Source organism: Anopheles stephensi, chromosome 2, assembly GCF_013141755.1.
Source record: "Anopheles stephensi strain Indian chromosome 2, UCI_ANSTEP_V1.0, whole genome shotgun sequence".
Classification (NCBI taxonomy): domain Eukaryota; kingdom Metazoa; phylum Arthropoda; class Insecta; order Diptera; family Culicidae; genus Anopheles; species Anopheles stephensi.
The window spans coordinates 46,085,498-46,152,512 of NC_050202.1; the positions used below are offsets into that span (position 1 = coordinate 46,085,498).

The window sequence follows — 67,015 nt, forward strand, 5'->3', positions numbered from 1 at the left end:
GACGACCCGCTTTTTTTAGTTGAGTCCACATAGAAAAGAGGAGAGACCCGCATTGAGCTGGAGGGAGTACCGGCCTATACTCTGCTATCTTTGAGAGCCATATTCCTGCCAAGACCTAATCACAAGATTCACTGGGCATCCGTACAAGGCATGCGATAGCTCTCCATCTGATTTATAGTATCGATCGACTAACATCGTGAAGCCGCCAATCAATCAATAGGAAGATCGTGAGAAATTGATGCATGCGAGTTTTTAAGGGTGAAAAGTTGCAGATGGGAGTGAAAGTCTGTCAATGCGGTTTAGGGATCAGGAGGCCATCCATCATTATTGTTTGCCTCAACGGCTCTGAACTGAACACTGAACTGTATGGTGGTGGCATGAGCCACACCTCAAGTGACCACAAGAGCCCTTGACCACAAGTGACTCTTGAGAGCGGAGCATATAGATGAGCCCGTTGGAGATACAACACCCAGCAAATGCATCATCATTTTCCTGGAGACAGTAGAAGTCGGGGATACAGATCTATCCTTATGTCATCATCGGTCATCACTTAACATAATCGGTTAGGCGGTAGAAGAGAGCTGATATAAAGAACTCAAGACGCTATCCTGAGGAGTCTTTGGATAGAACCTGCTAGCTAAGCGGATGCCCTGTAACAAAAGTTGTCTACCAAAACATATTCGCTCGACCCCTGCCAAGACAAGAATGATAATGGATGCACGGGTAGACAATATGAAGGATGGAAAAATGGGGGTAACGGTCTATGAAGACCGTACGAAGACAGATACCGGATACCGAGATACCTAGCCCAGTTAGGCAAGAGTAGTCTTCGGCAGCCTCTCTCAAAGACGGGAAACATCCAGGCTGGTCTCCAAAGCGACCAGCGATTCTCTTACTCTCACTCACTCTCTCTCTGGTAAAGGATCTTGGTGTGTGTGTGTGCGGTAAAGGATCTTGGTGTGTGTGTGCGAGCCGCATATCAATTGAGTCTCATCACCTGCATGGCGTCTGAGGTCCGTCATCCACAGTGCTTGTCGGCGTCGTATTCGATGCTGGGTCCGTCTTATCCTGGCCTACGGCAATGTCATTTGGTCTCCAGCAGGTGTCAGCTCTATGGATAGTTTGGAGAGAGGGTACAAGCGAAAGTTGATGACCTCAGTGCGGTGTCAGTTGCTGAGCCTTGGCGAGAGGGGACGCAGAGTCTACAAAAAGACAATCAAAGTGATGCGCGAACAAGTCATCAATGGCCAAGGGGTATAGCATTTGGAACAGTTGCCTATGACCATATCTGGCATAACGCCAGAAGGATTTAGGTTTGGAATAGAGGTGTGGGACCTGGCAATCAGCACGTTATGAGTGAAGAAGTTGAACTGATTCAAGGGAAGAACAGTTCGCCTGACTCTATCGTATTGCATCTCCTGAGCCTGCCGAAAATTGGGATCCAATTGCACAACACCGACGATGCGTTTATTTAGTTCATTTTGCTTAAAAAATAATAAATTAATCTAAACCGGAAATGTAAACCCCTGCCGGAAGGAATGATCTGCCCGCTTCGCCTTTCTCCAATTCTGTTCATTCCGCTGTCGTCATCGTCTCATCATCTCATCTGCGGCTTCTGTACCACTCACAGCTCCGTCAGTTTCCGACACAGTACGTTGGTGTCGCCTTAAGTTTAGCGTCGCTTTTTATGCCTTTTTGTTTATGTAGTTTGCCAGGTGGTGCCAGGGGAGTGGAGCTTTCCCGGGGAGGATAAAAAAATACAAACACACACACACACACAAATGCAGTACTGGGACAAATAGCTTATCACAAATCAAAACCTGAAGGTAGGTTGCCTGCCGCGCCGGTGGACTGGACAGGGCGTGTGCGCGGCGGCATCATGTGTGGTGGTGGTCCGTTGGTTCGTTGTCATAGTTCATAAAGTTGGTGTCGGGAACAGGTATAACGGTGTTCTAAGGCAAGGAGGTTTTGACGATGGTGCCGAGGGTCGAAGCAGGTCTCTTCGACCACTCGCCATCGTCGATACATATTCTACAGAATCGTTCCGAACGAGGTTTTACTACGCTAAGGTACCACGATAATTGACCGCTGGTGTTTCACCCAACGAAGAAGGACGGAAAGGATGAAGGGGAGATGGGGAACTTTTGGGGGGGGGGGGGGGGGGGGGGAGATACTCCGTTACGACTGGCTGATTGTGTTGCGGAAGGAAGGATTGAGCATCACAATTTCCTCCTCACTGTCGTCATCCGTATCAGTGATCGGTTCTCGCTCGTCGTCGTAGTATGGCTGCAGTTCTGCTGGGAGGAAAGATGGAAAAGTCGATTGAGTTCTGCGCAAAAAAAGGGTCGATTCGTTCGCTTAATGGGTGACTCACTTTTCGTGGACGCACGGAACAGTTCCGTCTCTTCGTCGTCGTCGAAGAGCTTCCGGTTCGGTTCGCCCTTCTGCGGCAGAAGCGAAAAGTTGTAGTAGTAGCGCGAGTCGCGACGGCGCGCCTGAATGTACATGAAGCACATGATACCAGCGACGATGATGCCGACCGAAACGCATCCCGCCAGTATGACGAAGACTAACCGCGGAAGCCCTAGCACACGCTCGTCGCGTGCCAGATGGAACACGATACCAGTGGCACCGCCCAGCGGACCTTGTCTAATTTGTCTGCAAAACGAACATAGAAACAGCGCGTTACGATGAATGTACTGCCGAGGAGGAGAGTGCTGTGATCGGATTAAGATTAAAATTTAAGAGAATAACAGAAGAGGAGCTTAGGGGACCATAATTGCATGAAGTAAGGTTTAGAGTCTCCTTTTCAACCTGGCGCTAGAGAGAGCCATCCGCGACTCGGAGGTGGAAACTTCGGGGACCATCTTCTATAAGTCAATCCAGATCCTGGCATACGCTGATGACATAGACATCATTGATTTGAGGCTCTCCTATGTAGCAGAAGCTTATCAAAGGATCGAGCAAGCATCCAAAATGATGGTGGCACCACCAGCGGCCCTGCTAACAAACACTGATTTACGCAGAGGTGATGTACAGATAGGTGACCACACCTTCGAAGTCGTCCAAAACTTCACCTATCTGGGGTCAAAAGTCACCACCGACAGCAACATTGATGTTGAGTTACGCGCACGGGTGCTGGCTGCCAACCGGTCATACTACAGCCTGAGGAAACTTCTCCACTCTAAATACCTGTTGCGACGGACGAAGCTGTGACTGTACAGAACTTTGATAGTCCCAGTACTCACATACGCCTCTGAGACTTGGACCCTGTCCAAAAATGACGAAGCCCTCTTAGCCGCGTTCGAGAGGAAGATGCTCAGAAGGATTTTTGGCCCCGTGGAAGGACAATGGAGGAGTAGCTACCAATGACGAGCTCTACGAGCTGTACGGCGATCTTACCAACGTGCAGCGAATTAGACTCGCCAGGCTCCGGTCCCCATTACCTCCCTGTACGTAAGACTGACTACTTTACTACAGGTAAAATTAAGTCACAGAAAGCCAGAAATGGCAGGCCGAGATCTTTCGAGGTTGAAGTGCCCAGGAAGAAGAAGGCTCCGGTGGGCTGATCATGTCATGAGAATGACACCGGACGACCCAGCCCGTAAAGTCCTTTTAGGCCGTCCACACGGACAGAGGAGGCGTGGTAGGCCCAAATTGAGATGGAGTGATGGCGTTGTTGCGTCTGCCAGAACGGCCGGGATAATGGATTGGCAGACGTTTAGATTAAAGATACGTATGAAAAATCATATACCAGTGTCTCAAAGGTTACGTCCAAAGGTATCATAAAGTCATTAGAGAGCAATGTGATCGTTGGATGCTACGGAGCTTCTTCTTACGAGAAAGACCAAGAGTCAACGAAGTCTGTCGAATCTGGTAAGCGTCAGAACGTCTTCATACGACAGAACCGGGGTTCAACTCCCATCCGGACGGTTCCTCCGTGATGAGGTAAGACTATCCAACTACGTAGGTAGAACTAGAATATGTGGCCGTTTCTGGACCATGGTCAAGTTGAACTAGAGACTCTGGCTAGGATGAAGTGAGAGATGGTAAAATAGAACTCTGGTTTGTCCAGCTTGAAATGATTGCGGAAGCGTTCGCAAGCGTTTGCGGTAACACTTGGTAAATATTTAAAAAATGTCCGGTAAATCTAGTAAGCCAGAAATGGCAGGCATGACCTGTAAGCGTTCGGATCACCCCTTTATAGACAGCAAACCAAATAAGGTCTCATCATAACATCTTGATGGTGCGATGTACTGATGGATTGGTCGGAATCGATTGTGAAGAGTAGATCCGAAACTGAATTCTAAATCCCCGATCCGGAATCGGATTCAATGTCAATCGGAGCGCCCATCACTAGCGCGATGCCTTGCCGCAATTATTATTTCGAAATTCGGTACTTACTTCACGCCCTGCTCGTACCCCGACGGCTCAGCATGCACCATAATATCCTTCGTGTCGGACAGAGATTCAAACTGGAACTTTCCCAACGGCCCCGTACGCCCGTCGGCAAGCACCTTCTGGGTGTTTGCGTCGGTTACGTACACTTTGGCGTTGGGCAGTGGATGATTAGCGTCATCCAGCACGATTCCTGCAATATGCCATCGTTATCCGATTATTACATTATTCGGATACGCTCACCCCCACCCCCCCCCCACCCCCCTCTTACCACTAACGACAGCATTCACTTCAACGCCACCATCCTGCGGAAACACTTTCATCGTTTTAGACGGTTCCAGCACACCAAAATCCCGATGCTTCTCGGGTGTCAGCAGGGTTTGCGGTAGCACCGGAACGGGTGGTGCCACGATACTTTCCCGCGGCCGTGCCGCTTCCTGCATTACAATATCGCCCAGATCCAGTATCTGGTTGTCGCTCAGCGTTACCGGCATGATGCGCGACGTGTAGTTGTAGCAGCTGATTTCGATCTCCATCGAACCGGACGGTAGGATGATGCGGAAGTGGGCAAGGTTGGGCGTTACCTTGTAGATCAGATTGTTACCGTGCACGCGAAGGATCGCTTTGCGCAGCGGGGCGCCGTGCGCGTTCTTCACGAACCCGCGGATTCCGGTATCGATCAGCCGCAGGAAGTTGGTCATACGCTCCAGGTTCTGGCGCCATACGCTGGCGATGGCCGTTTCGGCCGGCATCTTGCAGCAACCGAGCTGCAGCGTAAACAGCGGCACCTCGTACAGCTTGTGGATCGCATTCGTGACACGCTGCGTCGCCTCGACCTGATGCAGCTGACCGGCGTCGACCGTACAGTGGTCGGAGTTGGCCGATTGCCGGTACTTGTGGCCTTTGATTTTTTCCGCAAACCGTGAGTAGACGGCAACCTTATCGTCTGTGTTCGGAAAGCTGTGGGAAAGGGGGCAAAATATGATCAGCGCTTTGTTGCAACCACACTGCCACTTACACTTACAATACATCGTGTCCGCCGGCAGAGAACGTTAGCGCTAGATCGTACTCTTCGTCCTTCAGCATGCGCAGGAACATGTCCTTCTGATTGTCAGTTTCCGCGTTCAGCAACTTGTCTGCCAGCTCGTCCGAATGCAGTGTAGGATTGCACACGGATCCATTCGCCCGAAACTGTTGCACGATCTCGTCGAAATCATTCTTTACCGGGACAAAGTGGAGGACAGCATTTTGCAGCAATTTGATCAGCAAAGGCTCCTTGATGACGTAGCCGGCGAGGACGTGCCGTGCCAGATTGATGACCATCTCCCGCCCAATGGCGGTCGTTTGGAACAGCGACGATATGATCAGGATGTGCAGTTTCGTCTCTTCCGGCTCTCCAATCTGCGGAATTGGGGGAAGTGAATTAATTTGCATTCCCATCGTTTCGATTTCATCCGACTTAACCTCTACACACTTACACTGTCGGTCACCTTCACCGACGGGTACGCCATCGACACCTCATTGCCACCAAACTCTAGCGAAACGGACGTGTAGTACTTGTTCTCGAATTCGGCCATGATCGATTTCAGTTCCGCGTCCGAGTGGTAGCGCGTTTTGATGACGTTTTCCAGCGTCCGATAGTCGTACGCGGACGACCAATGTTGGGGATCGTCACGCATCAGCTGAAAGTCGACGATCACCGCCCGATCTGCCTCGGGCGGGATGCGCACCTCGAGCGATTGCGGTTCGTAGCCCTCGGCCTCGGCCGTCACATTGTACAGACCCGGCAACAGCAGCCGATAGTAATCGCCATTCGCCGTCGTGTACGTGACGTGTTCGATCTGGTTCACCTTAACGCTGGCACGCCCGATCGGATGGCCGATCGTGCTACGGACGTATCCGGTAATGCCGTGCTGCGCCTGCTCCACGTACTGCAGCAACGCTTCGCGGTTTTGTTTCCAAAAGTCGGGCAGCTGGGAAGCGGGCGGGAACTTGTCGCAACCTACCTCGAGCGTTAGCTCGTATGCTCCACCAACGACGTACGACCAGTCCTGCATACCGCCGGTCACACTGTACCAAGCGGCACCATTCGTGATGCCGTCGGGGAACGTTTCACGCAGGTAGGTTCGGCATGGATGTCCAAGGTGCATCGTGGTATGTGACTGTGGTTGGGACGAATCCAAAAATCCATTTTCGGTTAAACGGGTTAGAAAACTAGCTGACAATCGTGCCTTCCACCGATTAGTTAGACCACTTACATTAGCGTACACATGCGCCAGATACTGGAACAGCTCGTTCTCCTCCGTGGGGTTCTTGACCGTGCGCGGATCGCCGTACCCGCTGGAGTAGGCGAAATCCTTCGGCGAATCATCGAACGGATAGTTGGCTACCAGTGCACCACCGTGCAGGTTGGCCGACAGTACGAACGGCGTCGCCAGGGACCAGTTCATAACGGCCAACGTTTCCGGTTCCTGGCGCGTGTTGTAGTGATTGCGCCCAAACTGGTCCGGAAAGTTGCGGTTCAGGTCAACGTTGTTCGCGTTCGAGCGGCCGCGCAAGCTTTCCTTATCGTTCGCATCGGCCAGCTCGTACCCGTCCGGATTCATGCTGAACAGCAGATGCAACCGCGTCCCATTTACCAGCCGCGTAATGCGCTGCGTGCGGTTAAAGTTTTCACACAAATACTTCGCAAACAGTAGCAACAGTTCCCGACCGACCACCTCGTTACCGTGCATGTTGGCGATGTACTTCACCTCCGGCTTGCCTGGCACGTGCTTGCCGGGGTTGGCGGTTACTTCCATCACCCACAGATCACGGCCCTGTACGGACTTGCCGATCGAGTAGAGCTGCGTGATGGATGGGTAGTTCGTGGCGAGATCCTGAATGTAGCTGGAAGTAGTTGGAGAGGGGTCGAGAAAGGTAAGCTACGCACAGGCGAAGGTGATCGGCGAAAGAATGGTGGCCTACCGAACCATGCTGGTGTAGTTGTGATGTACAAAGGCGGGCGTTTTGGCAAATCCGTACTCGTCAAACGTTTCCCGTACTACTCGCACCTGTTCCGATTTGGAGGGGGCTGTAAGGGATAATTTGAGAGCGAATTAGCATTGCACAAAGGATTGGGAACATATTTTTAGAATGATTCAGGTTTTTTTTTTAATATCTACACTACGGTTGGTTAGTTGTTAAATGTTTGTTTAAAAATTAATAGTTAGCATAGCATTTGTTAATAGAATCACTATATTTTTACTTAACATTATGATGCTGATGCTGTGAGATATCACTTGAGTGTTTCGACGATTCCATAGTACAAGGACGAACACGACACGTGGACACACACGAACACAGACACATACCTTTAATATGATACATTCTACAACATATTATACAATTTACCACCCGTCGCTGGATCAATTGCATTTGCTATGGTACGTACGTTTTTATCTTTATTCTTCACTTTCTTTCTCTCTCTCTCTCTCGCTCTCTCTCTTTCGCACTGCTGGCCTTTCCGTCTTTTTTTTCTATACACACCAACAAGAAGATTTTAGTGTTTAAGAACCTGAAGGTAGAATATTTGTCCGATTCATTCGGGGGAGGTGGTTGTGTATTAGTGTTTGAATGTGTGTGTGTAAATGTAAATGTCTCTTGAATTACAATGTTACACAACACTGTGGCTAAACATTTATACATCGTGTGTGTGCCTCTGGATCCTTTTTGGTGGTCAACATTATACTCTCTCTCACGAAATGTACATCAAGTTAGGGTTCAAGGATAAGTGTTGTTTTTCTCTTTCCATTTGTGTGTGTGAAACATTAATTTACCCGAGGGATATTACATGCATCACCACTCTTACAGCGGTGTCTGATAGATCTCACCCAGAAAGGACCGCTGAATATTGAACCAAAAGCAAAAGAAAATGAAAATATTATTGGGGTTAATATTATAAATCAGCAGAAAAAAAATTTAAAAAAGCATTTTCATATAAAAAGGATAAAAAAACCAATCGAACAACTGAATTGTATTTAAAGTGGTTGGGCAAATTGGAAAGTCAAACCTTCTGTGCGACAGGTGCATGCAAAACCCTTGAATGGAAACATTGTTTTATACTTAACCTAAAGCTTTTAACAAACGATTGTTGCTTTTCTACCCATAACCAATCCCCTACATACTGTTTACAGAAGCCTTAATATATTTGTGTGTAAGTGTTAGATTGCAATTAGATTGCAGTTAGTTAGTTGAGGAGCTCGATTCCCAATCCCACACAAACAAAACCCCTTTGGTTAGTGTATTCGAGACGTTAGGTTGGCGAGAATTGATTAGGGTAACGTGTTAAAGATATTGTTGATAATTGTTTTCTCTTGTGAACGATTCTTCGAATGTATGTGGCAGCATTAAGGAAAAAAGGAAAGTCATTTGCTTGTTTGCACCAGACCACCATGCCTTTTCCACTGTTACTTATGTTAAACTACGGGTACGATTCGTTAGAAAAGATGTTTCGTTCCGTTTGGGGTGCACTAGTGGCTGTCTTTTACCATTCGAATATGAAAGTGTTTTATACATATTTCGTAGTGATGCTCTTGTAGGTCAATGCATTGTTCTTTGATGCTCATTTAAACCCATAAATAGAATATAAAATCATGCTCGAAGCGGCGCGGGCATAGAAATCAAAGGAAGGATTCTAAACTCCTCTCCCAGAGCGCGTGCTGTTATTAAGAAGGAAGTGCCTGCCTACGGAAGTGTGTACCATTCGCAATCGCACCGGTGGCATACTGAATGAAGCAAGCACTGAGAAGGACACACCGCAAGTGAGGGGGCGGCCGTGGCTGAAGATAGAAGCTTTAGATACCTTCCTGTGTGTCGTAGCTCTTCAGGCTGAAGTTCACCTGCAGCGGCTGGTCAGCTTTCACCTGTACGGTGACGGGTTCGCTCGGGTAATAGCTGCCGATTGAAATACGTAACGCTTTATTATGTTTTCCCCCCTTAGTTTGATCCACACAGCAACTTACCCAACAGCTTCCACCCGTACGTTGTACTGGCCCGGTACCAACAGGCGCCAGTATTCGCCCCTCTCGCTGGTGCGTACATTCCGATCGATTCCACTCACGATCACGTCCGCGTCCTTGATCGGGTAACCGGCACTGTCCGTGACGAGACCCTAAAACGGAAAAGGCAATACCCATCGGTAAGCGGTAATCCTTCGGAGGAAAGCCTGCCGAGCGACCGTTACCTTCACACCGACGTGAACCAGCTTCAAGTACTCGATCAGGCTGCGCTTGTTCTTGTGCCACTCGTTCGGTAGCTCTCTGGCGTACGGAAACTTGCAGCAGCTCAGCTCGAGCGTCACCTCGAAACAGTTGCTGTACACGTAGTTGAAATCCTGCATGCCACCGCTCAGCTCGTACCAGTACGCACCGTTGGTGATGCCGCTCTGGAATGTTTCATTACAATCACGTCCCTGGCGCATTACCGGATGATTTTCCGCGTACGTTAGGGCAGCGTATTTGAAGAACTTGTTGTCCGGGGTACGGCTTTCCTCGCAACAGTCATGATGATGGCTAGAAAAGGGGCGGGAAAAATAAAGGAACATTATTTACATATTCGCTACGGTTCAACACACTGAGGTCGGTGCCGGCAATCTTACATCGAATTGTCGTACGGATAGCTGGCAACGACGGCACCACCGTGCAGGTTCGCCGACAGGACGAACGGATTGTTCAGGATCCAGTTCATAACGGCGACCGTTTCCGGCTGGCGACGTCTCATGCGCTGATGGCGCGTACGCTCATCATCGAAGCGGTCGGGAAAATCTCGATTCAGATCGACGTTTGCTGCATTGTAGCGTCCCACGTAATCTGGTGGCGATTCACAGACACCTTCCTGGAAAAAAAAACGAGGGAACGAGAACCAGAGATCAATACAATGTTTTACAAAACGCTTATGGTTGGTTTGGTGCTCATTATCGCGTTTACGTCACAACATGAGTTCAACACAGCTTGGGCGCGTGATTTGCGTTGACAAGTGAAGAGGGCCTGAGTGTAAAGGTAGCGAGAAAATGTTCACCAACCCACGCGAAATTGATTCCTGCTCATCCCACCCACAGTACAGGGGAGCTGTAATCATATTTCCAACAGTTTACAATCTGGAGAGCAAACAAGGAGCAGTAACGTTTCCTGCCACCATTCCTGCCACCATTGCCGTTGAAAGATTTTTTTAATGCTTTATCGCTATTTAACTACGCCAGCACTTGTTCAGTTCAATTATAGAAGTAGTTTCGGTCAATAACTTCCAATCTGATAGGACATGGCGCGACCTTCAAGTCAGCCGAAAAAGGGCACTATTTTTTTTAAACCAATGATTCATACAATCCATTTCGAGATGTATTAAGCGTGCAACAGAATTTATTGGATAACCTGCTATTGGAAAACTCTATACCTGCTGTTCTTTATCCGAGATGGAGAAGCAACCTTTCGTCCAGGACCCTGAGAGAGCTAAAAATATATTTGAACATATATTTTTCAAAAAATTGGCCGGGAATGTTTGGTCCGGGAAAAGGTGGCGCCCATTATGTGGATTTTTTTCTTGGAAGACGAATTGAAGCAAAATTTATCTGCAGAGTGTATTTTATTCTGGGAAGCGTGACAAGATGACGCCTGTCAGTAGGATATTCATGACACAATTTGTTATTCTGAAGAGAAATTATGTATAACCAGAAGAAGCATTTACGATCTAATTACACAGTACCGAACACCCGTGCTAACCTGCCCACATACCAATTCAACCCGGTGAGGAAGCTTTTCCATAATATTAATTGCTGTGTTAGGTCTTTGTCCTTACCCACAAAGCTAGCGGAAATCGCCACTGGAGCTGGGTGTCAATATTAATGCAAAAAAAAAAACAGCTGCCTAGCGTTGTTGTCTATCACAGCATTAAATCGATTTTGGTTCTTTGACGACACCTGCTTATTATTACAGCGTGGCCGCGACAGTTTGCACAACATGTTATCGGTTCAATTTATCAGACAGGCCAGTGTCCGGAAAAAGTGCCAGTGCAAATAACACTGTAGCAGGCAGTTCGACACTGTAACGTTTTAGAGATATACAATTAATCATCATCAGCGACAGTCGAGCGCATTGCTATGTGCAGCAGCTTCGTTTTGGTACCAACGAATGGCAAAGGTGTACCGAATTAATCGATTACTTCCGGTCCGCTTTACTAATTGTTGTCCAGTTTATGTTGCACACTAAGTGCGGTGCAGTACACATCCTAAACAACGATGCTCTTGCTTTAGGGTTATTGTACAGTACAGGATTGAGTGGGGTCTAGCATAGCAATGACCCCGATAGGGACCATCCGGTGCCCTATGTGACGGTTCAAAGGTGCTAATTAAATGTCCCGTTTGCTCCCGTTTCTTACCATCCGTCGACGGGACGGGCGATCTGTGAAGTGGCAATGCAATCTCCAAGCAGCAGCTGGACGTGGACGCACCAGAGTGGGAAGTAATTGAATCAGACAACCGATAAGATGTGTCATTTTTCCGGGTAATTGGATGTGGGATTCGATCGTTTAAGCAAGACTTGCAAGAGAATCGTCAGGACCGTACGTCATCATCATAAAGAATGGAGCTTATGAAATGTCCTTAGAGATTACCTTACACCATTACACCCCGATGGCCTTACATTGTGGTGCTCAAGCTCAAGCTGCCGGAGATGGAGCAGGACGAGGTATACCGAGAAAAAAATGCGCCCTACTGCCATACAAACATCAACTGCATTACAATGAACGTTTGCGTAGTGAATAACGATCGTCTAAAGTCGCGCGCACAGCACGCCGGGACGTGGCTGTTGCAGTGCATGGCAATGGCATTGATGACCTTAAGATGATACTATAGTTTGTGGCCGGTGTTTGGGGGAGCAGCATTTTCATTCGCATCACTATTTATGAAGTGCAACTTCTTCTTCGAGCGAATGTCGTTGGTGCGAAATTGAACTTACAGTTAAGTTAATAATATGTAAAATTAAGGATGCTTCATAAAAGCATCTAAATGAGGGAAAACCACGTGCAATTAATGGAATAAAATCAAACAACCATTAAATCAGCGCATTAATGAAAACTGCTACCCTAATTGGCATGACACTTAGGAAAATTGTAGACTTTCCGTCTAATTGTCTAGTGATATGTCCAGAGCACTTTCACAAAGGCGAGTTTTCAAACAAATTAATGCAACGCTGTTAATGTGGTTCTGTTTGCTGGACCGGAACAATCGAGCCCTCTCTCCGGTCGTGTGACTTAGCAATCGTTCTAAACAGTTGTCCAGCAACACACACGTTTAGAATGTGGACGATACTAAATTGTGTCACCTGTGCTAACTACCATCTCACGCTCTAATGCGTCGCCGATGGTTTCTGTTCCTCCATTTTCACGGATGCTTGCAAAGTGAAAACTGTTTTTCACATGCCCGACGGGGCCATATGCTAGCGCGCGTAGGGGAAACAATAGCTGGCAACAATTTTATCCCAGAACTTTTCATCCCACACACACGGTGGATGGCAGTAGTGGGATAGCGCTGTTTGCTAGAGTGCATATCAATCGCAATTGTGAGACGAATTTTCCGCATTCCAACAGTTTGATTAGCATAATTTAGAGAGAATTTCCAAATGGCTCGCCCGGCATTCGGGAGGCGGGACGAACAAGAGCGAGCGAGTGAAAGTTGTGACCCAGAACCACGACGTCCCGCCATCAATCAACCGGAGCGGAAATCTGCGTATGACGGAGTTCCGGAAACGGTGCGATTGCCGATTAAAGGCACCTCCATGTTTAAGCGTGTGACGGTACAGCGTACTGCGATCAAACGAAGGTAGGCGGGTGATGGTCGTGATATAACAGCAAGGGACGTGAGTTCGTAGTGGCACCGGTTTGAGCCATTGCTATCGTACTCTAGTAGCAGAATTGCGTTCACGGGGCAGTGCCGGGATGCTGGTGAAAGGCATTTATTTTGTGTCACTATGACAAGACAACGCTACTTGACTAAGTGAGGTGTGGCACAGTGTGCTGTAAAATAAGATTTGTGGTTTTAAAACTGTTTCTAGCTTAGATTTTCGTGGTAGTTATCGTAGTAGAAACACTGTTTGTCCTACTACGATGATTTTAATTTCCTGCATTGCTGCGTCTAGCGGCCAAACTGGAATTTCCGCGTGAGAAGTTACTGCCTTGCCGAAAGCTGAATTGCTGCAGATTGTAAGATTCGTATCTCCGGCATAGGAGCATCTTGCTCACTTGAGGCTATTGACAAAACCCATTTCTGGTCCATTTGTTACAATTCCTTTGGCTGTTAATTCGCAAACGTCATCGCAGCACTCCTGTACCACATTTGAATGCCACTTTGTGCTCTTTGCCTATGACGTCACAAAGCTTCCCAGCTGGCACTAACGACTATGCGGGTGATGAATAAAGGTTTCTCCCACCCACACCCACACACACATTCCCATGCACGGCATTAAACCTGCAATATGTTACACCGATTCGGAATATTCTGCTTACCTTGGACCGCTCATACCCGTCCGGATTCATTGTTGGCATCAGGTAGATGGCTGTTTCGTTTACCAGCGAGCTTACTTCCGGATCCCGACCGTAATTCGCCAACAGATACTGCGCCAGGTACAGCAGCAGCTCCCGGCCTACCGTTTCGTCACCGTGCATATTGCCGACGTACTTGAACATGGGCATCAGCAATGGTCGCGGACGGTTCACGTTCGGGCGTATCTCGACCACGGTCAGCGGACGGCCCTCCAGTGACTGGCCAATCGTGTGCACCTTGGCCAGATCCGGGTAGTCCTTCTGCAGGTGGGCCAACACATCGAGCAGCTCGTTGTTGCCACGGTAATGAGGCTGCTGCAGGAAACTTTCATCCACATCGTGGGAACCACCGACCGGATTCACATTCTGCACCGTATAGCCGTACACCGTAAGCACCGAGAGGCAACAGTTTATGGCAATTGCTGACACCAGCAGGTATAATTTCACGTCCCCCATTGTACTGGCGCCCCTTGCTGCGCGCAAGGAAATGACCTCGACCGCCGAGAAAGGCAAGCAGCTGTTTTCCACTGAACGCACTCTCACGTATTTCACCCTTTTTCCTCAATCTAAATGCAAGCACCCACACACACACGCGCACGTTCGCCTGCACCCGGAGCGACTGTTTCAGCAAAACGTTTCACCCGCTGCGAGGAAAAGCGATGTAGTCTAAACTGTCTCCACGGAGACGCCACACACACGCAATTTGGCGTCGAGTGAACGCATTCGATAAGCAGGGCCCAAATTGTTAAGCTTATCGTGATCGAACGACTGTTGTTGAAAAAAATTTGTGCGCTGTGGCACCACCACGAACCATTATGACAGTGGGGCAGAAAATAGAGGAAAAGTTGTGTTGACAATCAGCTGTCATTGTTCGCCCCATTTTGACGAGAATGTGCGTGTCCAGTGTGCAGTATGACCGATTTGCTAGCCGATAGTCCCTTGGTGAAGAAGAACTTTGGACGGAATGGGGAGTAAATTCAGCCCATAGTCCCGTTGGTTTTCAAAACGCTTGCAGGCGGTACTGCGAATTGCATACATTGAGGGGCACAGATATGATGAATTTAAAATAACATTCGTTACAATGTCCGTTGTGTGAGGTACATAAGTGGAACAATTAGTAATACTATATGTTGTTGTTCCTTTTCTTCGTAAATTACAACCAACAATCATTTTTTTCCCTATTTTTCAACGCGCCAAGTTTGAATGTGTTGACGAAGCACATGTTAATCAATCAATCGATAAGATAGCATGTCCGTTAGTGTATGGGACAAAGAAGCTTGGAGTGCTCGGTACGGTTCACTGTCGTGGTGCAATGTTGTCGCCCTACGGCGGCCCTATGTATTACTCGTATGCATTTTATCAGTTGGGATGTACGTTGAGCCACGACGTGGTTGTGCGTGAAGCGGGTTTGCTATTTTCGGCCAGAAAACAACTGGTCTCTAAGATGGATAGCTATTTGGGCTTAGCACAAAGCAAGGTGAAGCCACGTAGCGTGGTGGACGCATTTTCGAACCGAACGGCAACGATAAAAAAGAGGTAACTTTCGGAAGCGTGTATTCGGGGGTGGTGCACGCCGTCGAGGGCAACACAAGCTCAAGTGTGACGCGACATGATTCATCTTCTCGTCTTTCTCATTGCAGACCACCACGCCCGGTCGGTACACCCTCGAGAGTAAGCTTCGCTGTGACACTGTGCGGAAGCACTCCTGGTGCTTCGGTGTGATACGCCTAAACTTAACAAGCCTTATTTTTACAGCCCGTATCGAGCACCTCGATCGTGATAGACACTGCCACCCAGTTTCGTTATCTACAGGAAGAACATCGTTTGCTGCTGGAAAAGTACAAAAAGCTCGAGGCCAGCTACTTGTCGCTGGAGGGCGAGTACGCGAAAGTGAAATCCGAAAAGGAAAGCATACAGATTGCGTACGAAGAGCTGCAGGAAAGCTACAACAACGTGACGGCGAAGAACTTTAACGCAGGCAAGCTGCTGGTGTACTTAAAGCTGAAACGCCGCACCGACAAAGAAACGCTGGAGAAGCGCAACATAATCAAGAGTAAGTTCCGTGGTGGTGCAGTGAGCTGGTTAGTGGGTGTCGTTACATCGTGTGCTCCATTTACCTTCGCACCTTCCTAGATGAAGCTTGCTTCAACACCTACCTGCAGGATGTCGTTATGCTGGACCATCCGCGAATACCGCGGGTCATACACGAATGCATCACGGTGCTGGAATCGAACGATAAGTTTATGAAAAGTCCCGGTCTGTACCGCGTGTCGGGCGACCATAATGCGATACAGAACCTGCGATACGACATCAATGCGAACAACTACAAACGATTGCACAAGCAAAAAAGTCCCCACGAAGTTTGTGGCATCCTGAAGCTGTTCCTGCGCGAACTGAAGGATCCTTTGATATCGCTGGAGCAATGTGCAAAATATATACCGGATGTGATACAAATGAGTGAGTGTTGGACACCGCTGCTGACGGTGAAATCACAATTAAGCAAGCATTTTCGGGTTTTTCTAGAAATAAACACGCGATCTAAAGTTGTGCAGTTGATCAACAGCTTGGATACTGTTAGACAGAATACGCTCAAAGTGCTCATGAAACACCTCCGGAAGTAAGAAACATATCGGACACCACGAACCGGCATCCGGCCTTTTTAACGTTTTTCTCCCATTTTCACAGTGTCGCAGCCATCGAGGAGAACGAGGTGGACGCTTTCAGTTTGGGTCTGCTGTTTAGCTCACTCATCTTCAACGAAACACTGGCGGACGTGTGTCCGGTAAAGTTTCAAAAATTGACTGCCGTGCCGCGCGAGTGCATAATTGTTATGATGGAGGATTACGAGGCAATTTTTAAATAAAGTGCACATTTAGACCACCGCGATAAAACGGCCTTGCGTGTGAGTTTCCTTTAAGAGGGCTTAGGAGCGACTTCGCTGAGAACTAATCTAGAAAAATGTGGTAAACTTCACTACGGAAATGGCTCGTCGTATTCTTATCACCAAAAGGCGCAAAAAGAACTGCAAAACCGTGTAATTTATTTACAAACGTCGCGCGCGCGCTGGTGTGTGTGTGAGTGAAATATTTCAACATCGCCACCACCACCACTTCCAAGCTGTCAGGCATTTGTTTATCTCCCGTCCGGTTCTACGCGGGTTGCTGCGATTGTTTTGCTTTTCAAACGCCACCGAGATGTTCTACTGGATAGCCGTGTTGGCTGTGATTGTCGCCGTACTGGCAGTGTTCGATTGGAAGTTGAAAGCGTACGAAAGTCTACCGGGTCCCAAACGGTGGCCCTTCATCGGTAACGTAGTTTCGTTTCTCGGTGCTGGCCCCGTAGGTAAGCAGCCAAAGGTCGATCCGGAACCTGCCCCGTAGCGAACATAAAAAGGCGATTAGCTTATCAGCGCGTTGTTCTTGTTTTGCAGAAATATTTGATCAGCTTATCGCGTTCGCGGCTACCTACGGGAAGGTGTACAAGTTGGACTTTTTCTACGACTACACCATCGTCTATTCCTTGCCCGAAGCAGCCGAGGTATGATGACTCCGACGCACAGTGACGCATTGAATCGACTTATTGCAGTGTCTTGCTTTGTCTTTCAGGCCATTCTAAACTCACCCACGTTTGCCGCCAAATCGCAAGACTACGACAAGGTTTCGGAATGGATCGGGAATGGATTGCTGATCTCCCGGGGACAGAAATGGTTCACCCACCGGAAGGTCATCACGCCCGGGTTTCATTTCAAAATATTAGAAAACTTTGTACCCGTGTTTAACCGGCAGGCCGAGGCATTCTGTGCCAAGATGGAAAGCTTGACGGAGCGATCCACGGCCGGTACGGCTATTAACATCTTTCCCGAGCTAAAATTGCTTACCCTTGGCATCATCTGTGAGACGGCGATGGGTGTTGGGATGGATGGGGGCGGGAAGCAGGATGACACCCAGCAAGCCTACTACACACAGATCGTGGAAGAGCTGAGTTCCATCCTGTACTGGCGGATGTTCAATGTGTTCGTGAATATTGATGCGCTGTTCCGGTTAACCCGCACCAGCAAGCGTTTCGATGAGCTGGTGAAAAAATCGTGGAACTTTACGCTGAATATGATCGATAAAAGGCGTAAGATACATCAGCAGGAGGAGGAGGAACAGAAGCTACACGCAACGGTAGAGAGGGATGAGGAAGAGACTTTTGGTAAACGGAAGCGGGCACTGCTGGACACATTGCTGGAGGCACGTATCGATGGCAAACCTCTGACGGACGAAGAGATTCGCGAGGAGGTGGATACGTTTACGTTCGCGGTAAGGCAGACTCAGACAACGGGATTATAGTTAAAAAACGGGTAATTTAACCTATTTCATTTTTAATCCTCCTCACAGGGACACGACACAACTGCCTCGGCCATGACATTCATACTATACAACGTAGCAAAACATCCAGCCGTACAGGAAAGGATTTATCAAGAGATAGTGGACGAAATTGGGGCCGACTTTGGAGAACTAACGCTAAGGTGAGTTTCCCAAAGTTCCCAATGGGAATTGCATTTTTATATTCCGCTCTTTTCCCCCCCCCTAAAGCTCACTAAACAATCTACACTACATGGAGCTGGCCATCAAGGAGTCGCTACGGCTATTTCCACCCGTTCCCGTGATAGCGCGCATAGCAACCGGCAATACGCAGCTACTTTCGGAACCGATATCACGCGGGACGAGTGTAGCGATTGACATCTTTACGATGCACCACAACGAGGACTATTTCCCCCACGCAGAACGGTTCGATCCGGAAAGGTTTGAAAGTACGCGCGATAAGCAGTCGTTCAATCCTTACACGTACATTCCGTTCAGTGCTGGCAGCCGGAATTGTATCGGGCAAAAGTTTGCTCAGTACGAGCTGAAAACTACGCTCGTGAAGCTGCTGCAGCGATTCCAGATACGGCTGGCCGATGCGAACTTTGTGCCGACATTAAAGGCAGAAATTGTGTTGAAGCCGGCGGAAGGACTGCCGTTAAAGTTTATCAGAAGAGAGATTTAAAGCTCAGGAGGTTTTCAGGGTTGTTACAGCTGGTTTATTTGCTTAAAAGTGCCGTACCAAAAAAAAGTAAGATGCTGTGGTAATAATACTTTAAAGAAACTTCATTAATTATTTAAGAGTAAGTGTAACAGAGATTCCCATACCACCCGTGTCTAGTAAGAAAAGTTTCGTTTATCGTTTAAACGCTCAGGCTTTTCCGGTCCAAAAATCGGAGAGGCATCCCGTTGACGGGCTTCAGCACCAGCTCCATCTTCATTTTGAGCACAAAATCTGGATCCGGTAGCACCACCTTGCATTGGCGCAATATTTTCACCAGAGCCGTCTTAAGCTCGTTTAAAGCGAACTTTTGTCCTAAAAAAATAGCGCGGGAATGTAGATCAGACGTGCAGGAAGGGAGGAACGCCCACTTACCAATACAGTTTCGACTGCCAGCACTGAACGGAATGTAAACGAACGGGTTCCGTTTCGCGTCGCCAGCATCCTCAAACCGCTCGGGGCGAAATTCGTCCGGGTTGGGGAAGTATTCCGGGTTGTGATGCATCATGTACGCTCCGAACACGATCGTTGCCCCTTTCTCCAGCCGGACACCACCCACCGTAGTATCGCGGTCAATGTGTCGCGAATAGTACGGCACCGGGGGAAACATTCGCAGTGACTCTTTGATCACCAGCTCGAGATACTTCAGATTGTTGATGCGCTGCTGAGTGACCGGTTCCTCGGGCGGTATTTCGGTGCATATCTCTTCGTACACGCGCTGCTGCACATCGGGATGTTTGGCGCAAGCGTACAGGATGAATGTGATCGCGCTGGAAGTTGTATCGTGACCCTAAAGCAAACCGATGGAATAGTTATTAGTGATGCCGGATGTTGTATCGATGCGCCAGGAAATACCGCAAACATGAAATTGTTCACTTGACTGTAGACTTCTTCATCACTAAACTGACGGCCGGTAATGTCGGAACGCAGCAGTATGTCCAGCAGGGAAAGCCGTCCCTTTTCCGGTTTCATTTCGGCTTCAGATGCAGTTGTGGTCCTTGCAAGTAGTTCCGCACGGCGCTGCTTGATGACGGATGTGGTAAAGTCTCGATTGATACGAATCGATTCGCGGTATGTTTTGTTGTGCTTGGTCAAACGGAACGTCCAGTCCGAGAATCCCATCGCATTGTACATCCGCCAGAAGGTGATTCGGGAAAGACTGCGGAAATGGTTCGAATTGATGACCAAATGCGAACAGTTTGGCCCAACAGAACTTACTTTGAAACCGCTCGAACGTAATCGGAATCTTCCACCTGCGCTCTACATCGAACACCCATCGAGGTTTCCAGGATGACGTCCAGTGTGTACAGTTTGACCAGCGCAAAAACATCCACCGTTGCTCCTCCATTTTTCAGCAGCTTACCTACCAGCACGTCCGCCTGTTCCTCGAATACCGGCACGTAGCTGTCCAGTATCTTGAAGTGAAATGCACCGGTCAGTGCGCGACGGTTCGTGAACCAGCTGTTGCCATGGTCGAGCAGTATGCCGTTGCCTAACCACTCATCCAGGATGCCGTAATCTAGCGATTTACGATTAAACTCGTTGGACGAGATGATGCGCTGATGATGGAGAAGGACAATCAATGGGATATCGCGCTGTTGGAAGGCACATCCCTCCACTAACCTCAACATCATTCACCGAAGAAAACACGATCCAGCACTTGTTGAGCATATCGAGCCGTATGATCGTTCCGTAGCGGTTGAAATACTCCATCAACTTTTCGAAAAACACTATCAAATGTGTATGACAGTATGCTGGGGGTTAGAATTACCTACGATAGCTTTGTTAGTAAGAGTCACTTACCGTGCGTATCGTACCGCACCAGTTCCAGCGTGTTTCCGAAGAGAAAGTTTACGGGCGGTCCGGGAATGTGCCCTATGGTGCGGTACATGTGGTAACGGAATGCGACAAAGCGTACAGCGAGTGCGCACAGCGCAATTAACAACACGTACACGATCATCGTGACCAGCCAAAGTACCCTAAGTCTCCCTCGATGTGTGCTGATGCTTCCGCGATAGAACAATGACTGAAACAAGCTGGAGAGTCAGACCGTATGGAACAGGTTCCCAACGACATGTAAAAGTGCGTTGATGAATTACAATACAAAAAAGGGAGATAGAATAGATGTTTGAAATACCGGCTGTCGTAGTGATGAGAGCACTTCGTCATCATTTACTGTACGTTGTTGAGGTGATTTTTTTGCTGATTATTTTATTTAGTGTTGTATGCGTGTGTACCAAAACCGTAGCAAATTATTGTATGTGTAGAATTGTTATGTTAGGGCGAAGTGGTGTTCTGTTGTCAGGTGTTCCGGGATCCGGCGTCGCACAATTACATGTAAAGCTTATCTTTTTATGGTTTACGGCCATGGAAGATGTTTCGAAAGCAAACATCACATAAGAAAAGGTGTAACAGTTATCTGTGTATTGGCAGTGCCCCTAGGCGAGCGATAGGGGGGAAAATTAGCTGGGGCTTGAGAGATAGACTAATGAAGCGGCTCCATACATGTGATCGATGTTGTTAGAAGCGGGGAGACTTAAATGCCCTGTAGGCGGCAAACGTTCCATGTGCGATCATTTAGAGTAGGGATGCGATACTTTAATAGAATTTTTCTTACGATTTTGTTAAACAATATAATCCGTAACATATAATTCTTTTAAACAGGAATCAAATTATTCTCCTTACCTTTCCAGTTCTGATGTAAAGTTGTGCCTGCAGTAAACTGCTTGTTATTTGGACCGTAAAGTTTGGCCACAGCTAGCGGCTTACTTTATCTACCCCAATCCCTCCATCTGCCTTCGTCTTTTTCTCCTAACGACTCATTAGATCATGCCGGCCACATAATGGATTGTTTTATACCGCTAAGTTAAATCGCCAGTATTTGTATAGGAGGAATGGTACAAGTTTCATCACTTCAGGTATGTGGGATCGCACATGGACGCTCCAGGCCACGCAATACTTTGATGTTTCTATTCTTAGAGCTGTGAATAATTTTTTTTTTTGCACAACAATCCTTAATAACAAAACAATCCTTAATAAAACCTACTAATTTGAGATCGAAAGTACATTTAAGGATTTATTTCATGAATGAAAAGAAACGTTTAAATCATACATCGTTAAGAGAACGATTCAACACACCGTATCTGAAGACTCATACGGATCGTGGTTAGTATCAAGAGCTACGGTAATACGTTTATCTCCATGGGATAGATCTATCCCAGATTTTTATCATCATCAACACGCGCTTAGCAGTTTAGCTGTAAAAAAAAGGAAAGTAGAACTACAGCGAGACAAAAAAAAAAAGTTCGAATCAAAAGGTTGAAAGAAGCCACAGTAATTATCTTACCTAGAACCCTACGAAAATATTAGCATAATCTGCTTATTTGGTCCAATAAGATAGGTTACATTTAGCAACTGTGAGGAGCTTAAAGTTTATCCAGAACTAAAGGGGTTTTGCCCAGAACGCTTAATAACAACGGGGCTTAGTAAGGAAATTTCAAGGTCAATATGCAAAATACAACCGTTTACATTCCTTCCTTTTTATCGTTCCGGGATTTCCAGACGCTATTTCAAATTCAAATAACCTACATATGTGTATTTTTATGTTCGTCTCGTGTTTTGTTTTTAAATGCTGGGAAGTAGGAACAAGGAAATGTGGCTTAAAATATCTTAAAAAATAACAGTACACAAGGAATAGACCTTGAAGATCGTATCCGTCAAATTTTCAAGTTTCAGTTTCAATTTTCGGTTTAGAATCTGTTAAACTTTCAAGAGAGTTTTTAAATGGAAGATCCCTTCATATTTGAACTATGTCAATAAGCTAGCACACGGAATCTCAATTGCAATACACACATGTTGGGCATTTTGTAGAACGAGCTTAATTTTCTGTTAATTTTAAGCAGCTTGAACTCCTCGTAAAGATTAGAAGAAGTACATTTATGCCGCTTTCTATAGTCGCACCTATATTTTTGGTTTAATGTCAAATTAATGTTCTTCTGCTTCTTCCTTGGCACTGCAACCTCGAGAGGTCTCGGCCTGCCATTTCTGACTTTCTGTGGCTTGGTTTTCATCCATAGCAAAGTAGTACTGGGAGGCGGTCTGGATGGAAATTGAACCCCGGTTCTGCCCCGTGTGAAGACCGGCACCGTTATCGCCGCGGTCACCGTACCGCCCCTTATTATTGCTTTATTACTTTTATTTAATCTAACCTCATTCTATTTAAGTTACTTTTATGCATTTTAGGCTTATTCTAATCTACCAGTTCCCTGCAATTTTATCAACTAAAATACTTCATTGTATTAAATTTATGTTCACTTATTTCTATATATTTTTACAAGTAATTTAGCACGAATATATCAATCTGAATTAAGAACTGCCTGCATCTTCTCTACGATATTTTTTTTCAATCGACCTTGCCTGGTTTCCGATGACCAAAGCGATAGTGGCATCAGTCTACACACGGCAGGACCGGGAATCAAATCCCATCACACCTCCTGTCCGATGCCTGCTGGGTAAAATTAATTCACCAGAGACGATAAAATGGCAGGGTTTGACGTTGTAGTGTCAAGGAAGGAAGACTTTCTTCAATATTGAAATCTTATAAGTGAGGGTTCGAGGAGTACGGTTATAGAAAATTGATTTTCTCATCCAGCAAGAAAAGGTTTTAAAGGTTATTTAACCCACCTAATGTAAAGGAATTTGTAGAAAAAGTTTGTAGGAAACATCCAATAGTGTGCAAATAAGTGGTGCGGCTCTAGGAAGTGGCATCAGTGTATTAAGGAATCAATCAATCATTCTTCGACACGGAACGACTCGCTACCAGGTGATCAGAGCAAAGGTTTTTTTGGAATTATGAACCCATTACTGGCAGATAGCATGCCGAAACATTTTGCCTATCATTGCAGTTGTACAAGCGTTTAAACGTGACTTAGAGCATCCGATTGCTGATAATGACTGCAATTAGGTGTGATGACTTACCTGGTGTCTTTTTCGAATTACAGCAACACAATTGTGATAATGGCAGTTTTAGTCATTTCCTACCCCAAACCCGAATGTTCGAACGAAAATGAAAGCAGAGAATTGTTTTTGTGCGTATGTGAATAGTATTATGTGCAGCGATCCGGTATCGATATCGGGTTTGCTATAATTTATTCAACGCACCGACAAGAACGCTTCGCTTTTCGCTGCGTTACTATCGCCTGTGAATAATCAGCCGCCCAAAGAAAACCGGTAAGCTCATTTAAACATTTTTAAAGTTTAAAAGCAAAAAAAAAAACACACACGCGTGTGTGCGTGTGTGTGCGGGGGGCTAACCTGCTATCCCCTAGAATCAACCCTTAACGTCATGGGGGTGTGTGGTTGTGAGTGTCGACCGACAGCCGGAACGATTAAATCCGCACAAGTATCAAAACAACTTTACGATCGTAATACGATCGACCGCTGGCTGTGGGTTTGGGGTTGTGTTCGGCCTTTGTTGGAGCTCGCTACAGGAGGCAACATCACACTCATACATACGCACAGGAGAGAAGCGTCGCGATGGTCGTTCTTGTCATCGGCTGGGTCACCCGGTGGAGACGCATTCCGTCGCCATTCAGTGAGCCGAGTGGCAGTCGTGTGTGGTGGATCGTTTTGTCGACACGCACCACCGATTCGGAAGCCGGAACAGAAACGGCAGCACCAGCATAATGTTGGCAATAGTGACGAGCGGTGTGGCGTTGCTGCTCTCGATCGTGATCTGGTGGACGGTGGCTAACTATGGCAGTGCGCTCCGGTACGCCGGCAAACTTGGCGGACCCGTGGCGTACCCGCTGGTGGGCAATGGGCTACTGTTTATCAACAAAACTCCGGCCGGTTAGTCGATCGATCGTGCATGCGTGTGTGTGGTTGTGAGTTTTTTGAAACAAAGCTAATAAATTACAGAGTTCCTTCAACTGCTCGGGCGGCTGATCGCACAGTACGGCAAATGTTTGCGTGTTTGGCTCGGTACACAGCTGATCGTGCTCGTAACCGATCCGAAGGACATTGAGGTAAGCGCGTAACGGGAGAGGGTCACCAACTACCGTCGGAAAGGGCTCGAACGATGATCGGCAGCTCGCAGGGTCGATTGGGTGCATTGTTTGTTTGGTTTATATTGTTTGATGGCCTGTGCTCATGTTTGCAAACGCGACCGAATGCCGGTCAATCGAAAGTGCATTTCATCGATGCTCTTGGGGTGCAATTTGTCGCGTTGCTGAAGAGGAAAAAAATGTTTACTGTTTCATGTCACGTATCGCGCTAGAAAATGATGCGTAAAGTATATTTGCATTGCAAAACGTGCTGTAACAGTAAGAAGCGGCAAAAATATAACATAGTTTCGAGCTTCGGAACGAATCGTGTGATGCAATGTCCGTTGGAAGAGCACTTAAACTATCGATTAGCAAAGCCATTACAGGCATGCAAATAATAGACCTGTCGGCAGTATCGTATGAGATCCTCTAGGGTTGATAAGGCCTGGAAACATGGGCGCTGGTATTTTAAAATTATCATAACTTTAACTGGTTCAGGCTCAGGCAAGCGCCGGGAAAAGTGGTGAGAATTTTTTCGGGAAACAATAAATAACGACGAGCAATTGTTCCGACACTGGGCGATGAGGGAGAGTAGGAAATTGTTTTGGACTAACACTACCACTTCGCTGCATCTTGCAGGTCCTCCTGAGCAGTCCAAAGTACATCGATAAATCCGGCGAGTATGACTTTATCCGACCATGGCTGGGTGAAGGGCTGTTGATAAGCCGGGGTCGCAAATGGCAGGCAAGGCGGAAGATAATCACGCCAACGTTTCACTTCAAGATTTTGGAACAGTTTATCGAAATATTTGATCAGCAGGGCAACACGTTCGTCGACATTCTGCGATTGTTTGCAAAATCGGGCGAAACGTTCGATGTGTTCCCGCTGGTTACGCTGTGCGCGCTGGACGTTATTTGTGGTAAGACAATTGCGGCTTTGTAAAGCGATCTTTAAGAACTTAGCTGTCGATGTATCTTCTATTTAGAGTCGGCGATGGGAACCAAGGTGAATGCACAGATCAATTCCGAGTCACAGTACGTGAAGGCGGTCAAGGAGTTAGTAATCGGTGTTGCAGCCTAGTCCTGTCACGCGCCTGTCACTTATGTATGTGTGTGTGTGTGTTTGTGTGTGTGTGTGTGTCTCTCTATTTCCAGGATTACCAACCTTATACAGCTCCGCATCTACGACTTTGTAATAAGGTACGAGTTCTTCTTCCGCCTTTCGGCCAACCGGCGAAGGCAACGGAAAGCGCTAGCCATCCTTCACGGGTACACGGATAGCGTGATACGGGCAAGACGGCAGGAGCTGAACACCAGCAAATCTGACGATCAAGCAAACGCGCACCACGAGGATCCGGTAGGGCTGAAGAAGCGTATGGCATTCCTGGACATGTTGCTGCAGGCGACGATCGATGGGCGACCGCTGACCGATCTCGAGATCCGGGAGGAGGTGGATACGTTCATGTTCGAGGGACACGATACGACGACATCGGCCATCAGCTTCCTGTTGCTGAGTTTGGCGAAAAACCCCGACGTTCAGGAGCGTGTGTTTAACGAGGTGCGAAACGTGGTGGGTGATGATCGCAAGCAACCCGTAACGATGGCGATGCTGAACGATATGCACTACCTGGAGTTGGTGATCAAGGAAACGCTCCGGCTTTACCCTTCAGTACCAATGTTTGGAAGGAAAATGTTGCAAAACACCGAAATCAGTAAGAAGATTGCCTTCCTGGACAAATCCTTAAGATACTAATTCAACATGCAATGTTCTCCTTTAAGATGGAAAAATATTCCCAGCCGGCAGTAACGTGATAATGTTCCCGTTCTTCCTTGGACGTGATGCCGATTTCTTCCCGAACCCTGAGAAATTTGATCCGGAGCGCTTTAACGTGGAAACGTCGGCAGAAAAGACGAACCCCTACCAGTACGTTCCGTTCAGTGCCGGACCAAGGAATTGCATTGGACAAAAGTTTGCCGTGGCAGAGCTGAAGAGTTTGGTGAGCAAAGTGTTGCGAAACTTTGAGATACTCCCATCGGAGGAACCGTTCGAGGAAACGTTTATTGCGGAGCTTATCTTGCGTCCGGAGCGGGGCGTTCCGATACGTGTTAAGCCACGTGTATATTAACCGGCTCATCGGATTGTTAAGGGTGATTGGGACTAATCGGGAAGATATTGTACTTATGTGTGGTATAGTTCTTAAAATATGATCACTTGATCGAACAAGTGACCGAAGATGTAATTATGTATATGCATGCAAGGTATTTTTGATATATTTAATAAATAAAGCCAAACTAATATAACGCGATCAAGAAGAACTGTGGTTGGTTTTAATTGATTGGTCTGAGCTTGATCTTGTCCGGTCGATTCTAGATCATCCATCCATCCAAAGGGAGCATTCGTTTTTAGGTTATCGCTTTATCAAATGTGGGCTAAGGGCACTAGCTATGGCTGTAATGCGCTTGAAAGTTCGCAACACTGATAAGAGCATTGAAAGGAAGAAAATAAAGGAAAAAGTTCCCTCATTGCGATTGATACGTCATTTGTCAATGATTGCAGCCCACCGATGATCGACGTAATGTAGTACAGTGCAGTAAACATGTTTGTAAGTATTACCAACATTATCGTTCTTCTCACAGTAGTATTACGCAGCGCCATTAAGCCATTCAGCGAACAACGGCCAGCAAAGGGTTTGCTGTCTTTAACATCGGAAATGAGCAGTAATGATTAGATGGCCTCTAGCGTGTACCTGAACTTGTAAGTTCCACACACACACACACACACACGCCGGTCGAGGGCCTAGAATTAGTAGCAGCAGCAACAGCTTCCTACTACTAGCGCCAACAAACTAGTAGACCTTCCATTGCGCAAAGTGTTGAATCGTCTAGCGTGGCCGGTAATGGTATGGGTAGGTTGCTTGCTTGAAGCCTGCGCAGGGGGGCCTCGCCAAGATGTCAAGTTCAGCCACACTGCGCACGCTGTGTGGCACGCGGGCACGAGGGTTCTAATGTGAGCAAAACGGCTAAGAATAAAATGGCAACGGTTGCCGTTCGACGGGAGCTGCTCAGTGATTGATTAGAAACCGAAGGAGCAACTTGGTGAGCCTTAGCAATGGTCCTTTCCACGGTCGTGGCGCTGCTGGCACTAGCCGCATTGGGTGCGATCTACATCTACCAACGGTTTGGTGAGATGCTAAAGCACACCGGGAAATTGGGAGGCCCACCAGCGTATCCACTCATCGGCAATGGATTACTGTTCCTAAACAAATCACCCGCTGGTAAGGGAAAGCACTCGAGGCGTGTGATTGTGAAGATGATCCTGTCCAATTACTATCGCATTTGCAGAATTCCTAAGGATCATTGGTGCACTGCTGAAACAGTACGGTGATTGTTTTCGCGTTTGGCTCGGTACTCAGCTGGCGATCGTAGTGATTGACCCAAAGGATATCGAGGTATGTGGCTGGGGGGTGCCAAGTATCTGTGTCTCAAAGTGTAAGCTAGTCTCTGTGCAGTATTAATGTGCCACTATCCAACCCTTGGATCGTTCAACCCTGACGCGGCGTGTGTAGAACTCAGCAACAGCAACAAAAAAAGTGCAAGTGCATACAGCGGCTGTCCATGAATCTGAAACTCAATGCCACGGTCGAATGGCGGTGATCACTGCACTGCACGAGACCTCGCCGAACTGGTTAGAGTTTCAGGCGGGCCAGTGTACATAGGCCAGGGTGGAAGATAATTAATTGCAACGAACGATGTGACGATCGTGGTGAGGTTGTAGTTTTTTTGTGTGTGTGGCGCTAGTGCAGTTTAGCTCTACGATGTGATGATTTATTGCGATCGGGTTGTTCAACGTGCAATGAAAAGTGTAATTTAGTGTTAATTGTAAAAAAAAGTTTAAAAGGGCCAGTTTTTGTGGTGTATTCACTCTTTGTAGACGAGGAAGGATTCGATAAGAGTTGTTTCAAATCAATTATTTGGATTTGAGGAATGATCAACGATCGCTAATTAGTCTCAAAAAAGAAAACTAATCATCTTATTTCCAGGTGAAGTTATTTATAATATTCTTTCTGATCGTTAGGTGTTGTTAAGCAGTCCCAAATACATCGACAAATCCACTGAGTACGACTTTATTCGGCCATGGCTGGGAGAGGGATTGCTCACGAGTCGTGGACGCAAATGGCACACGCACCGGAAGGTGATCACTCCGACGTTCCATTTCAAGATTTTGGAACAGTTTGTGGAGATATTCGATCGTCAGAGTACCACCTTCATCAAGGTGCTGCAACCGTTTGCCGAATCGGGCAAATCGTTCGACATCTTCCCGCAGGTGACACTGTGCGCATTGGATGTAATCTGCGGTAAGCGCTTAATTGCGGCTTAGTGATCGTTCTGAAGCTCTATTTCAACGTCTTGTTTGCATTTCTCCACAGAGTCAGCCATGGGAACGAAAGTGAATGCACAGCTCAATTCCACCTCAGACTATGTGCTAGCAGTGAAAGAGTATGGCAGACGACAAGATCGATCACTAACTCACCGTACTTATATGTTGTTGCTTTTCTTTCACCCACTACAGGATCACAAATCTCATACAGCTGAGATTTTACGACTTTCTCATAAGGTACGAGTTTTTCTTCCGCCTATCCGCCAACAGTCGCAAGCAAAAGAAGGTGCTAAAGGTGCTGCACAACTACACGGACAGTGTGATCAAGGGACGGCGTCAGCAGCTGGAAGCAAACGCTTCCGGCGGATCGACGGAAGAGACGAGCGATCAGGATCTTGGCATCAAGAAGCGTATGGCCTTTCTCGACATGCTTCTCCAATCGACGGTCGATGGTCGTCCGCTGACCGATCTCGAGATACGGGAGGAGGTGGATACGTTCATGTTCGAGGGACACGACACGACCACTTCCGCCATCAGCTTCCTGTTGCTGAGTTTGGCGAAAAATCCCGACATTCAGCAGAAAGTGTTCGAGGAGGTGCGGGACATCGTGGGGGATGATCGTACGCGCCCCGTGACGATGGCGATGCTGAACGACATGAGCTATCTGGATTTGGTGATCAAGGAAACGCTTCGGCTGTATCCTTCGGTACCGATGATCGGAAGGAAAATGCTTCAAACAACCGAAATCAGTAAGATCAGTAACAGTTGTTGTGTGAGGGGTGTGATCGGGCATGAGGCTTACGGGTTCTTTTGCTTGCAGACGGTAAGATCCTTCCAGCCGGTGCGAACTTGATCATCATGCCGTTCTTCCTTGGACGTGACGCACGCTACTTCCCCGATCCGGAACGATTCGATCCGGAGCGGTTTAATGTGGAACGGTCAGCGGAAAAGGCAAACCCCTACCAGTACATCCCGTTCAGCGCTGGGCCTAGGAATTGCATCGGACAGAAGTTCGCAGTGGCGGAGCTGAAGAGTCTGGTGAGCAAGGTGCTCCGCCATTACGAGATTCTGCCGTCGGCCGACAAGCGGGACGAATCGTTCATTGCGGAACTAATATTGCGGCCCGAGCACGGTGTGTTCGTTCACTTGAAGCCAAGAGTTTATTAGGACTCGGAGACGGTGTATGATGGTGATGATGTGTTTTTAATGGCCATATTTATTGAATTAATGAAAAAACCAAATTGTAATAATTGTACTGTGTTATGACGCGAAGCATGGATAAAAAAGAAGGTTTGTTGCTTGTTGTCCCGTTGAAATCTAAATAAAGAAGTCTTTCCTATACATTAGCCCAAGTTATCGATTACTAACATGAGTATACAATGGTATGAGTGAGCTAATGGGGCACTCAGCTGGTTTCTCAAAGCGTTGTCGAATTCCACTCTAAAAAAAGGGTTGCGGGAGATCGGGTTCACCGTTCGTATTTTTCTAATCTTTTCGCGTCTTCTGATAAGAACCCGCGAACGTAGCCGCAGACGTTCAATGGTCCGTAGAGTTAGTTGTGCCCAAAAGAGCACGTCGGTCCGTGTTTTCGTTTCGGTGAGTTAGGTGAGCTTCACCATGTTCGTGGCAACGTTAACCTTCGCCGTGTTGGCCATTTCCGTGGCGCTGTACGTGTATGTGGAAAAGTTTAGCAAAATCCTTAAGCACAGTGGGAAACTGGGAGGTCCCCGTGCTTATCCGCTGATCGGCAATGGGTTGCTTTTTGCTGGCAAAACACCCGCAGGTATGTTGCGTGATAACATCTCCCCCGATCGGTATCTTATCAAACAACGCGTGGGATTGATTTGACAGTGGGAACTGTGGTGAAAGGATTAGGGCCGGCCAAATGTGCGATGAAATAATTACTACAGAAAATGTTTTACAGAGTTTTTGCAGACTGTAGGACGGCTCATACAACAGTACGGCAAGTGCTTCCGGGTGTGGTTGGGAACACAGATGCTGATCGTCATTACCGAACCGAAAGATATAGAGGTAGGGATTGATTTGCAATTTTCCGATCGAAGAACTAATCAGAATGGTCCCTTGTACAGGTACTTTTAAGCAGCAACAAGTACATCGATAAATCGATCGAGTACGACTTCATTCGTCCGTGGTTGGGCGAAGGACTGTTGACCAGTACCGGGCGCAAGTGGCACACTCACCGGAAGGTGATCACTCCAACGTTTCACTTTAAAATTCTGGAGCAATTTGTGGAAATATTCGATCAGCAGAGTAACACGTTCGTGCAGGTGCTGGGAGCACACGCCAAATCGGGCGACACCTTTGACATCTTCCTGCCGGTGACACTGTGCGCGTTGGACGTTATCTGTGGTAGGTTTCGGGCTCTAAGATTAGCTCCGGGCCCGTCCTGACCTTGCCTGTTTGTGATTGTTTGTTTGTATGCTTGCTCGTCTAGAAACCGCCATGGGTACGAAGGTCAACGCTCAGCTCAACGCCAAATCGGAGTATGTGCAGGCGGTTAAGGAGTAAGTAAGGCCGTTATCTTGCGATCGAGCTCCCAGCTAATGCAATTATGATAAGAAGGCTTTCTCTTTCAGCATTACCAATTTGGTTCAGATCCGACTGTTCAATTTCCTTATTCGGTACGAATTTTTCTACCTCTTTTCTTCGAATCGGCGCAAGCAGCTGGAAGCCCTGAAGGTCCTGCACGGATACACGGATAGTGTCATCAAAAGTCGACGCAAGGAGCTGGAGTCTGGGAACAGCAACACGGTTGACATCAACGAGAATGATTTGGGCATTAAGAAGAAGATGGCATTCCTGGACATGTTGCTACAGTCGAAGATCGACGGACAACCGTTGACCGATCTCGAGATACGGGAGGAGGTGGACACGTTCATGTTCGAAGGGCACGACACGACGACATCGGCCATCAGTTTTTTGCTGCAAAACCTAGCCAAACATCCGGAAATTCAGCAGAAAGTGTTCGACGAGGTACGAAACGTGGTTGGTGATGATCGTACACGACCCGTCACGATAGCGATGCTAAACGATATGCATTATCTGGATCTGGTGATCAAGGAAACGCTTCGCCTTTACCCTTCGGTACCGATGTTTGGAAGGAAAATGATGGAAGATGCCGAAATTAGTGAGTGTATTTACTGTGGTGATTTGTTCCACCTTTAGCTAAATTACTTGAAATATCTTTCAGACGGAAAAGTGTTTCCAGCGGGCTCGAACACAATCATCCTACCATTTTTCCTCGGTCGCAATCCGGAATTCTTCCCGAACCCGGAAAAGTTTGATCCGGAACGGTTCAACGTGGAAACGTCTGCGGAAAAGACAAACCCCTACCAGTACGTTCCGTTCAGCGCTGGTCCACGGAATTGCATTGGACAGAAGTTTGCCGTGGCAGAGATTAAGAGCCTCACTAGCAAAGTGTTGCGGCATTACGAGTTATTGCCACCGGTCGGAAAGTTTGATGAAACGTTTATTGCTGAGCTTATCCTGCGCCCCGAAAAGGGTATCTACGTTCGACTGAAGCCACGCGTTTATTAGTTTGATGGATAGATGGAAAAGATGAGGACATGGATTTGTGGTGGAAAGTATTAATAGAGGTTGTCCAAAGCTGATCGTAAGTTGAGGATTGTTGGAATAAAGTAGTATTGTTGGAACGACGCTCAAATATGTTTTCTTCAAATCCCTTGTCGGTAAGGATTGTTTTGACTTTATTGGGACTTATTCCACCATAGCAGTTCACTACACTTTCAACAACTCCCCACACAATAAATTCGAAAACACACTGTCTAGGATTAAGCAACAATGTATGATCGTTGATTTACGCGTTTCATCGATCGAAATCCGATAAACATCAGCATCCAGGGCCAAACTTTGCACAAAATGTTAAGACTAGTGATGGAAATAGCTGGGATCGCACAAGGAAGGCACTAACTTTAACAGTTCAGTACCAAAAAATTGGAACATTTTGTGAAGATCTTTTCAAAACGATCGACAGTGAACAGGATGCCAAGATGAATGTCATCAAGTAATAGAATTTTGAAGAATGTGTGCAGATAATAGGGGACGATGTCCATCGTTCATTATCTTTGGAAGATCTCATTTAATAACTGGAGATCATAAAGATCACTCTCTTGGGTTCTTTAACAGCCCTATCATCCGGTGCAAGAATAATTGAGAACATATTTAGCCCTGGTGAATGACCTATATGAAATAATAGAGGATCAGGTAGATGTTGTCCATCGCTTCGAATCGACCGCCCTTGGTGCGCTTCTTGGAAGGTCCTTGAAGTGCTTCTTTCTTGACCTCTATGGCTGGAGCAGATCGTCATATCGGCACAAACAGCTTATTGGCTTGCTAAAAGCACCTGAGCGTGATTAGAGAGATGATTGAGATCGCATCTAAAGAGTGGTGTCTTTCGGTTACAGATTCCTGGCTCGTTTGGAGTGCTCCCAGCGAAAATTGGAAAGGTTTTATCTGCGCTCCTGGAGGGTTCCCGTAGATTATAGTGATCGTTGTGATACGTGGTGCGAGGTTACTTTACGTAGAGGAAGTAAGTCTTGTCTCGGTTCCTCAGTCCCTTTCTTTGTAATGTGTCGTGATTTTAGTGTCATGGGTGACCATTACGATTATAAATTGAGGCGGATTGGATTTGTGGCCGTTGTACTGGTTAGAGCTTCTACTTTAATCAGCTCTGTGTGTATTGGCTTTAAACTAACTTAAAGAAGTTTCAGAAGCACTGTATGGTCTGTTGAAACTCTTAATAAATCATAAAATCAACAAATCTTTACCTTTAATTTCCATTTAGTTCCGTAAGATGCAGGATATTATTTAAAAATTACATAAAAAGTTAGCTCTACCTGACAAAAGCTTCTCCTGAATTCGGATATTGGCAGTTGCACTTGTGTTGGACCTCTATCTTGGAATATTCATGGAGACGTTTGATTTCATTCGTACATTTAACCGAAGATTAAGCGGATTAAAACCGTTCAAATATGAAACGTCTCTTATCAGATATTATTCCAATATCACAATTCATGGGTGGTATGGGTCGATTAGACTATCTAATCATCTGTCAACACCTGGTTGATAGCAAGCCAGATTACCCCTCACGTACTATAAGGTCCAACGACACGCTGTACTCGTGAGTAGTAAGTGAGGATACTTGAAGTTGTAAAGCTTCGAGTAGTTACTAATAAATGTGTTGTACGTTAAAAAGATGTTGGTGCAGTTTATTTTAACGTTTATCGTGCTCGTGTTGCTGCGCTATGTTTCCCACGATTGGTCGTTAAAAAAATCGGTTCGCATTGCTGGACCGAAGCCAGTGCCCGTACTAGGAAATGTGTTGATGTACGCGGGGAAAAATCCGTATGGTAAATGCTTTATTTATCAATTAAATGAGGAATATGTACTTCATTTGCCTTTGTTAATCATCAATTGCTTTTATTAATTGTTAACGGTCCAATTTTTAATTAAATAACCTTAAAATTATTCCGATACCTCAGAAGCATTCATAATTCATCCCTTCTCCCCGACTGAATGACTGTGCAGAATCAACAGGCGTGCAATCGGTGCACTCTGACCGTTAATCTCTGTGCAGGGCAGAAAAATAATCTACCAATCCTTCCCCCCCCCCCCACCCCCCATATCGGAGGGTTGCCCTATTCACTAGTAAGCCTTTACCTGGGTAGCACTTTGCCGGTGTCGTGTTGTTACAATATTTGTCGTACCGATTGGTTCTTGTTCGGTACAGCTCGCGATGAGATCAATGGGAAGCATCACATCAACGCTACTTCGCGATATACACGCTGTAGCTGTTACACGCACGCTTGATTACAAGCACATGGTGGAGGCTCGCTTATCTCGCGTATGTGGCGTACAAAACAAACCCCTCCGTTCACGCACACAAACGCAGCCGCACGGGGGCAAACAATCGTAGTAAATATTGGTAGGGGATGCTTTGAGACTTTGCTATTTTTTTGCCTCAGTCATCCCCGGCATCGCAGCTGTTGCGGACACGCGTAATAAGATTGTACGGCATAAGTACGCTAGGGGAACAGACAAACGTTGCCATCATTCTAGAGCAGCTCTCTTTTCCATTCTTCTCTTCGCTGCTGTTGGTGGTGGTGATGGTGGTGCAGATTTTGCTAGCCCTGCTGGTGGTGATCCTCACGATCAATTACTTGCTGGTGCGTCAAAATATCAAGTATGGCAAACACATCCCGGGACCGTTGCCGCTGCCGATAGTGGGCTGCTTCTACATCTACATCAATTTGAAGCCCGAAGGTAATGGGACTGTTGCGAGGTGAAACAGGCGATCTTCTTGAATAGCATCATAATTAATATTCTATTGTGCACGTTGTGGTATGTGTTAATGCTCTATTAGGCTTCAACATCCGCCGTAACAGTGATTTGATTTATTGCAAAAAAAAATCTGTTTGTGGAATAAGTGTTTTGAGTGAACAGGTTGATTCACTTTTGCTTTTCCCTTTTCCTTCCCAGACATAATCGATTTCGTGTCCGAGCTGAGAAATAAGTATGGTAACCTGTTTCGCGTCTGGATCGGGAACCGGTTGGCACTGTTCTGCACCAACGTAAAGTACAACGAAACGGTGCTGAGCAGCCAGAAGCTGATACGGAAGAGCGAGCTGTACAAATTCCTCATCCCCTGGCTCGGAGATGGGTTACTGCTGAGCACGGGCCAGAAATGGTTCAACAAGCGCAAGATCCTTACGCCCGCTTTCCACTTCAAGATACTGGACCAATTTATCGAGGTGTTTCACAAGCAGAGCAACATCATGGCCGTGCGGTTGCGGCCGGCGGCGAATGGATCGTTGGTCAACATTTACCCGTACGTGACGCTGGCTGCGTTGGACATTATTTGCGAAACGGCAATGGGTACCTCGATCAACGCACAAACCGATGCCGATTCGGCATACGTTAAGGCCATAACGGAGCTGAGTCTGGTGCTTACCGGGCGGTTCGTGAAGGTGTGGCAACGGGTTGACTTCCTGTTCAATCTGTCCGCCGACAAGCGGCGACAGGATCGCATCATTAAGGTGCTGCACGAGTTCACCACGAAGATCATTCAATCCCGCCGGCGGGAACTGATGGAGCGGGGTGGCGCTAAGGTTGAGGATGAGGATCCGGCCGATATAGGAACGAAGCGACGGATGGCGTTTTTGGATGTGCTGCTGCAGGCCACTATCGATGGACGTCCGCTTACGGATAGAGAAATTCAGGAGGAAGTGGACACATTCATGTTCGAGGGTCACGATACGACAACGATCTCCATATCGTTCACCCTGCTGCTGCTTGCTCGGCATCCCGATGTCCAGGAAAAGGTGTACCAAGAAGTGGTGGACATTGTGGGTAGTGATCCGCACACACCGCTTAGCCATCGTAATCTGCAGGACATGAAGTATCTGGAGATGGTGATCAAAGAATCGCTACGGTTGTACCCACCGGTACCGATCATCGCACGTCGATTCACCGAGAACGTTGAGTTGGGTAGGTACAATAGAGAGAGGTCTGGGAACTAGAAGAGAATAACTTTGCATTAACATTTTTAGAAGGGAAAACAGTTCCGGAAGGGTCCAACTTTAATATTGGGATCATGCACATGCACCGAGATCCTACCCTATTTCCCGATCCGGAACGTTTCGACCCTGAACGGTTCGCACCTGATCGAACGATGGAACAGTCCAGCCCGTACGCGTACGTACCGTTCAGTGCTGGTCCTCGGAATTGCATCGGTATGTAATATCGGGCGGAATCGAGTGCACCTTGGAGCAGATAATTCATATAGCATTTTCACTCTTCCAGGCCAAAAGTTTGCGATGCTCGAGCTGAAAAGTACTGTGTCGAAGGTTATACGTAACTTTAGGCTAACCTCGGCCGGTCCGGAACCAAAGCTAACGATGCAGTTGACGCTGAAGCCACGGGACGGTCTGTACATTGGATTCGTTCCACGTGCATAGTGGACTGGCTGCATTTCTACACATTCGCTGGCTGCAACCTGCTTTCGACGATCGCCGAGCATAATATGCGGACAGGTAAATTGATTGAATCGCTAAAAGCAGAGCGCGCGTTATTTTTGGAGTGATGTTTGTTTAATAAAATAATAAATGAAAAACCAGTTTGAGTTAAACAAATTGCTGGAGTTCTGTGGGAAGGAAACTGAACGTGTATGCTGCAAAAAAATAAAATACGGGCACAAAATGCAACAGTACAAAACGACCTTGAACCAGTTTAAATATCTGGTGGAATGAAATATTTCACGAATCGTTTCACCGTGAAACGTAAACAGCTGTTTTTCACGCTTGACATGTGTCATTGCAGGGGCTGTCGTGCGGCTGGTTTGATTGGCTGCGTATACACAGGACGTGTATGAGATTACATTTGGAGTTTTTTGAAATTCTTGAAAAAATCCAAACTAAATGCGAAGAGAAAAGCAAAAAAGAAATTTAATCTTTCCTTAAATTTTAGCCAATCGGAAGAACATGCTGATTTAAAAAAACACATATCAAAACCTGAATGGTTTTTCGGAAAATGTTGACCATTCGAAGCGCGTTGTGTATACGCTGTCAATCTTCGCCGCTTAAATTTGTGCCAAGTTGTAAACAAACTCCACGTATCAACAACACCGGCAGTTCTATGGACGTTTTTAACGTGAAATAAGTCTTGATAAGACCAAATGATGATCAAAAAGTTAGTTCCATTAGTTTGCCTACTCGGCTATTCTGCTATTTCATTCGTTGTGTTTAATAAAGTGTACGAAACGAGTCAACTGGTGATCGATGAAGAGTTTCACTTACGGCAAGGAGACCACTATTGCCATGGCCGGTTTCAAGTGGTAAGTGAGAGTATATAATTTCTTTGCGATATTAAATCGATAATAATTCGATTCTTTTTCTCGGCCGCTACCACCAGTGGGATCCCAAAATTACAACCTTTCCTGGGCTTTATCTGGCATCCGCTCTTGTGTTACGACCGCTCGAAGCCTGTTCGGTGTACAACTTGCGCCTAACGTCGTTCATAGCGGCAATCATTAACGTAGTGCTTATCTACAAATTAAGACAAAGCTTTCTAAACCAGAAAGGTTCCACCATCAAGGTAATGCTGGAAACGGCTTCACTGTCGTTGCTTCCGCCGTTGTATTTCTTTTCCCATCTGTACTACACGGATGTGTTGTCCGTGACGGCGGTGCTACTGTTGCTGCTAGCCAGCGAACGACGACGGCACAATTGGGCAGCCCTTTGGGGCTTTTGTGCTGTGCTGATGCGACAAACCAACATCGTATGGGTTGGATTTGTATGCGGTTCGCGAGCCATCGATATGCTGGTAACCCGTGGAAGGTTACGAGAGACACTGCTCTCACCCCGACGAGTGTTTGCCGTTGTTGCGGACATAATCGATCGGTTCTGGGCGTACGCTATCGTGATGGTTGGCTTCATCGCTTTTCTCGCATTCAATGGGTCTATCGTGATAGGTGATAAATCGGCACACGAAGCTGCTGTGCACCTTCCCCAGGTGAGTAAAACGATTGCGCCACGAACCAAAGGGAAAAGATTTAAATTTTTAAAATATTCTCATCTTATTTCAGTTGTTTTACTTTGTCGTATTTTTCGCGTCATTCAGCGCTTCCCTGGTACTTCCTGCGTTAAGAACAATCTTGAGAACGGTATCACACAAATGGTACGTCGGACTGGCAGTTTGTGCAGCTTTCGGGGCCATCGTACACTACAATACGATCGTGCATCCGTACCTGCTGGCCGATAATCGACACTACACGTTTTACCTTTGGAACCGTTTCTTTGGCCGCTGGTGGTTTGCACGTTACCTGCCATTGCCGGTGTACGTGGTCGGCGGATTGCTGCTGTGGAAGGCAAGCATGCAGCATCAATCGTTTGGATACAAGCTGCTCGCCACACTGGCCATACTGGCATCGATAGCGCTACAACAACTGATTGAAGTTCGGTACTTTATTCTTCCCTTCCTTGTGCTGCGAGTGTTGCGCAAAGGAGGAATTTCAAGAGGTGCTCTGGCGGTGGAATTGCTGCTTAATATTGCTATCAATGTAGTAACATTTGCGCTCTTCTTTCAAAAAGAAATAGTGTGGAAAAACTATTCCCATCCTCAGCGCATAATGTGGTAAGTTTGGTTTCACCTTCCGTTACAAAGGCTGTGTAACTAAAATGGCCATAAAAGTCTGATTCTACTAAGTCTATGCATAAAATTAGCTATATTAATTGGAAAGTAAAGCTAGAAAAGAAATACTTCTTGGTAGCTCGAATCTGCAGTAACAAAAATGGAGTTAAAAATTGGTAAAGTAACATCTAAAAGTATTGCAAAAGGTTTAAAGACAAGGAACAACGATATAGAAGTGTTCAGATGGTAGACATGCTTTCATTCTACGCTATCATTAGATGGTACTAATCATCAGAAAGTACTACACTGGTACCACTTCTTATAGCCGCAAGGAAGCCTGAGCAACCCCATTTTCAATAGCAGCCCTCATTTAGACGATGAGCAATACTTAGAATAAACGATAATTAAAGAAGATAAATTCTTGATCTGGCGTTTGCTACTAAACCGCAAATGTACAAGACCGTTGCGCTTCGAATCTACGCCTTCAAAACCATGATAACAGAGCTGATTTGTACTTCTTCTTCTAAACGACCTCTTAAGGTCATGGCCATGGCTGCCATCTCTTGCTTACTAGACTTATTGATAACTACGTAGTCCTCACTACGGAGAGACGAATAGGATTTGAACGCCAGTCCTCAAAGAAAACGGATTTTTTTTTGGTGGCGATAATCCTTGTGGTTTTCCCCTGTCGAGCTCTACGAGAAGAATCAATCCCTGCTGAGCTTACAAGCCTATATAGTAAGTGGTATCAGTGTATGAAGAATCATTAGTTTTACCTCCAGTTGGTGCTTAGAACCAGCAACAGCAATGAAGCTTCCTCATAAAGGACTGGGACCCCAAATTTTAAGCAATATCTTCCCATGGCGCCGGTATGACAAGCTTGATCAGCCAAACTGTTGATGAAATACGAAATGATGGTGATGATTTGAGTGAGAAAGTTTGAGCTTGGCAAGATTGAACAATAAAAAGAAACTAAGCGCAGAACAATTTATTCCCTATTTATTCGGAACAGCAAGCAGCAAGTGAGTCTTGTTTACGGGGGACCAAAAAATCGAGCATGCGGTTCGTTGGTTTGGTTCGCGCGAGTTCAGTTTCCTTCCAGAATCCAGCATCCAATTGCAGTTGCAGTAGCAGTTGATAGAGAAACCGAAACGAAAATACTGAAATGGGGGAAAAATGTGTAAATTATTTCCGCTTCAGGGAAATTGTAGACATAGGAAAAGGGGAAGTCATAGGAACAAAATGGGAAAGTGCTGCTCACAATCGTCAGTATTGTGATCTAATTGGGCGAAACATCACACAACAAATAACCATGCTAAGCTTTTAGAAGTTCAACGAGGCCGGCAGAGCGCCATGGTACGTGATCTTGGCGTCCATCCACTTCGTGTGTATAAGTCTTTCCAGCGGCGTAGAGACCATATCGTCCCGCTTGCGGTCCCCTTCCTGATCACCGTTATCGCCACCGCCCTCGTCCTGTCCGCGGTTGTCGACGGTCATCGAAAGGTAACAACCGGCGCAAGTGTAGTAATGCAGCTCGAATCGCTTTTCGGCGTGATAGTTGCGCAGCAGCTCTCGGTTAGAGTTGAACAGCACTCCGTAATGGCCGCAGCAGCAGCTAACCCAGACCGGGGTGGCCGGAGTTTTGAGTCGCGAACCGGGCATACGGGAGGCGGAGCGCATCGCCTCGTTTTCTCCCTCCCATACTAGCAGCCCGATCGCTCCACGGCTCAGGATTCCGAATTGTGGTACGGCCTGCAAGAGAGAGAGAGAGTGAGTGAGTGCTTAAGCAATTTGATTGGACTGATCGACGAACGACGCTCACTTACGTAGTGATCCTCGTCGCCGACGTACACGACGCCATTGTGCAGGTACGGCGTTGCACGCCCTGTTAGCAGCAGTGTAATGACGTTCAGGGAACCTTCCTCGTGCGGTCCCATCAGATGGGCTCCCTTCGGTGCATCCAGATCGTTGCGCATGTTCTCCATGCCACGCGTTAATACAGCACTGTACAGATAGAGCAGCGTTCCTGGGCCAGGATTCTCTGTAAACTACGGGTAGAGGAAGCTTGTGTGAAAGTTATCCGTTCCCAAATGGACTTTTCCCCTTTTGCGCACTTACGTAGGGCAAATACCGCTTCATAAATATCTGCAGATCGTCCAGCTTGGTGAACTCGAAAAAGTACAGCTTCTCCGTGACATTGTCCTGAAAGTAAACGTGGCTGTGCGGTATGTGGGACGCCTCGCCCGGTAACGCTACGATCGCTTTCGACTTTTCGCCAATGTTCCACAGTATGTCCGACATGGCGGTGTAGAGGGACAGGGCCTGTTCCGCCTCGGTCGGCTTCAGCAGCTCCTCGAGCGGGACCGATTTGTCGCGGGGCTTGTTGTCGAATATGAACTGCTTGATGATGTGTGCCTGCAGGACGGACTGCATGCCTCTCGTTGCATTGCGAGGAGTACGCAGTCCGTACGGATATTCCTGTCGGATGGAACGTGTACGGTGTTGAATTGTACGGAAAGCGGGAAACGGGGGGGGGGGGGGTTTACATACTTGGCTTGCAGGCCCGAACGTAAATCCAGTGCGTGTCCATTCACCACGTGGAGGACTGGCTGCTGATCCGAATACCGTTTGTCGTAGTTCCTAGAATGGAATGACGAGATGAACAACTTTAGTTCTGATTTTAAATGATTGCATCGTTAATTGTTTAAAGATTATAATTTCATAATAAGTTTGTAATCACTCGGAGGAATGCTTTTACTGAATAATCGAATATTCTAATCCCGTTGTGGAAAGTTGCAATCATACAATGGAATGTTACATTCAGTTAGGAGAAATTTGTTACTGTTTAACTCTACAATTTGCTGTGCAATTCCTGCCGAGCGTTAGGTTTGATCCTGTCAACAATAAAACATCCTGTTAGTCTTGTAAAATTGTAAAATGGCATACGATCGTTAGTTAACATTCCCACACCCCGTCATGCACATTCGAACAGGTTTTATTTGAAAATTCGTAGGTAATATTGCTTTAATTACCACTGTGGATTAAGGATCCTCATCTTCCACAGTCGCGTTACAAATTTATCTTAACTGAATGCAACATTTCTGGTCCGGTGGCCGAGGCGACAACGGTGCTGATCTCCACAAGGCAAGACCGGTTCAAATCCTATCCAGACCGCCTCCTAGTACGTAGGGCTGATTACTTTACTACGGGTAAAATCAAGTCACAGAAAGCCAGAAATGGCAGGCCGAGACCTCTCGAGGTTGTAGTGCCTAGGAAGTAGAAGAACAATGCAACATTTCATTGTATTTGTTCTTCAAAAAAATCCATTGTATGATTGCAATTTTCCACAATAAGGTTGCAATATGACCTAATGTTAATATGCCGGGTGTCTCTATTTTAGTTGTTCCAGTTTAGTTGCTTCCAGTCTAACAGAATGATTACCATTACAAACTTATTGTAAAGGCAGATTTACAAGAAATTATTTTGGAAATGAACTTTTAAAGTTTAGTTAGAAATTTATATTTATATACCGATAGAGCTATCGTGAAAGTTGTTGTAAAGATGTAATCTACAACATTTTTCCCTGTTGAAACATAATTGACTTGTTTTATTCGTGGATGGTATAGTTGGAAACAATTAGATAGGTACGACTGTTGAAGCAAGGACTGTAGAGAACACTTATAGTCTTTGAGCTTACACTTGTCGGTACTCATCCTCATTGACATAGGCTTTTTCTTAAACTGGCACAACATATTCAGCCAAGTTCTAGAGAAAGGTGTTCTGTAGAATTTTTGTACTCGTATGAGTTGAAACCCTCGATACAATGATGAGGTTAAAGCTACAACTATATCATTACTATGCTGGGTTGATTGATAAAATCGTTAGAACGGCACCTGACAATTCAACTCCTTGAAGTCCGTCTATAAGGACTAAGAAGGCATAAAAGGTCCAAATTGAAATGGAGTTTTGGCGCTTTAGCGAGGAGACCTATGCGCTAAAGTAGCACCTGATGAGAAAGTAAGCATGTTTTTGTATTTTTGATATCCTTCAAGAACGGCAGATCTGAATCTTTTGGTTTCTTGTTCACGTTGCACAATTATTTTTTTTCTTCTGTCATTCTTTGACGAAGTAATCATTAGATCTAAATTCGTTTATTTTAAATAAACACTACCTACAAGCAAATATTCAACAAATATGGTATAAACCACGGTTCTGGTTAAATGTTTGTCCTTAATGATGATTCTTACGATAAACCTCTTTTAGGTAGTCGTCGCCAATGGTTGCCTTGCGATCCTTTCTGTCTACTGTTTCTAGTTATGGCCTGTCCGAAGTTGAAGCGATATTTAGTTTTTTTTCATACCCATAAACGGGTATAACTACATTATCTTATCATTTTACAATCTGTTTTACCCATAACCGGGGATGAGCGCATTATTCTCGGTTCTTTGAAGCACAGTGTGACATCTAAATTAACTTGTTGTTCTATATAAATCTAAGGGATAATGCTTAAGTAATTGCTCATTTAAATTTACTACAAAAAATTTCGACCATGTACAAGAAATTTTTCGTTATAAGCAACGTGACGTCGTTTGGAAGTATGGGAATGAGGGGCCGTTACAATGATAAGCTTTACGAGTTGTACGGCGATCTTTCCATCGTGCAGCTAATGAGACTCGCCAGGCTCCGGTGTGCTGGTCATGTCATGAGAACGGTTTCAGACGACTTAGTTCGTAAAGTCTTTTCAATTCATTCACATGGGCGGAGGAGACGTGGTAGGCCCAAAGCGAGATGGACCATGAGCAGTGTCGGGGATTGTTGGTGCAGGCCAAGACGTAAGCATGTAGCCAATCCGACTGAACATGTAAAGCAGTCATGGCGTAACGGGTAGCCAAAAAAGAGTATGTTTACATAATGAATAAAAGATTGCCATAATAATTTTCATTATTTGATCTTAGGTTAGAGCCGCTAGGGGAACATTGTTAGCTAAGGGGGAACGATACTAATTAGTTTTTTTATGGTTAAATTTAATATTTATGAGGATCTGCTACATCCGCTTCACACGTGAATGCGGTGTTGAGACCAGTTTGACTAATAGATTGTCCCTTTACTAGAATTGCACATGTACGAGAAATGACTTGATCATCACTAATGCATCTTAAAAAATCTGAGACGATTTAACAAGGATCATTACAGCATTTAAAAAAACACGTTGCATCAGGCCAAAAAGAACCTTAAATATCTAATTTTCTTAATTCTTAAGTCTGCTTTGCTTCCTGTCTAGATGAACGTCTTAATCCCGAATTAAATACAAAATAGCACTTCAAGGATATTTCTAATTAATTGAAATATGGATATATGTTTTTAATGTTGCCACGCATATAATTGGTAAGAGCACCAACAGCTGATTCAACTCAGACAATTTTTAAGTCAATGGAGAATCGTGAGACATCGAAATAAGACCTTCTTCACATCTGGGATTAAAACTACTGATTTCGATACTTCTTTTAGGGAACACGATATCATGATTTTTACAGCTCTTAACCCCGTTCTTACGAAGATCCGTTTGTTTAAAAGAAGAACTGGAACAGTTAGGTAATAGCGACGTACTAGTAACTTGTAAAGAGTAATAAAACGCAAGTTTCGCAATAGCATAATCTACACACATTTTAACAATTTTGTTTGGCACATGCAAAATTCCTCCATAAAACATAACAATTGGAACACCAACGGATTTTCCCCGCTATAGTAAAGGCTTCAAAAATCGCTAAAAAATACAAGTAGCTACAAGACAAAGACAAGAAAAAAAAAACAAGAAACCCATATTTATCGTAAACATATTTTTTTTTACTAAGCCTTTTTGGCTCCAGTTTTTATGGGTAAGATACGATTTTTATCATATTTGAATTATTAGTATTTTTGATATCGCATGTATTCATGGCCGTCCTATTTGAATGAAAAACAATTTCATTTACTCAGTTGCATTTTTTATCACCGAAAGTTTGAATAACCTTTTTGATAAAATTTCATAATATTGATTTGTTTTTGAACAAGTGACATCCGCAAGTAGTGTACCAGTTTTCATACCAGTTTAATCTGTTTTTCAGAAAGGTTGAATGTTACGTAGTATTGGGAAAGTATTTAAAAATGAATGTCACACTCTTAGTCAAATAGGCACTCCTCTTGTAAATCAGCAACAGATGCGCTGCCTAACAGTGCAGAACTAAAGAAAATCGTTGATTATATCACAATTTTGCTTTCGCTTAGAAATTTGCAAATCATTGATAATATAACTGTAATACTAAGTCGATTTGTCGAAAATCAGTTAGGATTATAAAGTAATGGTTACTTTTTTATTAACTTTGGGTGGACTTTTTCCTTATTAGTATTCGTTGTGCAATACCAGCAGAATGTATAAAAGATGCAGACAATGAAGCTAATGTGTTTACAATAATGTATCTGTGATTCAAATTAGCTATGTATTTGGCCAGATTTATAGTCAACGATCGCTGAATCGAACACATCACGGTCTCGGCCTGCCATTTCTGGCTTTCTGTGACTTGATTTTACCCGTAGCAAATTAGTAAGCACTGCGTAAGGGGAGGTGGTGGCTGGATAGGATTTAAACCCCGGTCCTGCCGAGTGAAGACCGGCGCCGTTATCGCCTCGGCCACCGGACCACCCTCACACTAGATTTACTCATTGAAATTTTATAAAGTATATTTTTACCACTTGTATTAGTCTTCGTCTTTAGATGTCTTTAGATGTAAGTAACTTATTTTTCTTAAGTTGTATTTGATTCCTAAATAGGAAATGAAAAAAAAAACAAACTTACGATAGCTTCATCCATCGTTATGGGCCGCCCACCAACTATTTTCAGCTTTGCCATGATGCAGCTGCACTGTTTGCACTGGATAACCGTTTCACGAATGTATCGAAAGAAATCAAATCTGCTACACTTGAATGTAACAATCGAGATCTTATTTATTGTTGATTATCGGATTCGTTTGTTGTCAAAGCACTTCACTTAATATCACTCATTTTGTTAACTGCACAATGAGAGGGAAAAGATTAAATTTAAGACTTTGCAATGGGATTGCAAATGAAATGCTTCCCAGAGAAAGGAGCTCTTTGGGAAGTGAACTTTTCACCACACCTGCAGAACATGCACTCCGAAAGATACACCAACACCGGGCACGCGCTATCGACCTTGCAGCTGGTTTCTTCTAGCTTTGGCTTTCAACGCCAGGCGATGTCGGCTCGTAAATCGTAACACTCAATCGCAGCACCGGAAAGTTAGCAGTTCCCCAAAACAAAATCCTTGTTCCGCCGCACTGTACGACACTGTAAGGATAGACAGAGCACTTGAGTGAATGCGTGCTTGACATGCATCGATTTACACCTGTACGCACGCACCTCGTATGTCTGGCGTTCGAGAGCTGGGGTCTTTTTTATTCGCTTCTTCGTTTCAGTAGAATGTCTCGGAAGACCTCGGGACTCGGTTCGGAGCTAGACGCCTATAAAGTATGTCACTCATCAACACCGGTTTCGGTGGAATGCTCAGAATCTGAGCTTTCAATCATAGGCTTTATCTAATGTATCGTGCTGCTAAATTGCTCCGCACACTTTTTGGCTTAGTGTTGGGCGACTTTAAGACCGTTTGCTATCATTTACACAATCCTCAGGGTCTGGTAAACTGATTATTCCATTATCACTAAGAAACGATGCAAAGAGCAACATACGCAGCCATTAATACATAGCACGCAGCCATGATACTAATAAGCGCAACTATAAGAAGCTCTAAAGACGTGCGTATATTCAGTGCTATAAACAAGAACCAATTCGCTCAACTTTTTCACCAGTTTTCACACATACACTCGGAGCAACCTAAAAACACGATTCCCACTGCTTATACTAACACCCGGAACGTTTGGAGTGCGTGTGAATTGATTCGCGTGCTAACTCAATATAGTCTTCCGAACCGTTGCTTGTAGTTTGTTCGTTTCGCGAAACTACGTCCACTACGAACTACGTTTGAAGCACTGCTGCAGCTGCACCTTGCACGGAACTGAAGGTTACGGGGGTAATCGCGGGTAATCGACGGCGGCCAACCCGATCCTGAGTCCGAATTGAGCACCCGTGACGAACGACTTCCAGCTGGCGAATGATTCGAAGTGAGCATTGGGCCAATAGTTTTATGCGGCTACTTGTTAGCTAGCGGATCCGGTACGGGCTTTTGCAGGGATGCGCCCAACAGATGGGGGTTGGAGAAGCTGAGGACGGGGGGCGTGACAGCGATGGAAAGTTGAGCGTTGTTGCCAACAACGCGGCTCTATCCTTTCGTCCCAGGTGTTCGACCCAACCCCGCGGGTTACGAGCTGTTTTGCTGAATTTGATGCGCCGCGCCATAGAAGTGGTGCAATAAACACGCCACGCCACGCCATTCCGGCCGGGGCGTTTGTTTGGGGTGTCTTATTTGGGCTTCACTTCAGTTTGCTGACGGGTCGGTGAAGAGTGGAAACCGAGCCGTTGCTTGATTGCCGTGCCGCTGTCGGCTGTCGGGGCCGGAGGTGAAGCGGGTCTCTCGCACGCGGCGTCAAGGATGTTAGGTTCGTTGGGTTTTCATTATTTTGCGTTTTGTTTTCGCGCAAAATGCTCGGCAGGAAGGAAGAAGAAACCGAAAACGGAACGTGAGTGTGTGAAGATCACATCGAATTCGAATGAGCACTGAGGCACTGGGGATGTCGGAGTGGAGACGACAGGTAGTAAGTAATAGAGCGACGAAGTATTTACTTCAATTTCTCTTTGCTTTTTAAACTACTGATCAGAATTTCGTCTAATTTCCTGGTGAAAGTTTAATAATAGGTCCTGCGTACCAAGATCTTTTTGGGTGGGATTCGTTGCAGGCCCTTCCATGTTAGCTCACCGTGAAATCAATAATTTCCTTCTCCAGAATTTCCTTACAACGAGTAGTTTACATTCATTTAGCCCCATCTTAGCGCCATCCGCACACTGGCCCCTCACAGAGTTTGCTGCATCTACACTACAGAGAACAGAGGTTGGGTTTTCCCTCAAGACCTCAATTTACCGGGAAATCGGATCGTGTTTGACAGGCGAAGGAAGAAGAACACCAGAAAAGGGCTAAAATAAAAATGGGGTTCTAAATTTAACGGAAACGGGCCACCGCTTCGAGTGGCTATGGCTAGTGGGACGTCCGTCAAGAGAGTTCCAGCAGAAGCCGGCTGGAGCAGGACGAACAACGGATACGGTACGGAGTGCGGTTTTGCAGCTTTTAACGTAGTGTTTGTGTTAAGCTTGCTTTCGTTATCAGTTCGCTGCATGTGTGTGAAATAGGTTTAAATTTAGTAGTACTGGTTTGAGTACCGGCAATCATACGAGTGTATGTGTTGTTTGCAGTCACCGTAATGATGGCTGTCAATCAATTTGATGTGATGTTTGATCGGTTAAAAAAACGTTTTGAGGTGTGTATGAGTGTTAATAAAATCTTGATTGATTTGTAGAAAATTGCGTAAATAACAGAACTTTAAAAGACGTGCGTTGTTCTTTGCACCGATAATGTGACACACTTGAATATTGTTTATTACAGGGTTTGCGAGATGGACTAGTAATGATTGAACCATATCTTGGTACTTGGCTCAGGATGAAGCAGGTCTGAAAGTCTGAATAACGACTCCCCTCTCTCGGGTACTCACTTTTCGCAATTGAAATACACAAAGCTAAAATCGGATTTTAATAATAATAATGATAATAATAATAAATAATAAAGTTTTTTGATTCAACAAAAGCGGCTTGGCCGGGATAAGACAAATAACAAGGAGGCAATGCCTTGTATTTTTTTTGTAATACGGTGTCAAGCCGTCATAATCAAACTGAAAAAACGGCTTGGCCGTATTATTTGTTAATTTATTTATTTATTTATATTTAAGTATGATGCCTTGACGCTGTATTGCCAGCACTGTATATGCTGTCGATTACAAATCACTAAAAATATGTATATATGTATATAAATATTATTTATTAAAAGTAAAAAAATAGATAATGAATAAATAAATAATAATAATTTGAGGGAATAAATGTTCCCCCTTGGGTAGCTTATTCTTCTTTCTTGGCCTAACGACCTCTTAGGTTATGCCTGCCATTTCTGGCTTGATACTGCATATTTGGGATTTGTACATCGGTACTGCCGTGTGAAAACTAATAATCTATTGTGTGAAGAATCTAAAGGTCATTATTATTATTATTATTATTATTATTATTATTTTTATAAATTCTTTCAATGGGCTCAAAAACCGAGCATGCCCGGGATAAGGCAAATAACAGGGAGGAAATGCCTTGTTAATTTTTGTTAATTTTTGTTAATTTTTGTGAATTTGTAAAAGTCAACACATGCGGTGTTGACAATACGGCGTCAAGCCGTAATCCTAAAAATATAAATAAATAAATAAATAAATTCTTTCAATGGACTTAAAGGTCTAGTTGAACCTTCATAAATTATATGCCTAGATAAGTACTAATTAAGCTAAGCCTGTTCGATTGGTCCAACTCAGTAAAATGTTATTTTTGAGTGCTGCGGTGCTGATGTTGAAGTCATGAATGTCACTGAATTCGTTAAAGCGTTTGCACATCGCGGTTAGTGGGGCATTGCTGGCATAGGTTCTATTCATATAACGTTTTCGAAGGATCTCTCTTACTATGATCGGCCTTTCAGGAGCATACATATTTATTTTCTCTAGTAAGTATGGTGCGTCAATTTCGTGTGATATAAGCTTAGCTGAGAAAAGTGTTTGGGTTACGTGTCGTGTGTGACAAGAAGGTTGCAAGCCTAAGAGTGAGCAGCGGTCAAGATAGCTTACATGACTAGTAGGACGAAACCACGGTACATTTCGTAGTGCTAAACTAGTGAACCTACACTGAATCGGCCCCAGTCTATAACTCATAGTCATATTTTTTATATTTTTTTAAGAGATCTATAAGAGGTATAAGGGGATTTAGTTTGTTATCAAAATGTTTTTTACGATTTTGGCAAAAAAAACTTTATATAGTTTTATTAGGAAGCAAATTTTATTGGGTAATTTGTAAAATCGTATCAAAGACTATACATCATCATTGCCAGGTCATCTCAGAAAACCCTGCAATTTCAATGGAGTCACCTGGTAGCTCGTAAACTGTCGTAAATAAACGAGAGCTGCATTAATTTTTTGCATGAGAATTGATTTGCTGACACAGGCACCAAAAATAGACATTAAAACGTTTTAAAATTGATTTGATTCGAGTATCAGCATTAAATACGGTCATCTTTCCCGACTAATTTCGATTTTTTTTTACATAATAACCTTCGCCTATTGCGCTCAGGTGAAACCCTGAAACAGCAAACCGTTTGCAAAACTACAAAAGTACAATTGAAAGTGCACAAAGGTAGCGCTATTTTGTAATAGTGCTCGTACAGGAAACATCGTGTTACCTTTTCAATCAGTTTGTGGCTTGTGGAAGTTAACGTGATACGTGCCCAGGCAACTACCAGAGAAGGATACGGTAGCCATTGCCACCGGCCAGATGGCAATGAAAGTAAATTATTACATTGTTTGGAGGCGTGCACAGGTTTTTTCCACCTTTTTGATTGAAAAGGTGTCGGGGGCAGGGATGGAGAAACTTTTCAAATCATAATTCGTACAGTACACGCAGCTAACAACGAAAAACGGTGGCAGTATCTATTGCGATTGTTTGCTTACTAATAGTGCCGTGTTGACCTTCACATGTCTTGCACATATGAAGGTTTAACCTGACAGTAGCGCATGAATGATGCGCTTTTGCCTAAAAAGTATGGTAACTTTATCTGCTTTTCTACTAACTCTGTGCGCATTGAAGGGCGAAATGTAATTAGCACGATGGTTTATAGCGTTCCGAGGTTCAACGTTCATTGCTTTTGGCACGATCGGCCCACCGTTTTACCGACCGGTGAGATATTTAAGGATTTTCTGCACGATTGTGTTAGTGTAACCGTTCGCTGCTGTCAATCAAAGCGGCGGGCCCTTGATGGTTGTTGTTTGCGAAAAGTTGGCGGTTGGCGGTTTTATTTTATAAAGCGATGCGATTGCGTTCGATAGCGAGAAGGACATCGGGACACAGCGTAGCCTTGATCGCGGAGTGGCTCGTGGTAACCATTTACTCCCATTCCTATGGTAAATGGGTGAGTGTGTATTGTTCTTACAGCAGACACTTACAGGATGGCGCCCAGCAATCATAGCTCACCTTGAGGCGCACCGTGTGTGCACCGTGTGCAAACGAAGCAATTTAGATGTCCATTTATGATATTCCTGTGCGCCTGTTTGCCACGATCTGCATACACGTGACTACGCTGTGCGAAGGTGTAAATCGCATCATCGGTGCCTTAGGGTACCAACAAAACACAATACCAACCCTCCCGTGCCAGGGGGTAATGAGCCTGGAGCACGCTAGTGCAACCCCCAGGCCGGGTGCAAATGGAACACCGGTGAGCACACTAAAGCTGGGTGATAATAAAACCATTTTCCCTCACGTGGCACCAGTTTTCCGTCGGATGGATAGATTCAATTTCACACTTCCCTCCCTGTGGGGAGGCCCGGCGAGAGGCGCGAAGGTGTGTGCCACTTTTTAATATCCCTTCTTACCGTGTGCACCACCTCGATTGTTTTCGCGCACATAAATCACCCGGTGCTATATATTTCAATCGATAGTTTTTGAGATTTTGGAACTGAACTTTGTCTTCGGGGTTTCGGGCAGCACCTTTCGTCAAACCGTTATGCAAATTGCAAGAGCAAAACTTCAATAAATGGTACCCTAAGACCTGGCTGGCGACAAATCGCGTGCCGAACGCTTGATACACATTTTCGGCAAGTGCCAACTGAAAACTGCAGAAACAGTTCAAAAAAACAAAAATGGAAGGAGCTGCTCGCTAAATGTTACGAAAACATGGCGGTGTGCATGAGTGGGCCGATGAAAGGCTTCGAGAAAGTGATAATAGGTTGAATGACTTTTTGGGTGTTTCACTCCTGTCTGTGTCCTGGCTGTGGGGAGCCAGCCTTTTTTTAGATAGCTATTGATTGATTTGAAAATCGAACAAAAAGGGCTGCACTTAGGCCGTGTTGCGAGGGCATGATGGTTTGGTGCATGGGTTTTGAGAAAAAAAGGGAATGAAGAGAAAGGGACTAATTTTAAAGATTTTCCATGGGATGGGGTCTTTTACCAAGCGATACACTTTTTGTCCAGCGTCTTTTATGTGATGTAGTTTTGGTCATCATTTAAAGTGAAAGGAGCCGCTTTTGAAGAATTGTTAGTACTATCAACGTAATTTCTGAGCAAAGTAGTTGGAGATAGAAGGCACTTTCGGATTACAGGCCATAGTCAATGTAGCTTTTCCATAAAGTTTTTGCCGAGAATCTTGTGGCACTGGTGACTCAATTGTCACAGTGCTCTTCCATACGATGTAGAAGACTTGGTATAGTATCGGGATTGTTGTACAAAATCTAAGATTAAAATCTCTGAGCTGTGATTAAATGCCGGAGCTGTAGATGTCATGCGGTTGATGGCATGGAAAAATCTCTGAGACACTGAGCACGACCTTGATAGAGGAGACTTAAACTATTGGAAGCTCCAAACTCATAATTTTTTTAATTAATTTGTGGCCCTTCTGCATTGGCCAAATATGGTCCAAACATGTGAACTAACAATCTTATATAAGAAACTAAAAAGATAAGAAATGTGTATTTTTATAGGGAGCCCAGAGGAAGATTACGATGAACATTCAAGCTAAATTATATTCGCTAGGAGCGTATGCTCGAGAGGAATATCTAATTAGGATGTGTGATAAGAACAAATAATTGGTTTTATCGAGGTCACCGGCATGGGAAGAGCGATGCACACTCCAGAGATCAGGCAGCTACGTCACCTGCTACAGCACCTCGGTGCATTCCGGAAAGCCTCAAAACCGGCGTTGTTGTTTTACTGTCTTAGACCGTACTCATTGGAATAACGTTTGCTTTAATTAGAATAGTCTTACACCGAGCTGCAAGAAATCCTGTGAGCTATGATAAGCTTCTTAGCTCCGCTTTCATCTCTTTCGACACTACAACTTCGAAAGGGGTAAGCCTGTTCTGTGCACGTGAAGACGATAGGTAAAGTTGGTAACGCTATCGCCCCTACCACCAGGCAGCCCCGGACATCCAAAAACAGACGAAATATATTTGAAAAGTAATATTATTTTTTCTTAGTTATTTTAGCCTTTGAGAGTCCTTTAAATAACATTTAGTGTTTGCTATGTAAATTTGGAGAGGTCAAGTAGTGAGTTCGTTAGCGGCGCAGGTCTTCACACGGTAGCCCAAGACCTCTTGCTGTTGTAGAGCCGAAAAAGAAGATATGTTAATACTGCCGGTTCTTGCAGGTGCAAATGAACCGTTCGGACCTGCCGGAACCGGCGTGACGATTCCGAACGGTTGCGGGTGGTTCTGGGTGCCGATGAATCAATTTCCTTGATATCCGAACCGCAGGCAAACCAACCGGTAAACTCGTCACAAGTTGGGAGTGGATATTCCTATTCTTGGCTTACCGACCTACTAGGTCATGTCAGCTGTGTAATGGCGTAATAGACTCACTGCTATCACGTATTTGGATAGTTCGTTCGCACTACAATGGAGGACATAGGAGTGGGTCTACGTAGGAGATAACTGATTCTCAATCTTATACAGAGGCATGATAAGATGAGTGAGTTCGTGTGAGAACATTACACATAAACATATTATAAGAACCCGAAGTACTCAACTGGTCCGGGTGGTTGGGGCGGTCCAGTGGCAGAGGCGATAACGGCGCCGGTCTTCACATGGCAGGACCGTGGTTCAAATCCCAGTCAGGCTGCCTCCCCGTACGTAGGGCTGACTACTGAAGAAGAGAAGAAGTACTCAACTACGAATCATCACATCTGACAGATTTATTAACATATTTTTCTTTAAATGAATTTCGATTCGTTAATAATCAAATGATTTGATAGAAACAAGGAAATTAGCAAGATAGCTCCAAGCTCTTCCACTTGACCTTTAGAACACAGCATTTTCGATGATCCATCGTACGTACGAGCTGACCCGCGTGTAGATACCAGGATGGTTGGCTTCACCGCATCGAATACCCCATGATACGATACCAACCACGGCCCACCGTCGATTGGGCAGCTGTATCATCAACGGTCCACCACTATCACCCTGGCACGAGTCCTTTCCTCCCTCGTACTCGCCCGCGCACAGAGTCGTATTGTAGATACGGTTCACGTACACCTCCTGACATTCCTGGTTGGACCAAATCGGGATCTTCACCTCCATCAGGATGGGTGAATGCGGGCCGCCGAAGAACTGCGTACCCCAGCCGGTCACGACAGCCTGATACCCGTTCCAGCTGTCATCGAGCGGTGGCATGCAGATGGGCCAGATGTACGAGTTAAAGAACGATGGTTGTATCAGCTTCAGCATCGCGATATCATTCTCGTAGCTGATCTGGTCAAAGTCGGCGTGAGCGCGGATCTCCGCCACACGGAAGTCGCGGTAGCGCGTTTCGTTAAACTGCTTGAAGTCGTACTCGCCGAGTCGTACGATAAACTGGTTCAGCTTCAGGTTCATCACGCAGTGGGCCGCCGTGAGGACGTGACGATCCGTGATGAGCACACCGCCACAGAACGAAGCCCGTGACATGACGAGTGCCACCATCCAGGGCCACTCGTTGGAATCGGCCGGTCGTCCACCGGCTATCTTTGACAGCTGTTTTGTCGATAGTCCACAGCCACGCTCTTCCGGTCGAACGATCGCGTCCCGCGCCATCGGTCCATCACCGAGCCCATCGACGTCATCGTACGAATCGGCTGTAGCCGGTAAGCGGACGGAGAACTCGGGCCCGTTGCCATCCAGCACCACATCCGGACAGCAGATACCAACCGCGATGTTCTCCATGATGCACAGATGCTGCAGGATGGACCATACGTTGTCCTTCAGCTCGGGCCCTTTGCAGTTTTGATAGCGCGTACAGTGTCCTTTTTCGCCGGCCCGAGTGCGGCATTCCTTGCCCTTGGAAGAGGCCTATTAGAAGAGCATTAGAGTGATCTATGTACAAGAGGCACGTGGAGGAATATTTGCTTACGTTGGTCGTTCCTGCCGTTGCACGTCGTTTGCGTGAAAGTTCATTTAGATCGAGTTGCTTGCTTTGGCGTTGTTGCTTCCGATAGGCAAACGACGCTCGATGTTCTTTCGGAGTGCTCCTGCCAGCCACTCCGCTATCTTCCTCTGCTAGTGTTTGATCAACGTCACTGAGGTTCAGCACTCCATCAATCTCATCTTGATCACGAACAATACTATATCCATACACCGTAGAAACAATTAGCAGCAACTGCAGAACCACCGACACTATTGAAGGCATCTTGACGTTCCACCACTTAGCTACACACTATGTGCACAGACGTGTAGCGTCGACCATTCACCGCACCAAACTGAAACTGAGCCACTTGTTACAGCTCGTTCTTGTTGATGCTGGCCTAGCCTTTGCCACTATCTGCTGGTAGTTTGAGACTGGCTGTGGTAGTGTACGGCATTATTTATCGGCATTTGCGTGGGACGGTGACCAACTTGCCGGCTTACAGATCGCATTACCCCTCGTCTTCTTTACTCGATCGCATTCGGATCTCTTTTTGGCATTGGGGACCGCTGGGACGCATCGGTTCCTCTTATCGCGTAACGCTTGTTGAAGAAATGAGGCCACAAATCAGTTTGCAATTTTTTTTCGGTCACAGTTTCGCTATGCTCACCCGCTTATTATGCTCAAACTTATGTAGCGATGAATGCCAATGGTTCCAAGTGATGATGTATGCTGATAATGATGCGTTTGAGTGTGCGAATGGATGTAAACGTTGGGGAAGACGAATTTTAAATGCACAACGGTAATGGTTGTTTATGATAATTTATCCCAATACAATTGGCGTATAATGTGAATGTATGGTGATGGCTCATAAATTGTGCCATCATATTTGTGTGGCAAGTTAGAAGTAGGTTAATGTCTAGGTTATGGCTCTTGTTAAGTTTGTTTTCTATTGCTTCGCATGGATAATTAGGCGCTAATGCATTCGGAGGTTACAATTGCTAAGGTATATTAATTTAAAAAAAACTTATCAAATAATATTGGAACTTCTGTAATAAAAAAGGGTTCAATGGAGACTGTGCATTGTTGAAAAGTTTGTTTAAAATATGTTTGATGATGGTGTTACTAGCACAGTCGCATGGAGACGCAATACGTTTCTGCTACTTCTGGGGTATGTCCAATGAACATGTCATAGGTTTTGACATTTTTTCATTCATTTCAGGACATTGTATTTATCTTGTAATTTTGCTCTACAACTGTGATGTACAAAATGCAACAAAAAGTAAGTTACAAATTATATTTGAACTGTCTACCACATTGTAGAATGACTCGCTTGAAAGCGTAGCGGCTAGTCCGTTATAAAGCGTTACGAAAGATAGCGTGCAATATTGTACAACACTTCATCTATGCTTGCATGCTAACGTAGGTTAACAGCGTTACAATCACAGTGAACTTAACCGAACGGAAGCGTCAGTCTGACCATTTTGAAAAATATTTCGTAAACTGAAAAGTGAAATAGTTCAAAGAATTTTTGAAACATTTCGATATTATCACAAGTTGGGAAAATTTTGATTTGAAAATGCGTTATTATACCGTTCAAATTGTTTCAAACTCTGTTCAAAAATTAAATATTCTTGAAATTATCTGCCTTTGCGGAATAAAAAAAAATATATCAAAAAATGGAAGATTTAATTATAAAAGTACTGCAAAAATGTAGCTGTAATTTATTTTAACGATTAAAAAATTGTTTTAAAAGGGGATAGGCGTTGGCCACAGCCTTCAATCTTACGCTAAACGTTGACTTATGGGCTGATCATTGGACACATCGATCGGTTCGGTCTCACGACTTCAGCAAACCAATTTTGCTTTCTTTAGCGACGAAATGCAAGTAGAAAATGTGCAGTCCAAGTGCTTACCTTGAATTTTGATTTTTCGCTGCATTCGACGCTATGTTGGGCGACATTAACATAAGTAATTAATAAGAGTTATGGAGTGAAGATTGATAAAGTCTATTTGAACACACAACAACGAATTATGTTCAGTGTCGTTTCGACCATTTCCGGGTCCTCAAGTGCTTGACTCAGTAGGGCCGAGTTGCTTGGCAGCACGATCGCAACCGATTGCCGGTCGCTTCGCTGTCTTGATCTGAGGCGGCCGTGCGAGATGAACTCGGATAGACTTTGTGTGATATCAGAATTGAATGAAGTGTAGTATATGTTTTAATGTAATAAGTCTGCCAAATTTCTACTGCAAAGAGAAACACAAGCTAATAAAGGACTTTGGATTTAGATAAAATCGGGATTCCGGTTACCAAAAATCGCACACACGAGTTATCCACACGAGGGAAAATCGCAGGGGTCAATCCAGCCCAAGTGCAATGACCAGGCCTCACCCATGGGGAACCACCTAGGAGAACACAGTAACCCATTTGTCAGGTAAGTATGAAAAGCTAAGAAATAGTGGGAAAGAAGTAAAGATTTAATGAATAATAGGGAATCAAAGTATTATTCTTTGTCTCTGGCGCACCGAAAGACGATGATCAAGTACCTTTGATCTCTAGTGACTAACGCATTGCTTCTTCTTTTCTGGGAATCCGCTTTTCGGTCAATACTTTCAGTTTGTTCTTAATTACCAGGAGAGTCTCTCGAGTAAGAACTCCTCACAGCTACAGACTTTCGCCTTACGGTTTGGTCCACAGAGAGCCCATCGAAGCAATGACTTTTCCTCTAATAATACAATTGCTTTTACATACATGAATAATGGCTACAACTACTACTAAAGGGGTTTCGTTGATGATACGTTCTTGATTGTAGAAAAGAAATCCAAATTTTTCGGTCAATTTATTTTGGTTAGCTTCCATCGAGTCCATTTTATACTGGGCCGATTCACACTGACAGATCCGCCTGACTATAGGAAGTTGACTTTATTTTTAATACTCATGAGGTTGAAGCAAGCGAACCAGCAGCAGTAGGGTCTAATCCAACCCCGTTTGGGAGATACCACTTTTGTATTCATACGTGTGGCTCACCATACGGAGCGTTTGTCATCAACTGGTCCGCAGTTTGCATTCTCTGCTGTGCTGCTGCACCTACCCAACGGTGGGTAGGAAGTTGCAGACATTTTGAGGAACAATAATGTGAATAAATTATGACAAACTTTAGCTGAGCGACTGTTTTGACAGACAGGCAGACTGGTGTGTCGGCACACAGCCGTACCAACCGAACCTTCCAGCTGCTCTTCTCGCTAGCAATTCTTTAAGGTCACCAAGGAAATAGAGCAAAACGTGGGGGGGGGGGAAGTCCACACTGAAATGAAAAATCCAAAGCTCTTTCAGTCCTGTGTGAAGGATGGCGGTTTTCCACCGGTAGAAACTGCTCATGGGATAAAGTTGCCTTCTTTGTCTCCTGCCAACTGGCAGGCTGCAGAAATGCAGCTCTGATGACTTAACGAAAAAAAAGACTTGCATTTCTGCCAGTTGCACAAGTTTTGTTGCTTTTTGTTTTAACCTTGAATGATTTAATTTGCTGGATAATACAGAAACGGAAGCAAAAATTATCTTTGCTGCATATATTGCGTTTAAGCTTTCACATTTCCACCGGGCTGGTGCAGGCCGCGTAGATACGCAATAACACATACCAGTGGGAGAATGTAGTGTTAAGGAAGGCATCTATTTTTGAAACATTGGAGTTTCATTTTATTATACTCTGAATTGTACTGAAAAAGAAAAAAAATCACAACAAATATAATAGCCGCTCGACGCACTCGTGTGGGGAAAACATTTGCCAAACAAAAATGCAATAAAATCCAGCCTTCCTTCTCTCGCTATGCGTTTGTTTTCACTGCCGTGCATCGTGGAGCTATTTTTGAAGAATTTAAATTGCATAAAGTGCGCTTCGATTGCCCGCCGCGCAAATGGGGTGAGCCTTCAAAGTAATAAAAACCCGGTACGCCGGTTTTGCACAACGAACAAGCCAAACATTTGTCATCTTCATTTGGTTGAAGTTTAGGCCCCCTTTTTCCGGCTCTCTTTATCGGTACTTTGTTGCAAAGCATCCAAACCCTCGAATGGATAGACATTTTTATTTCCGTACATTAATTGCAGCTCGTTTCGAACCGGCAGTGACTCTGGAGAGTATTAAACATCTGGTAAGGGTTTTTGGGTGCGTATGAATTGTGTACCGTGGCGTGTAATGTGTTGTGGCGAAATTCTCAAACCTCCAAAACCAATGTTTTGCCGTACGTCTAGAGCATTGCCATTGATGGGGTTCGAAATTGAAATACACGATACGTAAAGCCAAATGCGTTCGAATCACAACGGTGCTGATGCAGCATCACGTACAGTCGTTGGACTTTGTTAGAATGTTTGGGAAAACGCGTTTGGGAAAGAAAGTCCACTGTGGGGGAAAGGATTAGAGAGCATCATGAAACGCTTTTATTGCAGGTTGTCGTAAACTGGGCAAGAATACACATTTTTGGTAGTAAAGATCTTGCCTTGACGGTAGAGCGATAACAGTAAATTTAATTAGAAAGCCAATACAAAAGATAATAGGGATAATGGAAAATGGTTATGCATTCACATTGAATTGAAAGAAAAGTTTTAAAATTGCTTTGCTAATTTTCTTTATAAATTACGATCAAGCAAAACCTTTTTCCACTTATGCAATAAACGTGAAACCTTTTGTTCCAAATCATCAATTACAATTGTACTCAGTGTATTGTATTTGCTTGTTCTTGACTCATGTACTCATTTTCGAGTCAGTAAACTCATTCTCGTCAACTGCTCCTGTATTATCCTTCCAAGTTTTGCTCTGCCATTTCTTGCCTCCTGGCTTAATCTTTCACTTAGTTTTAAGTTTAATTCTTTACAAAAAGCGACTTAATTTCACATCAAAATTCGCTGCTAGCTCTCTCTCCGGAAATCGAGCCCGTGTTCGTAAACTTCTTGGTACATCGCAGTTATACATCACCCGGTGACTTCTACGAAGAATAAGAAGTTCTTCGGATAGTTATTAAGCTCACTACCGAACACTAATGCAATCCTTGGACACAACCCAAAACTAATCCAATCCTTGGAGTAGGCCACTTGGAGAAGGCCCCTTGGACTAGACCCCTTGGAGCAGGTCCCTAGGAGCAGGCCTTTTGGACTAGGTCCTTTGGGCTGGACCGCTTGGGCTAGGAATCCCTTCTTTATGGCTTCTTGAATTAGGCCTTTTGGACTAGGCCACTTTGACTAGGCTCCTTGAACTAGCATCTTGGACTAGGCTCATGGAACAAGGCCGTTTGGAGTAGGGCCCATGGACTAGCCGCCTTGGACTAGCCTCTTGGACCCGTGGACTAGGTCCCTTGGAATAGGCCCTTTTAACTATGCTCCTTGGACTAGGCCGCTTTTAATAGTACCCTTGGACTAGGCTCCTAGGACTAGGATCCTTGGTCTGAGCCCCTTGGACTAGGTCCCTTGCACTAAGCCCCTTGGACTAGACTCCTAAGTTTGGACTAGACTCCTTGTACAAGGACACTTGGACAAGGCCCCTTGGAGTAGGCCTAGATTGAGATGAATCTTCCCGGAAGCTCTAGAGCTCACTTCCCAATACCACTCTAGATATCGAACTCGATCATTACAGGATTGCCGTCGTCATAGTTCTGGTCTGTTCCGAAGTCCTCCTCTAAATAGGCAGAGGATCCACCAGCATCTGTCTTATGATGTTGGTGATTGCCATACTTACACATCATGAGTGTAAGAGACGATCAAGAGATGTAGCACTCTTGTGGATCTGGTGCGACTAATCTTGGAATTACAAGTAACTGTATCCATCATATAAAACAGCTCATACAGAGCGAGATTTGATAATAATAATTCATTAAGTTGGATCAGGTAATGTGAGAAATACGGGTGAAACAGATAATATTCTAATCGGATTTTGATACTTGTAACCCTGACATAATTGTACTTACCGCTTGAATAGTCTGTAACTTCACTTACATCTTACTTCCACAAAAAATGGCTCTCGAGTACACACAAAACATACAAATTCGCCCTACCCGCGCAGCAGTTATACCTATTACCTAATCTCCTAATTGCCATTACGAGCGTATTTTGCTATTGTCTTGCAAAAGTTGTAAACTTCCGCTTTCCTAATCTAAAGAGACTTTGGCGAACCACGCCAAAGCATCACGGTGTTTCCGCCCGTTTTAAAGGCTTCCGTTACCGTTCCATCCCTTGCCCGGGTGGTGCCATTTTACACAGCACAATTTTCCGCCTGTTTGTACCCGGGAGCCTACGAGCTGGCCAGAGCTTGTGACAAAACGACGGGAAGCATTATAATCTAGTTCTCCGTTGGGTGTTTCTAGTTGGGCGGCGAAGTTGGTACCGAGCCGTGCTTGTCGTGTTGAAAGTTAGTAACGACAAAGAAGCGAAATAAAACAAAAAAAGAAAAGAAAGGAGCAAACTCTGCACAAGAGCTTAGTGAAAGTCCTGGTGACTGGTCGAAGGAAGCGATCGGACTAGGAGTTACGGTGTGGGAAGGATTGTTTTTGCTCGATGTTGTCGATGAATTGTCGTGTGTAGCAGCAGCTGTACAGCATGCATCTATCTAATAGGATTGTTTTGGCGCTGTATGTAATGGTGCTGTAAGTCTCTCCAGCCGGTGCGGGATCATCATTTACTTGACCTGCGTGGAACTGTGTCTCACCCAAACCCTTACCTTGGCCGTTGTCTACATGCGTGACGCGAAGCAGTGCTTGTTGCTTCTTTATCCCTTCCCAAACCGGATAAACCCAGAATTGTGGAGTGGTGAAGGTAGATAAGTTTAAAAACAAACCCTAACTACAACTTGCCGGCAGTATGTCTGTGTGTGTGTGTTTAAATATTTTAGACGCATCCTTCCTTCAATGTAAAGCGGCAACTGCGCCAAAAGGTTAATCGTACAGGCACGGGTACAGTTGGACCCAAAAATCAAATTCATAAATTATAATTAGCAAAAGCGCCCTGGCCAACGTTGGGTTAACTGAGGGGAGTGGTTTTTCAAAACAAACCCCCGTTGACTTTGGTGGTACCGTCAGGGGTGAGGGGTGAGAGGGAAGTGGGTGGGTACTTTTGTGAAAGGTTTATATTCATTAGCGTACTTCCCATCATCATCATCATCATCATCACATTCACCATCAGCATAATCGGTCCTGCGGTCGTTAGGGTGCTCGGCAAAAGGGCAGCTTGAAAGACGTAGATCTGCTCCGTCCGAGTTGTTCCGAGCTCAATTAAACAGAACTGGACAATTGTGCGTCCGCTTTGCGGTCCGAGAACACATCCTTGGAAGATACGCTTTCGCTTCCGCTTGCTGCATGTTGTTGAAACGATCTAACACGGTTCGGGCCAAACTGTCGCCAGCCCGCAACAACCGCACCGCATGGACCGCTCTCCCGGCGGGACAGCTCCCGAAGAGTTTCTGCATTCTGCCGACCACCTTTTGCCATGGGTTTTCGACGTAAATTATAATAACAACCAGTTTTCTAGCCCCTTGTTTGACCCGTATCCACGAACCCTGTTCCTTCCTCCACCGGGTAAAGTCTGGCCGCGCTCGGTGGGAAAGTTTTGCTACACCGAAGCTACACCACAGAACCAAAAAGTTTGTCCGAGGACGAGCTTTAGTTTTTAATGAGTCTATTAAACAAACCCAGCAAAAGAAACCTCATGCTCTCGTATTCCCGGCCGAGCATGAGCCAGGCGGCCGAGGCAGAACACAGAACACCCAAAGTCCCAGCAACACGCTGGGTTGCGGGTTGTGTTGAGTTTTGTGGTTTTTGTTTAATGTAAAATTATGGAACGGCGCGTCAGAACAGTTATTGGCTGTTTTGTTAGCGCCGGTAAAATGTTTGTAATTATTATAAACTTTCATAGAACGCGCGAACGGACGCCACTAACCCTGGTAGGCTTGCAGCCGATGAGATACGAAGAAAGCTAGCGCGAATCCCACGGACCCGGTTCTCGGTTGACTCGGCTCGCAATTGCGGCAGCGATGGCGGGAAACTGGATTGGCAATGGCGAGTTTTTATTTTGTTATTTATTATTATCGCACACGTTAATGTTATTGGGCATAACTTTTACGCCCGGTTACGGTACCGGTTTTATTGTAGCGTTTCGCGATATGATTTGCGCCCACTTTGTTTTCGAAAGGGAGCAAATGCGTTGCAAAAGTATTAAAAAGCCTCTTCAATAAAATGGCAGTGGCTGATAGGCTGGCAAATAACTGCCAGTACACAAATGGTATGGCAAATATTATGTCGTTCGAGTAGATAAACGGGGGAAAAAAATAGCGTTCAAATACTATCAAAACTTCTGGCAGCGGAGACAGATCGCTCAACATGGGAATAGGGCACGGTTTGCCGGACGGCTTATGCATATTTGGTGCCTTTCACACATCATTTCCTGGGAGTGTGTTGGAGGTGAAAATGTGTGAGTGTGTGGGTGGATTTGTGGAATGCTTTAGGAAAGTTTGTCTCCGCCCTGCATCCAGGTTGGAGTGCATTTTATCCAAACCTTTGCATAATGGTATGCCGATGCAGTATTTCCCTGATCTGTACAGTGTGCTACGAGCGGTTGCTCATGTTTCAATTTAGAGTTAGTATAAATAATAATAATAATGTGTTTGTAAACTCTAGTTTCCATTTTTTTTCTCAACTCTTCATCGCCATGTCTGTTGTGTACAAACAAAATAATACAGCATTTTGGATTTATCTTTAGTTATTTAGAAGATTTGCTCCAATTTTCAATAGTCTCCCTGAGCGCTGAAGTTTAAAATAGTGACGTATATCCTGATGAACAGCTGCAGGTTGCATACATATTTCTTACTTCTGGAGAACAGTAAAATTGTCTAATAGAGATCAGATTTGGGTAGCTAACCATCGCTGATCGTTCGTAAAATGCTATAGAATCTTACGATGATATCCGAAGGCTTATCAACTAGTGTTCTTAAAGTTTTAAAAATTTGATCAAAAAGTCAGATTTTTCGTCTATTCGCACTTACTTAGGAATACTTATTAATCCTGAATATCGATCACGGTCTGGGGCCGTCGTGTCCTGTTCCATCATCTTGGCCGTTCTAGCGAACGCATCCACGTGTAGACGGCCTAGAAGGACTATAATGGCTGGGTCGTCCAATGTCATTCTCATGACAGGATCAGTCTGCTAGAGCTTGGCGAGTCTAATTCGCTGAGTGAAGGTGAGATCACTGTACAGCTTAACGAGATCGTCGTTTTAGGGACTCCTCCATCGTCCTTTCCCACACGCGGGACCAAAACTCCTTCTGAGCGTTTTCCTATCGAACGCGGCTAAGAGTCGTATATGTCATGTCACAGAGGTGTATGTGAGAACTGGACCTATAAATGTTACATACAGTCCCAGATTGGGTGGAGATTTTTCTTCAGGTTTCAGTATTATCGCTTGGCAGCAAGCATCCTTATGCTTAACTCAACATCGATGTTTTCACCGATCCTTTGACTCTATATAGGATAAGATTTTAACGTCTTCAAAGGTGTGGTCAGCTATCTGTTCTTCAGCCCTGCGTACAGTCAGAGTTTGTTACCAAGGCCACTGAGGGTTCTACCATCATTTCAGAATTTGCCTCATATATCTTCAACCGGAAGTTTAGTATCGCTTCTTCGATCCTTACACATTTATATCCCATTTATTCCTCACAAAAAAGCAAATGATGTATCCATCACTGTAGTTTCAGATTGTATCGTACCACCACTTTAGACCGAAGTGTTTTGGTAAAGCTTGTGCAAGCGTCCGTCCACACATCCACTCACACACAGTTGCTTCCCTCCCGGCGCGATGGTACCAGTGATGGAATAATTGATTATGTTTAACAATGCATTCTACACGGTTGTGTGCACTTTTCTTACCCACCGATCTGCAAAAGGGGGCCAATCGGCCAGTTTGTTTAGTGCGCGTTGAAACCAATGGGGATTATCCTCGGAGCTGGGGAAATTATGGAATTCCGTCGACATTTTCCTGCCGACCAGAACAAGGGCGGGAAGGTGGCGGGGAAACTCGGAAATGAGGAGCGAACCGATGGCAAACCGTTTGCTGTTGATGTTTAGTCATTTTGTTCATGAGGATTAGCTTAGCTGTTCGGTGGCTGATTATTTATCATCCTTTGCGTGGAAAACAACAAAACATGAGCGGGCAGGCGAGCGGGCAATGCCAGCCGTTGCACACAATCCGCATTAATCCACATGCGGTATTTAGTGTAATATTTTCTTTACCGGTGCAGTGTAGGTGCATAAAATGCGCTCAAATATTATGCAACTCCACTCATGCCTGGCGTTGCGTACGGTTTTCTACGGGGGTTAGTTAAACAACTGCCTTCATGGAATAAAAAGAGTGAGAGAGAGAGTATAGCTAAGAGCGAAAAGGATGGAACGAAATGAAGGGAAGGGGGGTCACCTGTATAACAAACGGTTAAACCTTTGAAACACTAGTGGAAAATAGTTTGCAAAAAAAAAATCATGAGGCAAAAATTGAGGCCGTTTCAGAGAAAATAATTAGCTAAGAAAAATGTCAAATATGCAATGATGGCTAGAGTGAAAATTCTGCTGTATAATGAAACAGCTAGGACAGAACATTCCCGTCGCTCTCTTTTAAGTGATAATATGAATACAAAGGCATGCAGGGACAATATTTTTAATGAAAATATTTAACATCACATCGAGTGGAAGCTGCAGGGAGAATAACATTTATGTCTATAAGTCATATCATATGCTGCACTGCAGGATGTAAAATAATTAAAAATTGAGTTAGTAACATGTGTGGCTGTACGAATTAAGAATAAGATCATCAACTTCCATTCCATTGTCGATTGACGAAGTATTCTTTTATTACAAAAACGCTTGCACATCGAGTATGTCCGAGATAAGAACTTGTACATGAAAGAGTTTATTTGGAGGTCGAATTCAGTCTACCCTGTACAGAAGATATGCAGCATAACATTCTTGAAATTGTTGTTATGTATATTAAAATTATATTCAAAAACTAACATTGGCGTACCTCAGCTGTAGATGATTCAATATTTTGTGTTTAATTGATAGATTAAGGAAAATTGAGGAGTATTTTATTAATCTGTGTTAATTTGAGACAAAGATCCCTCATAATCGTTTCTCTTACTTGGAAATTTATTTAAATCCTGTGTGATTTTTATTCAACTGCGCAGATGTACTGAAGCTCGTAAATTCTTCAA

General features: G+C 45.1%; 9 protein-coding genes and 1 non-coding gene across 26 annotated transcripts; 5 read left to right on the plus strand and 5 right to left on the minus strand.

The window, feature by feature from the left end:
- Window positions 1-1,434: 1,434 nt before the first annotated feature.
- LOC118506890 (carboxypeptidase D) lies at window positions 1,435-14,809 on the minus strand. Of its 2 annotated transcripts, none has more exons than XM_036044667.1 (13): window positions 13,933-14,809; window positions 10,037-10,272; window positions 9,623-9,950; window positions 9,402-9,550; window positions 9,242-9,333; window positions 7,366-7,471; window positions 6,657-7,287; window positions 5,877-6,560; window positions 5,423-5,799; window positions 4,670-5,358; window positions 4,405-4,591; window positions 2,375-2,658; window positions 1,435-2,294 (listed from the first exon to the last, which is right to left on the minus strand). In XM_036044667.1, the coding sequence occupies exons 1-13, from the start codon at window positions 14,422-14,424 to the stop codon at window positions 2,179-2,181; spliced, it is 4,371 nt and encodes a 1,456-aa protein (XP_035900560.1). In that variant the 5' UTR covers window positions 14,425-14,809; the 3' UTR covers window positions 1,435-2,178. The 2 variants fall into 2 exon arrangements, with proteins under 2 accessions (XP_035900560.1, XP_035900558.1); XM_036044665.1 differs by having other exon boundaries at window positions 1,435-2,297.
- A 468-nt stretch (window positions 14,810-15,277) lies between these two features.
- Window positions 15,278-19,915, plus strand: LOC118506959 (cytochrome P450 4d2-like). The gene is made up of 11 exons (XM_036044780.1): window positions 15,278-15,504; window positions 15,609-15,639; window positions 15,724-16,021; window positions 16,102-16,425; window positions 16,492-16,585; window positions 16,654-16,771; window positions 17,163-17,310; window positions 17,399-17,505; window positions 17,574-18,269; window positions 18,348-18,478; window positions 18,546-19,915. The coding sequence occupies exons 1-11, from the start codon at window positions 15,281-15,283 to the stop codon at window positions 18,997-18,999; spliced, it is 2,625 nt and encodes an 874-aa protein (XP_035900673.1). The 5' UTR covers window positions 15,278-15,280; the 3' UTR covers window positions 19,000-19,915.
- LOC118506913 (cytochrome P450 4d2-like) lies at window positions 19,011-21,057 on the minus strand. 2 transcript variants are annotated; one of them, XM_036044707.1, is made up of 6 exons: window positions 20,839-21,057; window positions 20,659-20,765; window positions 20,254-20,594; window positions 19,891-20,194; window positions 19,411-19,825; window positions 19,018-19,350 (listed from the first exon to the last, which is right to left on the minus strand). In XM_036044707.1, the coding sequence occupies exons 1-6, from the start codon at window positions 20,993-20,995 to the stop codon at window positions 19,178-19,180; spliced, it is 1,497 nt and encodes a 498-aa protein (XP_035900600.1). In that variant the 5' UTR covers window positions 20,996-21,057; the 3' UTR covers window positions 19,018-19,177. The 2 variants fall into 2 exon arrangements, with proteins under 2 accessions (XP_035900599.1, XP_035900600.1); XM_036044706.1 differs by having other exon boundaries at window positions 19,011-19,825; window positions 20,839-21,032.
- Window positions 21,058-24,614: 3,557 nt separating this feature from the next.
- On the plus strand, window positions 24,615-30,802 carry LOC118502385 (cytochrome P450 10-like). Its single transcript, XM_036034607.1, has 12 exons — window positions 24,615-24,885; window positions 24,955-25,061; window positions 25,719-25,998; window positions 26,065-26,134; window positions 26,234-26,790; window positions 26,858-27,201; window positions 28,179-28,353; window positions 28,421-28,527; window positions 29,154-29,433; window positions 29,506-29,575; window positions 29,649-30,205; window positions 30,277-30,802. Exons 1-12 carry the CDS (start codon window positions 24,720-24,722, stop codon window positions 30,621-30,623), a joined length of 3,060 nt encoding a protein of 1,019 aa, XP_035890500.1. The 5' UTR covers window positions 24,615-24,719; the 3' UTR covers window positions 30,624-30,802.
- A 189-nt stretch (window positions 30,803-30,991) lies between these two features.
- LOC118506914 (cytochrome P450 4d1-like) lies at window positions 30,992-33,141 on the plus strand. Its single transcript, XM_036044708.1, has 6 exons — window positions 30,992-31,239; window positions 31,381-31,487; window positions 31,547-31,826; window positions 31,912-31,981; window positions 32,054-32,604; window positions 32,668-33,141. Exons 1-6 carry the CDS (start codon window positions 31,074-31,076, stop codon window positions 33,012-33,014), a joined length of 1,521 nt encoding a protein of 506 aa, XP_035900601.1. The 5' UTR covers window positions 30,992-31,073; the 3' UTR covers window positions 33,015-33,141.
- Window positions 33,142-34,634: 1,493 nt separating this feature from the next.
- On the plus strand, window positions 34,635-37,611 carry LOC118506916 (cytochrome P450 4d2-like). Of its 2 annotated transcripts, none has more exons than XM_036044712.1 (4): window positions 34,635-34,846; window positions 35,976-36,983; window positions 37,046-37,228; window positions 37,299-37,611. In XM_036044712.1, the coding sequence occupies exons 1-4, from the start codon at window positions 34,693-34,695 to the stop codon at window positions 37,451-37,453; spliced, it is 1,500 nt and encodes a 499-aa protein (XP_035900605.1). In that variant the 5' UTR covers window positions 34,635-34,692; the 3' UTR covers window positions 37,454-37,611. The 2 variants fall into 2 exon arrangements, with proteins under 2 accessions (XP_035900605.1, XP_035900604.1); XM_036044711.1 differs by lacking the exon at window positions 34,635-34,846 and adding an exon at window positions 35,466-35,759.
- A 450-nt stretch (window positions 37,612-38,061) lies between these two features.
- On the plus strand, window positions 38,062-40,604 carry LOC118506924 (putative Dol-P-Glc:Glc(2)Man(9)GlcNAc(2)-PP-Dol alpha-1,2-glucosyltransferase). Its single transcript, XM_036044724.1, has 3 exons — window positions 38,062-38,328; window positions 38,406-39,005; window positions 39,079-40,604. The coding sequence occupies exons 1-3, from the start codon at window positions 38,170-38,172 to the stop codon at window positions 39,628-39,630; spliced, it is 1,311 nt and encodes a 436-aa protein (XP_035900617.1). The 5' UTR covers window positions 38,062-38,169; the 3' UTR covers window positions 39,631-40,604.
- On the minus strand, window positions 40,569-47,858 carry LOC118506931 (inactive ubiquitin carboxyl-terminal hydrolase MINDY-4B). 14 transcript variants are annotated; one of them, XR_004905571.1, is made up of 8 exons: window positions 47,037-47,842; window positions 46,777-46,964; window positions 46,456-46,669; window positions 42,174-42,263; window positions 41,742-42,101; window positions 41,450-41,671; window positions 40,885-41,375; window positions 40,569-40,783 (listed from the first exon to the last, which is right to left on the minus strand). XR_004905571.1 is itself a non-coding variant. In XM_036044745.1 (7 exons), exons 4-7 carry the CDS (start codon window positions 46,507-46,509, stop codon window positions 40,947-40,949), a joined length of 1,227 nt encoding a protein of 408 aa, XP_035900638.1. In that variant the 5' UTR covers window positions 46,510-46,669; window positions 46,777-46,964; window positions 47,037-47,137; window positions 47,678-47,858; the 3' UTR covers window positions 40,569-40,946. The 14 variants fall into 14 exon arrangements, 10 of the variants coding, with proteins under 10 accessions (XP_035900638.1, XP_035900639.1, XP_035900634.1 ...); XR_004905570.1 differs by having other exon boundaries at window positions 41,742-42,263; window positions 47,037-47,858; XR_004905573.1 differs by lacking the exon at window positions 46,777-46,964 and having other exon boundaries at window positions 47,678-47,842.
- Window positions 47,859-54,576: 6,718 nt separating this feature from the next.
- On the minus strand, window positions 54,577-56,185 carry LOC118506925 (venom protease-like). Its single transcript, XM_036044725.1, has 2 exons — window positions 55,794-56,185; window positions 54,577-55,732 (listed from the first exon to the last, which is right to left on the minus strand). Exons 1-2 carry the CDS (start codon window positions 56,067-56,069, stop codon window positions 54,707-54,709), a joined length of 1,302 nt encoding a protein of 433 aa, XP_035900618.1. The 5' UTR covers window positions 56,070-56,185; the 3' UTR covers window positions 54,577-54,706.
- Window positions 56,186-58,063: 1,878 nt separating this feature from the next.
- Window positions 58,064-58,227, minus strand: LOC118508604. The gene has a single exon (XR_004905821.1). It is a non-coding gene; the product is annotated as a U1 spliceosomal RNA (small nuclear RNA).
- Between the last annotated feature and the right edge of the window lie 8,788 nt (window positions 58,228-67,015).

Coding starts and splice junctions, on each gene's coding strand:
- LOC118506890 (XM_036044665.1), bottom strand. CDS start 14,424: ATGGGGGACGTGAAATTATACCTGCTGGTGTCAGCAATTGCCATAAAC. Junction 10,273..13,932: donor ACGGGTATGAGCGGTCCAAG/GTAAGCAGAATA, acceptor TTTTTTTTCCAG/GAAGGTGTCTGTGAATCGCC. Junction 2,298..2,374: donor GTTCCGTGCGTCCACGAAAA/GTGAGTCACCCA, acceptor CTTTCCTCCCAG/CAGAACTGCAGCCATACTAC.
- LOC118506959 (XM_036044780.1), top strand. CDS start 15,281: ATGTTGTCGCCCTACGGCGGCCCTATGTATTACTCGTATGCATTTTAT. Junction 16,426..16,491: donor ACCGGATGTGATACAAATGA/GTGAGTGTTGGA, acceptor GGGTTTTTCTAG/AAATAAACACGCGATCTAAA. Junction 16,772..17,162: donor TAAAGTTTCAAAAATTGACT/GCCGTGCCGCGC, acceptor AACGCCACCGAG/ATGTTCTACTGGATAGCCGT.
- LOC118506913 (XM_036044706.1), bottom strand. CDS start 20,995: ATGATCGTGTACGTGTTGTTAATTGCGCTGTGCGCACTCGCTGTACGC. Junction 20,766..20,838: donor GGTGCGGTACGATACGCACG/GTAAGTGACTCT, acceptor CACATTTGATAG/TGTTTTTCGAAAAGTTGATG. Junction 20,195..20,253: donor TACGTTCGAGCGGTTTCAAA/GTAAGTTCTGTT, acceptor CCATTTCCGCAG/TCTTTCCCGAATCACCTTCT.
- LOC118502385 (XM_036034607.1), top strand. CDS start 24,720: ATGTTGGCAATAGTGACGAGCGGTGTGGCGTTGCTGCTCTCGATCGTG. Junction 26,135..26,233: donor TACGTGAAGGCGGTCAAGGA/GTTAGTAATCGG, acceptor CTCTATTTCCAG/GATTACCAACCTTATACAGC. Junction 26,791..26,857: donor GTTGCAAAACACCGAAATCA/GTAAGAAGATTG, acceptor TTCTCCTTTAAG/ATGGAAAAATATTCCCAGCC.
- LOC118506914 (XM_036044708.1), top strand. CDS start 31,074: ATGTTCGTGGCAACGTTAACCTTCGCCGTGTTGGCCATTTCCGTGGCG. Junction 31,488..31,546: donor CCGAACCGAAAGATATAGAG/GTAGGGATTGAT, acceptor TCCCTTGTACAG/GTACTTTTAAGCAGCAACAA. Junction 31,827..31,911: donor CGCGTTGGACGTTATCTGTG/GTAGGTTTCGGG, acceptor TTGCTCGTCTAG/AAACCGCCATGGGTACGAAG.
- LOC118506916 (XM_036044711.1), top strand. CDS start 35,603: ATGGTGGTGCAGATTTTGCTAGCCCTGCTGGTGGTGATCCTCACGATC. Junction 35,760..35,975: donor CATCAATTTGAAGCCCGAAG/GTAATGGGACTG, acceptor TTTCCTTCCCAG/ACATAATCGATTTCGTGTCC. Junction 37,229..37,298: donor TGGTCCTCGGAATTGCATCG/GTATGTAATATC, acceptor TCACTCTTCCAG/GCCAAAAGTTTGCGATGCTC.
- LOC118506924 (XM_036044724.1), top strand. CDS start 38,170: ATGATGATCAAAAAGTTAGTTCCATTAGTTTGCCTACTCGGCTATTCT. Junction 38,329..38,405: donor GCCATGGCCGGTTTCAAGTG/GTAAGTGAGAGT, acceptor CGCTACCACCAG/TGGGATCCCAAAATTACAAC. Junction 39,006..39,078: donor CTGCTGTGCACCTTCCCCAG/GTGAGTAAAACG, acceptor ATCTTATTTCAG/TTGTTTTACTTTGTCGTATT.
- LOC118506931 (XM_036044744.1), bottom strand. CDS start 46,509: ATGGCAAAGCTGAAAATAGTTGGTGGGCGGCCCATAACGATGGATGAA. Junction 41,672..41,741: donor TGAAGCGGTATTTGCCCTAC/GTAAGTGCGCAA, acceptor CTCTACCCGTAG/TTTACAGAGAATCCTGGCCC. Junction 41,376..41,449: donor TCGGCGACGAGGATCACTAC/GTAAGTGAGCGT, acceptor TCTCTCTTGCAG/GCCGTACCACAATTCGGAAT.
- LOC118506925 (XM_036044725.1), bottom strand. CDS start 56,069: ATGCCTTCAATAGTGTCGGTGGTTCTGCAGTTGCTGCTAATTGTTTCT. Junction 55,733..55,793: donor CAACGGCAGGAACGACCAAC/GTAAGCAAATAT, acceptor CTCTTCTAATAG/GCCTCTTCCAAGGGCAAGGA.